General features: G+C 38.8%; 1 long non-coding RNA gene across 1 annotated transcript; it reads left to right on the forward strand.

Moving 5' to 3' along the window:
• The first annotated feature begins 47,738 nt into the window (after positions 1-47,738).
• Positions 47,739-59,860, forward strand: LOC136007332 (uncharacterized). The gene is made up of 4 exons (XR_010609628.1): positions 47,739-47,989; positions 55,189-55,259; positions 55,357-55,400; positions 59,746-59,860. It is a non-coding gene; the product is annotated as an uncharacterized LOC136007332 (long non-coding RNA).
• The last annotated feature ends 7,767 nt before the right edge of the window (positions 59,861-67,627 follow it).

Below are 67,627 nucleotides of genomic sequence, written 5' to 3' on the forward strand. Positions count from 1 at the left end.
TTTCTCTTTGGAAGCTGGTCCTTCAGAGAGACATGCAGCTGCAAACATAAAATGCTTACTTTGCAAGTGCCTGGAGCTTGCTGAATCATTCTGTCTTTGCCAAATAAGTATTTTTTGTACATTTCTACTCTGAACTTGAGGAGGTAGTACATTTTGATAGCATTCGAGTTCCAGAATCAAGCTATGATACTTAGATGTATGTAAATTAGCTCTTAGTTTCTTGCCATGACTTAGCTCAGAAGCTTTTATGTCATCTGCAAGATGAATTGCCCTTCGTGTTGTTTTGCATGTTAGTCATTGTTATAAATGATAGTAAGAACCATAAACTTTAAACTTTCCATATTAAAAATCGTCCCAGTTCCATTTGTCTGTGTGCTCGTGTTCAATCAGCCGTGTAAAGTGTCTTATTTCAGATACATTTAATTGTAGTCAGGCCTGTAATTTCCATGCTTATTTGGAGACTTTATTAAATAAATTACATAGCATTCACTAAACATGGAGTTAATCTTTCTGTTATTCCTTCAAATTGATTCAGACTTGAGACCTGGCTTTATTGTGATATTCTTTAGGAGAGTTTTTGATGAAAAATATGGGCAGCGTACTGCCATTCCTCTTGATGGAAGCTATTTATCCATCTATTTAACCTAACTGTCACTTTGAGAAAAAGTAGCTTAGCTGACATAAGCAAAAATGTTTTAAAACTCCAAACCTGGTTTATGCTGCTGCTTTACAATCTCCATCACATTTACCTCAAAATCTCATATAACCTTATCTCTAATAAAGTAGTGTGTCATTGCATTAAGAAGAATATTTTTTACCTATGGGTTACTGCTTTTAGATCTACACAAAAGGCCTGTTGTTCTCCAACTGAAGTGCCAATATTCTCAGGTTTGGTGAAAATGTAGTTCTGCGCAAGTAAGCCATAGTAATAGTGCAGGGCTGGACTACTGTCGCTTCTTATATAGAAACCCTCAATAAACACATGTCCTCTTTGGAGCGGGAAATATCCTGTCACAGAGATCAAGAGATGACCTGCTTCCAGACACAAGTCATTTTAAAGGCAGAACAATCCAGTATGGCATGATAGATCATAAAAAGAGTGTAAAAAGGATTGGGGCTGGGCCATTACTTGGCACAAAGTGCAATCAATTGTACGTAGGAGTGAGAATGGTAAACCGTCAGACAGTAACCTTTCCCATAGCCACCTGTCTGTCCATTTCTCCATTTCACTTTTCTCTAAAAAAAATGGAAAAGATAATTGCCCATTTTCTTACACCCACCACCTCACTTCAGGCATCAGACATGACACATAAAAGCAGATTAGGTTGGTGAAAGCTTCTTGCATAGTTTTTATTATGAACCATCTTATGTTTTCAACGTTCAGTATGCCTGGTGTCTAAATTGAACAGTGAAAATCTCCTGTAAGCCATTTATCAGATTTTTGCTCCACATGCCTTTGCCAATTAAGATTTCCCTGGTGATTTCCAGGTCTTGCCAAAAGAGTTTTATAAAGAACAAAGTTAAACTGATGTGTAGATGTTTAAGACATCCTGCTTATGGGGTGATCTGTGCTACTAATGACTGGCAGTGTACCCAGAAAAACAGTTTCCTGAGACAGCTTCAGAGTTTATTTTTCACAGTCACTGTGAAATGAGACAAAAGGAGACAGAAGAAAAAGGCTTTAAATGCATAAAGGTTAAAATAAGTCTAGGATGTGAAAGTGCTAGCCTGCTGAACCACAAATGCCCAGATTAGCATTAAAACACCTTAAACTCATGGGGAGGATCATTGAATCACTATTAGGTGATGATTGTCAAGCAATGATTTTAGTACATAATGAAATCCCTAGGAATATTAGCTTGTAGAGAGTGACCTTTTACTGAATGATTGTGAGTTGATTCAGTATAAATTTGGGTAAGGATAAACAAAATCAACCTCATAGTTAAGGGTCTCTTTCAAATTTTCACACACCAAGGCTGGCTCCACACTAAAACATCCAGCAGTGCCCATTTGGCACTTCGTAAATTACAACATTTTGGTGTCTGGGAGCGTTTGCTATAATAAACAGCAGCTATTGATGGTTACCTTGAGTGCACAGGAATATTTTGGTGCGTTTTGTTTGGCAGTGTGGATGTCGCCTGTGGGAACTAATTGGAGGAGTGCAGAGTCTTGAATTTAGAAGAGACCAGGAGATCCCTTTGTTACACCTGGCAGAGATTTTTATTGAAAGCCTTTGCCCCAGTCTCTGCTACTAGAATAGTCACATTAGGGAAGACATCTGAAATAAGTGAAGGTAGTACCCTAAATACCTGATGAACCCGCACTGGTTATCTGAAGAAGTTTTGAGAGAGGTCAGACAGAGTAAGAACAGTTGAAGAAAAATTGACCTACCGTAGATTCTCCAAAAGCTATTAAAGACTGATTTTTTTTTTTTTCCCCACACAGAAACATATGAATAACAAACATGAAAATGTGGAATTGGTGATTAATGACAGTTTAGTTGTAACTCAAAAAGTCAATGTAATTCATAAAGTCAATATATATTTATGTTCAATTTTGACAAGTCTGGTGAATAAATTACAGAAGGTTTCCTCTGTGAAGCAAAGGAGCTGTTAGGCAGGAATGTGGATGAAGGAGATGGCATTACCTAAGGAAATTTTACACAGGAAGAAGTCCAAAATTGTATTTTTCAAAGATCAGTATTAGGATCAGTTCTGTTTTAACAGAACAGTAATGACCGTGACACAAAGAGTGGAAAAGTCCTGTTGAAATTAACTCAATACAATGGTAAAATATGAAGATGAAACAGTGAAGGAACAGTGTGCTTGAGAGCTGGAGTTACAGAACTAAGTGAAGAGCATAAAGTGAAAGGTACTCAAGGCACTTAGAAGGAAAATTAAGGACAGCAGCAGATCTAAAGGAGACCCACTGTTTTGCTTCCAACACCGGCCAATAGTGAATGCCCATAAAGACTGAAGACTATGTTGAAAGTATTTTGCTGGGGTGCTTATGTGGCCTCCAACTGTCTGTGGGTCAGGGAATCCCTCACACACAGTTGATACTTTTGCATTTCATATCCGTTCCAGCAATTTATCTATCTGGTCACTTTGAGCCCATCTAACCTTTGGCAACCATAATATCCTGCGGCATGAATTACTAAGGTTTAACTAGACATTATTTAAAGAATCACCTCTTTTTTTTTTTTCTTGCCTTTAGCCTGTTAGCTGCTGATTTCCTTTGTTTTCTCCTCATTCTTGCAGTGTGTAGTTCCTGCTCTGAACTGAGAGGCTCCTAAGCTGTCATATGAGAGAAAACTCGAAAAATTAGTGAAAGTTGAGGCAGTGTGTGACTGCTTATTCTAAATACAAGTGGGAGGAGAGCTTCCTCCCAAGAGGAAGAGAAGGTGCTGACTTATAAAAAACAATGCTGGCACAGGAACAAGCTGAGAAAATTGGGAAGGCATAAATTCAGGGTGGATTGTGCAACATCGCTAGTTTCAGAGCAGCAGGTCTTCTTAGCAGTGAGGTAGAGGGCGATACCCTGCACTGACTGCATTGGCCAGTGTGGTTGTGGAATAGCCATTTTTACAGTAAAGAAACTCTCAGAGGACCACTGGTTCCTCATTCACAGATCACCTCAGGCAAGGGTTCAAGGGCTCGCATGCATGCCTTTGGATCACTTTCCTAGCAAGGTTATGAAAGTGCATTTTTATGGGCTAAAGTTGACGATGGGGATTCAGCAACCCAGAAGGTTGGTTTGTGCTGTACACTCTGACATGGTCTGGCTGCAGGGGTGCTCTTTGTTCTCACGCAGATTCATAGTCCTCTGTTGCCTTATGGATTTAGGTGTCTGTATCAGCCATTTTACAAAAAGACAAAAAGCACATAATGGCTTTCATACCCTACCTCAGGGATTAGAAGTGATTTAGTTAAAAACAAACACGCAAGCACACACACAAAATAATTCCCCCCAGAACCCCAAGTACTCACTTTGAATATAGGGAACCTTAGTTTCATCCTGTCCATTGTGCAAGAAATCTGTGAAAAATCCTTTTCCATTCTGTAGGTGAAACAGTCATAGCTAGTTATACTGGGTAATGTCAGGAATGTAATGTCTCCTGGAAAACATGCTCTATTTTGCAAGAAACATCTAGACATTCACTAGATAGGATCAGTGCGGGAGGTCTGGTAACTTACACTGAAGATAAGACAGACTCAGTCATGTTTCAGTGGCTCTAAAGTTAGGACAGAAAACTCTTGTGCATTCAGCAAAAGCAGAACCAGAACCTAAGTCTGCCTCTTTCACATGGTCATCTTGTAGAGTCAGGATTCAGCTTTTCCTCAGTTGGGTTTGTGCAACAGAGAGTTAAGTACTTCGCAGCTGCATTAGGGGCAAATCTTCTGTCAATTGGGATTATTCTCCCTTTTGCTCTGGGGGCTCCAATCCTCTCATTGCCCAGCCATGTACACATTGGTGTATTTCTGATTTCTGTCTGAAACAAAACGGAGAGCTCTGTCTGAGAGAAAACACAGGCATCATTCAAAAGTTAGCTTGGGTCCACAGTCCGTTCCTTACAGACAGTATAGATGCAGCATGACTTAATTTTGCTCAGTTTATGTATTTAGGCTGCTCTGAATGGTGGTGACCTTGAAGAGTTTAAATGTGGGTCAGACCTTGATTCCTAACACAGGCTGCCAAGATGGAATAGGTGTACAACAAAGTGCTAGAGTTATGCAGAAGGCATAACCTAATAAAGGGGTCCTCAGGGGAGAGAAGAATGTAATTTGGTCTTCCACGTTCTCCCACATGAGGGGAGGAAACTACACTTGTGTGTCCTGTGTTGCTTAAGCAGCTGGACCTGGTGATGATAATTTGACAAGGATACTTGAATTCACACTGAGAAGATGTAAACCCCTCTGAAAGCATGGGTACAGGCTGAGATTCAAACTGGACATTTTGAAGCTCAGGTTAATTCACATTTACATGCTTTGTGCTATGTCAAAAGCCAGATGTTAAAGTTCCCAGTGAAAGATGCTTAGAGAACCTGGGCAGCTTATAGGAACAAGTGGTAGCTGAGTGCTGAAAAATGGCGAGGCCTTAAATCTTACATGTAGACATCTTTCACAGATCTAGTTGAGAGAATTTCTTGGCAAGTTCTTAAAAATTACCTTGAGTTGGTTGGGTAAGTTACAAATGAGGTGTGAGTAACCTCTGCATTAGCACTGATGTCTGTTAGGATAACCTTGATAGGGAGTTGTAATCTGTTTCCTTTATTCTCTCCAAAGAGGATGCACTTGATGTGCTGAAGTATAAAACTTGCAGAATAGGGTGGAAGTCTGAGGGAAATTATCTTAAATAGAATATCCTGTGCCAAGACATGTGAGCTGGCATTGCAGACATTTTTAAGGTCTCTGATCTTTACTTTCTGACTTTTTTTCTTAATAGAAAAAGAGAGGAAATGAGTAAAACCCAAAGCTGCTCAACCATGATTACTGGTATTTTATGCTAAATACGATTGCTCCTGCCAAAAACATTAAGCTGGCAAAGAGAAGCTTGGATGTCTCATTAGACTATTGCCAAGAAAGACATGATTTTGAAAGCTCTACAGGGTCAACCCAGAGGCTCTTGCTGCCAATCTGTTGTGGTATTCACTGCAGAATGAGCAGAATCAGTATTTCTCTGAAGAAACAGTGCTTCAGGCTTCTCTCTTCAGTGGATGTGCACTGAATAGATTTTAACGATGATGTTTATTCACATAACGTCTCTGAGGATCTTTGTTTTGTTTTGTGGTTCAGGCTGTACTAGATTTTAAACAAACCAATAGCATTCAGAATAGGTGTTTGCCTGTAAAAGCAATTGTAAATTGTAAATATTGTAAAGTAGTACCGCTAAAGTGTGAAATGAAAAATGAAGACCTCAAATCCCACAGTATTCTACAAGAGGATGCACAAAGCTTCTCTAGTGGAATAAGCTGGTTATTTCAGATTTAATAGCCATCTCTGCCCCAAGGACATGTTTAGTGAGAGGCATAAAATTATATTGAATATGTAGGCAAAAAAAAAAAAAAGGATGCCCAATGCATGTTTTATTTTGTTAGTGATTCATAATCAAGTCAGAACATCATAGAAAAAGACCTGTGAATTCTTCAGATTGCTGTCATTTAACAAATAAATATGAATTTTAAGTGGCTTCCATAGTGCATTATAAATCAATCAAGAGTGAGAGTTCTCTCAGTCCAGAAGGCTCATAGATCACCAGGAACAAGGGACTTCTGTTTAAATACTCTTAACCCCCTGCATGCCAGAAAACCGTCTTCGGATATTTCCGTATTGAACCAACTCAGCATACTGCTTTCAGAAACATCCCGCCTTGACCAAAAATGCCCTTTCAGCAGAAATTTAACAGAGTCATTTCTAATCTGCTCTGACAGCTTGTTAATTTCATTTTAAACATATAATCTTAAAAAATGCAATTGCATCCTTACTTGAGCACTCATGCTTTTATCTGTTGTACAGCCTGAGTTGGCTAGATTGAAAAGTCATGGATCATGGCTTAATTGCCTCTTAAACTGTTTCACTTGAGGTACCTTAATCTTTCATTTAGTCTTTCACTGGACAAAACAAAGTAATTTTCAAGCTTGGTCTTGCACTTCTTATTTATATTGTCCCCAGTTTGTCATCATTGTTTGTAAAACTGAGTTTTAGATTTTGACATAGATAATGCCACTTGTCTATCCTTGCTCAATATTAACAACCAGCTAATTTCTTAAATCTTCAGGCGTTCATGTTCAGGTGATGAAGTTGCAATAAACACAATACCTGTGGGATGCCTTGTATTTTTCTATATTTTTTCATGGAGGTCATGAAAGAAGCAAAGAAACCTTCATCTCCTCCATTTCTCCATCTCTTCCCAAAATGATTTCACTAAAAGTCTGCTGAAGACACGGAAGTTGTATCAGGATTGTAGTTCCGTGATCTTCCATGTTCTATTTATAGGAGTCAGCACCTTTAGTGGTCTTCATGCATTTGGGTTCTGTGGAAAAGAAGACCACTGAGTACATACATGGAAGCCTCAATTGTTTTGCATGAGTGCTGATTACACAACTCTCAGAGTGAACTCTGGGAGAGGTATTTTATAGCAGGTGAAGGATGCAGGAGTAAGTAAGGAGTAGGAAATACTATAGAAGTTTTGGAATATCTGACATTGATCAAGTCTGTAGTGCTTGGAATATCCACAGGAAGGTGATATGTCTGCTGACTATCAGGTCTGCAACAATGTCTGAAAGAGAAGGTAATTTGGGTGTGATATATTTTCCTGTGCTGCTCTGATCTTGGAGTTCTTATGATGAGAAACTACTGGAAAGTTAGATGAGTCCTACCTGCCCTTTCCAATTTGCATTTCTCTCTTTGATATCTCAGATTTGAGATTCCAGAATTAGGACATTATAATAACTTCTGCTGGGAACAACTAACTCTGAATAGGGAACATGTCAAAGCAAAAAGCCCTTAAAACAGCTTAGTTCATTTGTTTGCTGTTGATGTCATCTCAGTCCTTATTAAAAGTTCTGTTCTAAATCCTTCTCTGCAATATTATGAAGAAAACTGTATCCTTCAGAAATGTGAAGGCCAGCTGCAAAAGATGAGTCATTCTTTCCTTGAGTGTTAAGACTGGTAGTTCTTTGTAGATGTATTGTGCATGTGACGCTTATCAAAATCAACAAAGTTGATTCTAACATTGCATATTCACATCAGGGCAGCCAAAGCTGAGATCCTTTGTCAGTTTTAATATCAGCCAGCTAAAGTCTACTAACCAGCCAACTGCACATCTCTTTAGTAGCATTTAATTCTTATACTGTAATTAGTCTTGAATGCAAAATATTGATTTTGTAATAATTGCATTTGTGTGACTATTAAGATAATGTTTTAGGAAATTTGCCTAGATTCAACATGAGGTTCCAGCTAATGGAAGGTTCACTCTATAGCTGTATGGAAGAGCTTTAAATACAACTTAGTCTATACTCTATTATAAATTTATTTGGTCCTGTCCTCTGACATGTTTGGCTTGGGAGACTCAACCAAAGTTGTAATATATTCCAATAGTTAATTCTTGCAAATTAGAAAGCATCAGCTTTTTTAATCTGTTTTGAGATCATCCATGGAAAGGATGTGTGAGGCCTATAAGAAATAAAGAAGTATTTGAAGAGCACTGATTTATAGCCATAACTCTTATTAGTCATAGAACTAAATAAAATGCAGATAATCTTTGTGTTAAGCAAATCTGTAACTACTCAGTTAGCCTTAAATATTACACAATCAATACATGGACACTGTAAGAGCACAAAATCCTGTGATTCCTGGGTAACAACTTATTTTCCTGTTTCACTGTTCTTCCAGTATTTTTAGAATTTCACATCTCAAGATGTGCATAAATGCATGGTTTTTGTGTTTATATTTATACACACTAAGAGGCAGACTTGTTTATCATAGCTACAAGAATATAAAAATAACAGTCTGGGCATACAGGGACATTTAGTCTTAACTTGCCTTTAATACAAATGTATTGTATGAAGTTGATAAACTTCATTTCAAAGATTGCTATTTTTAAAAGGAGAATCAATCAGATAATGACAGATACCAGAGCAATGGTTTAGTTGAGGATCATCATGGCATTCACACAACTCAAAACTGAAATAACAAATACAGTTAAATCAAACCTTCAACAAGAATACTTGTATTACCAGTCCAGGTGATCTGCATGCAATTTGTGTCTTAAAACATGTTTCATATCAGGGTAAGTATTCTGTGCCTTCCAGAGAGAAATAAAACCATGTTTGATTTTCCATTTGAAACGTGGTGTCTGAACTTAGCCACTTATTTCAGACCTGGAGTGTTTAAGACATACATGCTGTTGTGGGCAAGATAAATGCTGCTTGCAGAGGTGCGTATACCTTTCACATTGCTTCATCTAGAAGCACCTTGAGTAGATGCTGTATCTGTTGCAGCTATTTAGCAGATCCCATCCTCTCTGCTTGTTGCACTGAAGGAAAAGAAGAATTCAGGAGGAGATAAAGATATATATGTACACACAAATGTATATACATATACGTATATATTTGTATATATGCGTGTATGTATGTGCGCATAAATATATAGGCACAACTAAAATAAACATGGTTTACATAAACTTCACTTGCATTAAAATATTTACTTGCATTTCAGATCAGCCTGATCTGAACATCTGACTATGCTATGCCTCCTTCGTTGTCAGGCTGGAAAAATCGTAAGGACAAAGGAACTTGTTTGACTCCGCCTGAGCTTTGTTAAATATAGTGACTGCTGATGCTCCTGATCCTCACACCCCTTCTCACAGGGGAACAGCTAAACAACTGCCAGGGGAAATTCATGTCTGGCCCTACTCTATCACAAGTCAGGAAAGCTGGGGAGATGGAGCAAATGTGCAGCTATATATAACCTGACTCACCTGGGCAGCTCTTCCTGCCGCAGGAGTCTCTAGCAAGACTTATAGCAGGTTTTAATCTATTTACGCTTTCCAAGGCAGGATCAAACTGAGGAGTTATAAACCTCTGACTGATGCCTTGCCTCTTTTACACACACAGTAACATAGAAACAGCCTTGTCTAATCACATCTAACGTCCACCAGCATGTCTCCCATGTTGGATGGTGATCAGTTCTAGAGCTTTCAGATGAGGAAATAGATTCCTGTAGATTTAAGCTGACCTGCCCAGTCCCCTTAACAGGTTTCATTTTGATGGCTATCTATTAGCATAATGCTGAATATTTGAAGTGTCAGGTGAAATATTCCTTTAAAATAAGAACTGTAGTTATATACAATATCTCTGAATTGCCTTGAAATACAGCAGATAGTCTTACTGAAATAAATATTAAACGTGCTAAGCATATTTCCAGAAATAATGGAACAGCACTTAGTTATAAAATCACATAGTGAAATAAATATCTCTTTAGAGATTCATTGCGAGTATATGCCCAAAACCAGTAATGCAAAGTAATTTACTGGAATAGATTACTTCATTGCAATAGGAAATATGTATTTCCGCATTCAAAAAGGTTCAAATAGCCCTAGTGAGTAACACATTTATCACTCTACATTATGTATCAGTGTGAAACTTCGCCTTATGATGAATACCATCTTAGATCCTCCTGAACAGCAATAACAAAGAAAGTAGATTAAACTTTCTAAAATTCAGTTTGAGAAGCCCTGAAGAGCTCAGTTCCATGCATTTTTCTTCATGCCAGATTATGCTGTCACTGCCACCACAGTCATGCTGCATGAAGAACTGCCATTTTGATTTCTTCCCAGTGAAACAGAATTAATTCCTCTACAGAAAAAGTTCTGACTAGAATACCCCTTGCAATGTGCTGGCTTTGATTTATAAAGGACAGTGCTTAGAGGGTTGTTAACAAGTCTCCTCACCATTAACCACAAAACACTAATGATGGAGAAGTTTACTTTGGGGATTATGCTTTATGGAGGTGCATGAGGGCACCCTGCTGGGTGATAAAAGAGGATGGGGGGCGGTGCAGAGCCCGGGGAAACAGCTTTCCAGGGGAGCTTAGGGCAGGTGCTACCCATCTGCAAATGGGAGAAACTTCAGGTCGTGTTCTCAGCTGATTTTCACTCAGTGAGTGTTCATGTATGGTCATGTTTATGGGACAGGTTTAGCTGTTCTCTGAGGAAGATGAGGAGGAAGCACTGTGGACGGCCCATCAGCTTCAGCAGCAAACTGGCTGTTCTCTGAATTAAGCACCAGGAGCTGAATTGCTCCCTCAATGCCATCACAGCCTGTTTCTGCTCTCCTTAATTTCCATGTACATTCTCTGAACAGACTATTGGGAAAAAGAGAGAGGAAGAAGGGAGAATAAATTTATTGTGAGAGAAAGATTGTTCTTCAATTGAACGTGGCCAATGAAAACACTTATAAAATACCATTTATCCCATAATCCACTTTTCAGAGAAATCTCAAAACGTACAGAGGCACAACATCATAGTGTTACAGCAATAACATTGTAATGTAAGAGCAGGTAAAATAAACTGGGAGAGAAAAACAAGGTAGCTGTTAAAACCCCTAGCAGGGGATAGTCTGACACCTTTCTAGCTGGGAAGAACAAGTGAAATATCCTTCCCAGAGTGTCAATGCCACAAATACAGAAGCAAACATCAGTTCAAATCAGGTTTGGGACTTCAACCATCTCACAAGTACAGTCCTTTGATCTGCTGAACATATCTGGATTTGGTCAAGGTGTCCCTATGTGATTATAAAGTGAGGGGGCTGCTCTTGCCTTTGTCCCACATCTGCTGGCCACTGGGGAGTGAAGCAGTTGGGTGGGAGGCAGTTGGGGTGTCGCTGGTGCATCCCTTGAGCTGTGATGGAGAGCCCAGCCTGTCACAAGGGGAAGGGATGAACTCCCCTCCATGGTCAGCTGGGTCCATCCCATGTGGCTCTCCTCTGTGTCTGAAAAGACACAAAACCAGCTGGCTATCACTTGCTTTTGTGTTAAGCTGTAGTGCAGGAGAGCACTAAAGCTGTCAGTGTCCCCCAGCACACCAAGGAGGTGCTGCTGACCCTCCACAGCATCAGCACAAGGGAGTGCGTGACGTTCCCCAAGCACACCCAGATGGCATTAGCTCCAGGGAAAAAGGTCCTCCCAGCCAACTCTTCTCCATGGCTGTGGTGTCTGAGTCAGAAGGAGTGCTCCCCTGCTGGGCCTTGGGCTGGCAGCAAATGCAGATGATGCCTGAGTTAGGCTGTGTCTGCGCCAGAGAGTTTCTGTCTCGCAGTGAAAGGGGTGTGTGGCTGATGAGTGCTTACCTGGTGGCCCTGGTGGCTCACACTGCAGGGGGACAGCACTGCTTGGCTGAAGCTGAGCCCTTTCAACATCCCTAACCACAGCTTTGGTACAGCAGGATGGAGAACCAAAGGCTTCATTTGCCCCAGTGAGTTCCTTAGGCTCACTTCAAGTTGGGCTTGCCACTATCTGTCTTATTGTCATAAAACAAGTATCCCTGGTTTTCTCTCTGCTTAATCTGGGGATGTGCATCCAACAGCACCCTCACTCATACTTTTCAGGTGTTATCTGCCCAAACTCTATAATGACAAGCTGCAGTTTTCATCAGGCAGAGACTCAAAGAAAGCCAGAAGCAGCTGTTTGGGAAGAACGAGCCTGGGGCTCTGTTTACAGGATTATACAGCAACATATTTTGTCAGAGTGTGATTTTTTATTCCTTCTTTGTCTAGTGATATTAATGCATTCTCTCAAGTGAACACGGCTGTATCAGTATGAAGGTGCTTATGTTGGCATGGGTTTACTCCTTGCAATAATTAAGGTAGCAGAGTTTATGTTCCTTAATTAGATGGAGAATACCTCCAACTCTCCAGCCAACTGTAAGAAAGCACACACATTGCTGCTCCAGCTTCTTGTAACTAAGCCATGAGGTTTTCAGCATCCTCTCAGTGCTGATTAGGGAAAAGAGACAATAAGGAAGGACTGTTTCTCATGATTTTCATGAGCAGTCTAGGCATTCAGAAGCATGCCACAAAGAAAGAGCAAATTGCACAGTAAAATAATTAAGGCCTGGCTCAGAGTACATGGTGCTTGGTAAAACCAGGAGGGCAGTTTGGACTGTGTGACAGAGGAAGAAGAAAGGTGCTGCAAGCAGCCTCCAGCTCTCCAGCCAGGAGTTGGCTGGCTAGAGCCACCAGACCGACAAACAGAGCAGTGGGATAAAATGCAGTAGGCAGAAGATATAGATAAGCTGTCCTACATAGACTACTTTTATTTGGCAGGAGCAGTCAGTTACTGATGTTCAAAGCCTCCATGTTTGCAAAACCAATGACCCAAAATCCACCTTCAAGCTGTTGAGAACAGAAGGGAGTCATGCATTTACCCTCTGCTGTGCTAACAAGTCTTCACACCCAGGCCATTCTCAACAGCATTTCTTCTGGTGAACAAGTACCCACAGTTCAGCATCAGCAATGACAAATGTGGGAGCACAGTTAACTTTGGGAGGCTTTGGTTTGTGAACAGGAAGATGTGACAAAGTATATGATTTTGCCTTTTTGCATTTGACGTTTTCTGAGACTCATTCTTCTTCTACACCATTAATTTGTTAGAGTGAAACTTAAGATGCCACTGTGATAGAAAACACATGCGGGAAAGTGTTCATTAAGATAGCGTTAAAACAACAAAACAACATTGGGAACAGTAATGTAATGCATTTAGTGGGATACAAGTACTTTTTCTAATACTGTAGAATCCAGGAGAATATGTCATTCTAAGTGGATATTATTATAGTTTATATCCTACATCATGCAACAAATTTAATTCTTGTAGCTAATGCTATGCATGAAGCAAATTAAGTGTTAGGCTCTCTGACTAGCAGCTAATCACATTAAGCACAACAACCAGGCAAGGAGCAGAGGAGCTGTGGCATATGAGGCACCAGCTGTGGCGTATGAGGCACCTGGTAACCTTATTCAGTGCAAACGGAATGCAGGGCTGCTCCTGACACTGCAGAGGAGGATGGTTGCACCCTTGTTGCTGGTGGGACACCCCAATGCAACTCCCTGCTCAGAGCCTGTGTGAGCAAACTGCTCAGGGTCTTAAAGTGGGTCTGGCTCGTCCATTGGCTCATGAGATAGGAGCCGGAGCATCTTCCATTGCACACTCGTTTATAGAGAAAGACTTCTCCCCTTAAAGGGTATGTTATTACAGAAACTTCTGCCAAGTGGAGTTTGTACAGCATGTCACCAGGACATTTAATGAGTCATGAAGCTAAGATAAAACCAATGAAAAGGCAACAACATACATTATTTAGAAAATTATGTGGGATCTGGTTTTATAAACTTCCTGTTTGTCAACGGGTTCTTTAAAATGTGGAGTCTTTTCTATCCCACTTAAAGCCAAAGCAAGAGAACATTGCAATGTGATCTCCAGGTAGATAAGAGGAAATTGCATTCTTTCAGCTTGCTTAGAAGAAAGAAACGCATAACAGATTTTTAGACAATGATCTAAATTACCAAGCCATTAATAGCACATGAGGAGGATGGCATTAAATACCAGCACATAAACTAGATTGATCATTCTTTTTCTGGAACATTAAGATTTTCCAGGACAGGTTTTTTTCAGGAGGCAGGACGTTCTGTCTCTCATTCTACAAATGTGGTGTGAAATGAAAAGAGGAAAAACACTTCCTCCTCCCTCCTCCTCCTCCCCCAGCTTGCTGAGGAGGAGACTCATCGTGGCACATACAAGAAAAACAGCCACCCACACACTAGAGCCCTTCAAACAGAAAGCACCTGACGGGAATTTAAAAGTAGGTTTTCAATAGTGGAGTTGGCAGAAATCTGCATAAAAGCAGCTCTTCAAGGGAGGGCATTGTGTGATATGAATTAGGGGAATGCATTGAGTTCCTCTTTTTGTTTAACTGTGGAGTCTAAAATTGAATTATTGTTATCCTGATGGGATATTTTGTTCAAAACTGCTGTCTGAAGATAAGGTATAACAGCAAGGAAAATATAGGGGAACATGGTATGTTTTAATAAAAGGAAGTTTGCCTATCACTCAAAAATCCTGAATTTCTATTATCAGAAAGAAATCCGGGTGCTAGCTGCTTGAGTCTTCAAACCCCCACTACATTTAGAGCCAGCAGTGTGCTTAAAGCATTTAAAATCAAATAAATTACTTGTCATGTCCATATTTCCTCGCTATTTCATTTGACATATATAATTTTTAGCATCATTTGATAAGAGAAGGTGAAGTGTTTGCAGGGTTGTTCTTTTTTTTTTCAGTAACAAAGCCCAATAACATTCTGATACGAATTACAACTGTTTTTCCAAAATCTTTTCAGAGTCTTCATATGGGTATCCTTAGGGCATTTCTTATCCTTAAGACCATATGGTTTACATTAAATACATTTTGCTCCTGAGTCAGTTTGTTCCTTTGTAATGAAGGGGGAAGAAAACAGTTGCTGCTGTTTAAGACTTCACTTAATTTTTTCATTGCCTTTGCATGTTTTATATAACCTGAGTTTAAGTAGCTTTCTTGGTTTTAATTTTTCTCCCTATTTGTGTTTAAACTGAAGCCAAACAACAACCTCTATATCCAGTTTGTTTTCTTTGCAAAAACGTTTAAATGAATTACTGATTTGCAGATTAGTGATGAGTGAATCTGGCAGATAATTTCACACAGCCTTCATTGCTGGATGTGATCTGAATTGCCCATGCACAAATGTCAAAACCATGTAAATCCTTCTACTCAGAGTAAATTTCCTCTGATTTATACCATTCGTAAATAAAATGAAAACTGGACTTTTACATTGCTCCACCACTTGTGAAAACTTTCTTCAATGGAGCAGCATTTTTGTGAAACATCCAAGGACAACTGAGATTTCTTCTGCATACCACCTCATGTGTAAATTAACCCATAAATTGCTAGTAACTCTGAAAGTCAGATTGCCGTGCTGTGGCTGAACTTCCTGCAATGTTGGACCCGTAACCTGCTAGTGGTAACTGTAGGTGCACTCAGCGTGACTTTTTACACATTAATAAGGAAAGCACAGATTGCTCAGTTATTTACATGCACAATATCAATTCAAAAAGGTCCTCATCTCGGCAGTCACAGAAAACCATTCCTCTTAACTAGTATCTTCCTTTTATATAAACTATGTGGCTTTCACAGACAAGGAACACAGTAAGAAGTGCATTTATTTTTTGCTAAGAAAAACTATGTATGTCCAGTCCTTATCCATGCCTTTCAATGTCACAGCTATGCAGTTACCTCTGCCTCTAATTGCAGCAAGGCCCCTGGTAGTTTTACAGATAAGAAACACACTGGGATATTAAGCAGACAGGAAGGTTTTAGTGGTTTGACTGGCTGGAATTCGTCACAGCTGTACTGACTCATAAGCTTGTCACCTGCAGGTGAATGAAAAGAATATATGCACCATTTAACACGTTTTGCTGGGCCACTTCATGCCAGACAGCTCCTGCCTTTTCATATGCCAGTATCCCTTTTATCACAGATAAATTGCAAAAGCTTGGGATTTTCTGGGGTATGTGTTTCTCTGTGGTTAGCTGTTACCTGTAACCATGTGGGATCAGTTAGGGCACTCTGGTTTACTGCTTCAGTCCTGACTGACATCAGGATTCAGGCTTTTCATCACTAAAATGAAGAGAAAGTGTGTGGGGAGTAAGGGGTTTTTGGTGGTGGAAGATTAGATCCTACATCTTAAATGCAAACCCAAGTTATTGCTGATTCACAAATCAGTCTTAGAAGCTCATTTCCTACATCAGCTGCAAAGCATCAACATGCACTTTGTTTCAAAGGAGAATTTAGTGAAACTGCTATTACCACAGTGCTGTGCAGCATGTGATGCTAGCTAGCTTAATCAAATTCCTCTTTGTAATTACAATCCTTGAGTGTGTGTATTATCATTTACCATCTTCCAAGTTTTTTTAGTATGGTTCCTAAGTTGTAATTGGACCTCAGTGTCAAATGGAGCCTCACTGTGTTATAGTCACACAGACACATCAACCTGATGATGTTGCTCTTTACCTGACCCTCTTCATATGCTGAGCAGAAAAGAAAGGTGCTTAAAAACTGGATGTGTAGGATTTGTGATATTGAGCTCCCATGCATTTTGTATGGCCACCTACCACATTTTGTGGATCCTGAAAGTTAATTTGTTATAGCTCACTCCTTATGGATTTAGTTGCAGAAGGGTGGGGATAAGTATAAAAGGAAATCTATTCCTGAAAGTGGCAGGCCATTTCTTTGAGAGGTGCCTTTTAAAAGCACAGGAAATCAATTAACAACCCTTGTATTTCAAGTCTGGGCCTGTTTTTTTCATGCTCCTGAGCACCAGATTGATACCACCCATAAAGTCATTCCCACTTTACCACAGTGCCGCACCACTGGCAGACGTTTGTTTCTAACAGTAAAATCGCAATTCTTGTTTCTTGGAAGTAAGACATTTCTCATTTCCAAGAAATGCTGCTTCTGCCCGGTGGAGTGGATTTTTGGAGGAAAGGTTAAAGAATGACATAGAACTCAATGAAAAACAAGAGAATTGCTCTTTACAATGATTTTAAATAACGTCTTGTGGACTTTCTAAATAACATCTGTGATGAATGGCATGGAAATTTAAACAGCAGTTAGAAGAGGTGCAATTTGAATTTCTAGTCTCATAAAATTCTAATCTTGGAAAACCTCCTACTAAGCTACAGTGGTATCTTTTTTCTCTCATTTTAAGACTCTTTCAGAAGTGACTTATGGATCACACTGCAGCACATGAGCTGTCAGCGTAAGATTTGGCAACCCACCACTGTACACGCATGCTCTTTTACGACTTCCTAAAATGGCCTGTAAACAAGCACTACAAATATATAACTGACATCAGAGGTCTTAGCCCATAATGAAACTCCAACATAGTCACCAGGCAAGTTCCAGGGTATTTCATTTTTACAGAGGGAGATAAGGTGGTGGTGGTTTTGGTGGTTTTGGTACAGGGCAAACTGCAGGTGTCCTGGGTTCAGCAGTAGCAGTCATTTTTCTCCTTCTTAGTAGCTGGTGCAGGGCTGTGGTTTTGACTTTCGGCCTGGGAACAGCGCTGATAATGCCAATGATTTTAGTTGCTGCTCAGTAATGTTTACTCTGACCAAGGACTTTGTGAGCCTCATGCTCTGCTAGGAAGGAGGGGAATCTGGGAGGAAGTAGAGACAGGACACCTGACCCAGGCTAGCCAAAGAGGTATTCCATACCACAGCATATGGGTCAATTGCTGAGGTGAGCAGCTCGAGAGAGGATGCCTTCAACACCGGAGCAAGGGAGAGATCAGCGTCCAGGAGCCTCACTCAGAGCGGCCAGAGCCACCGAGGGAGCCTCAAACCCTCGACAGGACCTGCCCAGCAGCCGGCAGCTCCGCGGACGAGCAGGGACTCGCAGGGGGCGGAGCCAGGAGCAGCGGCACCAGCCCTGAGGGGGTAAAAACCTGCCCCAGGGAGCGCGAGCGACCAGCAACGCGGTGAGGCGCTTTGCGTGGGCAGGCGAACGGGATGGTGAGCACTCGCCTTATGGCCAGGGCCCGCTCTGGGAGCTCTGCTCTGGCTGCCCCGGAGGTGCCCAGCGTAGGCACCCGGACAGAGCCGGTGAGAGGGGAGTCTGCAGTGCAGAGCTCGGAGTGTAGAGGGTGCCTGCACTGGGCTTGTGAGAGCAGGGCTGCACTCGGTGCTCCGTGGTAGAGGTCCTCCTGTAGCAGGGGCTGAGCTGCGGGACGCTGTCAATAGGCTACAAGATGTCAGGGCAGCTGAGAGGAAGGGGGGCTGCTTGCTCCAGGCCCAAACTGTGCAGGGGCCTCAAGCGTCCCCTGTAGCTCATGAGGGAAAGAAGGGAGGCCGCTAGCCTGGGAAGCTGGGAATTAATGACAAAAAAAAAAAAATAACAAAAGAAGGAGGAAAAGGGCAATTAAAGGCAAGGGGCTTCCTCCTGAATCTGTTGTCCCCACGCAGAACCACTTTGCTGTCCTGCAGGAGGCTAATGAGGAAATGCACTTGCACCACAAACAGCCGGATTATGCACAGGTAATGATCTCTGCTGGTGCTGCCAAGAAAGAGCATCGGGTTGTAGTAATAGGGGACTCTGAAAGGGACAGAAGCACTTGTCTGTCGGCCTGACCCCGTCTCGAGGGAGGTGTGCTGCCTACCAGGGGCACGGATCAGGGATGTTACAGAGAGGCTGCCTGCTCTAGTAGGTTTCACGGACTATTACCCGCTCCTGGTGATCCATGTGGGTGCTAGGGATATAGATAGTAGTAGACTGGGGACCATAAAGAAAGACTACAGAGCCCTGGGAGAGGTGGTTAGGGGCTCTGGTTGTCAGACTGTCTTTTTGGCATTTCTCCAGGACACAGGGGAGGACCAAGAAAAGCTAGGAGGATTGGCCAGGTCAATAAATGGTTAAATGGGTGGTGTCATAGTCAGGGGTTTGGGTGTCTTGAACACGGGACTGAAGTCTGTAGGCCAGGTCTACTGGGGGCTGGTGGAGCTGCTCTGGTAAAGAAGGGGAAGAGCAGTTTTGGTAGGAGGCTTGCTAGACTGGTCAAGGAGGCTTTAAACTAGATGTGTTGGGGGAGGGGGGCATCATTCCATCCCAACACACCCAGTCAGTTGCCAACACGTATAGTAAATGCTCGGAGCAATGTAGGTATGTTCCAGCTGCTCCAGCCAACGAGTCGGCTTCAATTGGAGCTCATCTCAGATGCCTCTATACAAACGCCCGTAGCACGGGGAACAAACAAGAGGAATTAGAGATGTGTGCACGTCTAAGGGGGTATGATATAATAGGCATCACAGAAACATGGTGGGATGGCTCCTATGACTGGAGTGTTGGAATAGAAGGTTACAGGCTCTTTAGAAAAGACAGACCTGGCAGGTGGGAAGGGGGAGATGCCCTTTATGTTAGGGATAGGCTGGAGAGTATGGAACTCTGTCTGGGGACAGGTGAGCAGTTAACAGAGAGTTTGTGGGTCAGGCTTAAAGGGAAAACAGCTGTGGGAGACATTACTGTGGGGATCTGTTACAGGCCGCCTGATCAAGGAGAACCTGTGGATGAAGCACTCTAGAGACAGATAGGAAAAGCCTCACACTCGCAGGCCCTTGTTCTCATGGGGGACTTCAACCACCCTGACATCTGTTGGAACAATGGTACTGTATGGCACAAGCAATCCAGGAGGTTCCTCGATTGTGTGGAAGACAACTTCCTTCTGCAAGTAATAGAGGAGCCTACAAGGAGAGGTGCCATGCTTGACCTTGTGTTCACCAACAGGGAAGGGCTCGTTGAGGATGTGGTGCTCCAGGGCAGCCTTGGATGCAGCGATCATGAGATGGTCGAATCTAAGATCCCCAGGACAGTGAGAAGAGCGTGCAGCAAGCTCACTGCCCTGGACTTCAAAAGAGCAGACTTTGGCCTCTTCAGGAGCCTGCTTAGTAAGGTTCCATGGGATATAGCCCTGGAGGGCAGGGGGGCCCAAGACTGTTGGTTGCTATTCAAGGATCACCTGCTACAAGCTCGGGAGTGCTGCATCCCAACTAGAAGGAAGTGCAGCAGAAGGGCCAGGAGACCTCCTTGGATGGATAAGGAGCTGCTGAGGAAAATTCAAAGGAAAAAAGTGGCTTATAAAAAGTGGAAGCAAGGACAGGTGGCCTGGGTAGAGTACAGGGATGTTGTCCGGGAAGCTAGGGACCAGGTTAGGAAGGCTAAAGCCCAGTTAGAATTAAACTTGACCAGGGATGTTAAGGATAACAGGAAGGGATTCTACAGGTACGTAGCAAACAAAAAAACAGACTAGGGACAACGTAGACCCCCTAAGGAAGCTCTTGGGAGAACTGGCTACACAGGATTTGGAGAAGGCTGAGGTTCTGATTGACTTCTTTGCCTCAGTGTTCACTGGCAAAGGCTCTGACTCCACCACCCAACTCTTAGAAGGTAGATGCAGGGACTGTGAGAATGAAGACCTTGGGCCCACTGTAGGAGAGGATCTGGTTCGAGACCGTCTTAAAAATCTGAACATGCACAAGTCCATGGGACCTGATGAAATCCATCCGCGGGTCCTGAAGGAGCTGGTGAACGAAGCTGCTAAGCCACTGGCCATCGTATTTGAAAAATCATGGCAGTCAGGTGAAGTTCCCAATGACTGGAAAAAGGGAAATATAACCCCCATTTTCAAGAAGGGGAAAATGGAGACCCAGGGAATTACAGACCAGTCAGTCTCACCTCTGTGCCATGAAAAACAACAAGGTGCTTGGTGACAGCCAGCATGGCTTCACTAAGGGGAAATCCTGTCTGACCAATCTGGTGGCCTTCTATGATGGGGCTACAGAACTGATGGATAAGGGTAAAGCAGTTGATGTCATCTACCTGGACTTGTGCAAAGCGTTTGACACTGTCCCACACGACATCCTTCTCTCTAAATTGGAGAGATACCAATTTGATGGATGGACCACTCAGTGGATAAAGAACTGGCTGGATGGCCACACACAAAGAGTTGTGGCCACACACAAGAGTTGGTTCAATGTCCGGCTGGAGACCAGTAACGAGGGGTGTCCCTCAGGGATTGGTGTTGGGACCAGTCTCGTTTAACATCTTCGTCACTGACATGGACAGTGGGATTGAGTGCGCCCTCAGCAAGTTGGCCTATGACACCAAGCTGTGTGGTCCGGTTGATACGCTGGAGGGAAGGGATGCCATCCAGAGGGACCTTGACACGCTTGTGAGGTGGGCTGATGCCAGCCTCATGAAGTTCAACCATTATAAGTGCAAGGTCCTACACCTGGGTCGGAGCAATCCCAGGCACAGCTACAGGTTGGGCAAAGAAGAGATTCAGAGCGGCCCTGCAGAGGACTTGGGGGTGCTGGTCGATGAGAAAATGAACATGAGCCTGCAGTGTGCACTTGCAGCCCAGAAAGCCAACCGCATCCTGGGCTGCATCAAAAGGAGCGTGACCAGCAGGTCGAAGGAGGCGATCCTGCTCCTCTACTCTGCTCTCGTGAGACCTCACCTGGAGCATTGTGTGCAGTTCTCGTGTCCTCAACATAAAAGGGACAGGGAACTGTTGGAACAAGTCCAGAGGAGGGCCACGAGGATGATCAGGGGACTGGAGCACCTCCCGTATGAAGATAGGCTGAGAAAGTTGGGGCTGTTCAGCCTGGAGAAGAGAAGGTTGCATGGAGACCTCATAGCAGCCTTCCAGTACCTGAAGGGGGGCTATAGGGATGTTGGGGAGGGACTGTAGTGACAGGACAAGGGGTAATGGGTTCAGCAGGTGAAGTTTAAATTGGATATAAGGAGGAAATTCTTTCCTGTTAGGGTGGTGAGGCACCGGAATGGGTTGCCCAGGGAGGTTGTGAATGCTCCATCCCTGGCAGTGTTCAAGGCCAGGTTGGATGAAGCCTTGGGTGGGATGGTTTAGTGTGAGGTGTCCCTGCCCATGGCAGGGGGGTTGGAACTAGATGATCTTGAGGTCCTTTCCGACCCTAACTATTCTATGATTCTATGATTCTATGTCATGCCCAGCATGTAGAACTGTGGGCAGTTACCCAGAACGGCTAGAATACTGCTCAGGTTGGGCTGGGTATCAGTTGGTGGGCAGTGAGTGGTTGTATTCTCTTCCCTTGTTATTTCTCTTATCGTTCTTATTACTGGTGTTAGCAGTAGTGATTTGTGTTATACCTTAGTTACTGGGCTGTTCTTGTGTCAACCCATGGGAGTTACATTCTTTTGATTCTCCCCTCCGTCCCTCTGGGAGCAGGGGGAGGAAGAAAGGTGTGTTGGGGGGGAAATTTAGCGAGAGGCTGCGTGATTCTGAGTTACCGGCTGGGCTTCAACCATGACACCAGGGCAATGCCTTCCATTATTCATTGTGTGGGGATGAAAGTTTCTGACACCATAAAAATTTCACTTTTGTGCTTGAGCATTTGGCATTTCCACAACAGCAATTTAAATGATCTATTCATTTTGAGGTTTTTAACACTTTTCCCCTATTTTTAGAAAGGTTATTAAGGAGAAAAGAGGGTAAGGCCTCAGATTTTCTTACTCAGTCTGACTGTTGACCTGAGTATGACCCAGAGACTGTAAAGACATCTTTGATGGTTGTTATGACATCATGAGGTTGTCCATTTTATTTCACTTGTACCATGTTCTGATACAGGTGAGATCAGGTGCCATGACACTTAGCAGAGGGAATTTGGTACTTTACAGGGGAATTCAGCTTATTTAAGAAGGTTTCTGTGGTACTTATGATGTGTCCACTCTTTTAAATCCATGTAAGCCTGTCATATGAACTAAAAAAATATTTCAGGACTCATCTCATCAGGACTGAACTGCAGAGCCTGAATTTCAGGAAATAAGATCTCAGATGAAAACACCCTTATTTAATCTAAATCTAAATAAAGTGTCTAGTGCCTGAGAAATAGAGAGAGCACACACACAAAATAAGAACAAATAGTTCTTTTGAAGAGAAGATAGCTGGATAAATGACGTTGCCCACCCCTCAATATTAGAGTCCTTGGAAGAAGATGAGATTGCATAGTAGCTATAAAACTCAGCTAAGGTTTTGTCTGTAAAAAAGATCAAATTATGTGTAGGTTCTCAAGAGTCTGGTAGCTAAATTTAACACAAATGTTAATTTAATTTACCAAGACAAATTCCTTGGACTTTTTCCCTGTACCCATAAACATATTTCAGGATTTACTAATAAAAAGCAGCAAAATTAAGAGAAAACATAAAATTGAAGTAAGCACGATAAAACTAATGTAAAAATAGTTTAAAACACGCTCAGTGCCACTAACATTCTGTACAGTTGAGAGTCAGCAATGTGAAAAGGCATGAATCTGATCCCCTTGGGATTACAGGTGGAAGAGGAAATTACTAGGTAGTTTAGCAGCATTTTCCTCCATCATGGTCATTCTTCTTCCAGCAGCAAAGGTGTGAAGGATCTGGCCATGGATCCAATGCATCTACGTATGTATGTCTGAAGGAGCAAATTGGATGATTGTACTAGTGGCAGTATGTTTAGAGGCTACCCTGTACAAAAGTAAAAAAAGAAAGAAAACCATCTTTGTGAATGCCAGGAAGAAAATCATACCAAATGCTACAATATTGAATATCTCAGGCTAACTGCAGTCATTTATTGTTAAATTGTATGTGTATAAAAAGAATATTAAAGAAGATACTAAGCCATTTGTCTGGTAATTGGGGCTTTTTATTTTAATCTCATTAATTTGAAAATTAGCAAAATAATCCTGCTTGTTTATGTCTATTTAGCTGTATTATTTTACTACACTTTGTTTTTCCCTTACTCTTTCCTTTTTTAATGTTCTTGTTTCCCTTTTTCCTGTTTCTGTTCTCCTTTTTGTTTTTCCTTTTCTTTTGGGAAAGCTTCATTTAACATTGTACACATACAAGATTAAGATAGGATCCTTGCTGATGTTGCTGTAGTTGTCTGGGGAATGGGAGGTGGTACCAATTCAGTCACCTGCTTCCAGTTGTTACTTGTTCTCTTTCTCCACCATCATCAGGCTTTGGGTTTGTCCTTCAAGAATTTGCAGGTGTTTGCTGATTTGATCCATTACATAAGGGTATTCCACTGCAATTCCCACCTTCCTGAAGCACCAACACAAAAAATACATATAATACATCTGTTAGTATAAAGTTTTAATTCACTGTTCCTGCTTTTAGTAGTAAAATTGAATTAATTCCAGGATGGGTATATAATGTACTGAATAAATAGGTATAAAGAATCAATTAGTTATTCCTAGTACACAATAATAATGGGTTATTTTCGGCTGACATTGCACTTTCTCTGCATCATTAGGGTTTACATTAATTTTCTTTCTCTTATCTATTAAATGTTCCTCGGATACATAATACAACCAGGTTGCCTGCTATTAAAAAATGGAAAAATGGATTTCGAATTATTTTCAGTGTGGTTTTGATTCATTGGTCACTCTTGAAAATCCTCAAAGATGACTAAGGGTAGGGCCAATTCTACAAGTTTCTCCCTTTTTTTAACTAATTTGCTCCTTCTGAGCCCACTTATTAGTTGGTTTGCCTTTAAAAGTCTGCACATTAACATTCTCTATTAAATTTCAATTGGGCCGTTTAAGAAGTGCATAAGAAGTAAGTTATTTTACTTTAGATGATCATCACACTTAGAAACGTTGGACAGAAGGCAGCATAAAAATGTAATGTAGTTGCTTAAAAAGCTAGAAGTTCTTCTAAATGTCAGTTTATGGATTTCTATCAATCCACAGAAAGTGAAAGGAGATCTTCCAACCAACAGAAAATCTACCAGGGAATAATATTTATTTTAAAAAACTCTTCAGTGAAAAGGAAATAATCTGAAAGCAATAATGCCAAATGGAAATATACAAGAGAGTGAATAAGTTGCTTTGTAAATTACTCAGCCTTTTCAACCTAGTAAAACCATTAATAATGGCTATTTTCATTATAATTACCTTATTTTGCAGTGTAAAAATTATACTAAAAAGCAGTTGAGATAGAGTACTTACCGAGAAGATATTAACGATAATGAACCATAATGACTTTAAAAAGCCAAACCAAACAAAAAAACCCCACAATAATCACATTTTAAAGTGGTGTAAGAAGCTAATGAGAACCTCGTCACTATGGATTCTCTATTGGTTGAGGAATATGGTTTGTGACTCGCTCTTCCTGAATTCACTCTTTTACCATGTAGAACCTTTTTGGACATTGTGGATTATAACATCTCCACTTTGTCCTATTACCAGCTATTGAAATGCCAGCTTTGACTTTTATCCTACTAATTTTGCCAGCACTAAGAAAAGAAATAGCAGACACAATTTTGTTTTCTGTGTTATTTTGAATGTTATAAAATGCTCACAAGCACTCTGAGTCCTGAAAATCTTAACTGATTATGAACATGCTAATATCAAGGGATAAACTTCTAATACCAAGCAACTCATCAAGCATTTGACGTGATTTTTATACTGTTTTGGTTTGTTTTTTTTCTGAAATATTCCTGAAGAAATTCTGAAACATTTTCTTCTAAGGGTTGATATAAATGTTGGGTTTGGTTTTTTTCTCATAGGTGAGATCATATGAACCTGGGGACAAGTTGTAGCTGGTAAGTTCCTTACACATGGCCTAAAAAATACTATGACAAAGATGTGCTGTGTGGTGGTTTGGTTTCTTTAACCTCTCCTTGAACTGAGTTCTAATTTTGGGAACTTGATTAGCCCAGGTTAATATTGTGACACTCCTCCAAATAACTTAAAAAGAGTATCATAGTATGGAAGGCAGTAATTAGATCAAACTAAATGGGACACTCATTCAGGTAGCTTTCAAGCCCAATCCATTTCAGAGTTAAGAGCATCTGGTAGTATAGCAGAATACAATTCACTATGAACTATACATTTTCTGGATATTTTCATGATAAATAGTTAGGTGATACAACAGGGGGAAAAAAGGTGATTTTTTTACTTTTAATTTTTGTACCAATACATTTTTCATTACAATGTGTCCTATATGTAAGAAGGTCCCCATGTAAAAAAAATCCGTATTTTATCCCTTCTGTCTGTGTTATACTGCATGTGGTCTCGTACTTTATTGCACAAGTAAACACTAAAACCATCTTCTTATACTAATATTTATATACTTAAATTGAGTAAAAGACAAATTATAAAACCACTAGAAGAGTTTTAAAGAAATAGATATTATTCAATTTCTTTCTATACAGGCGAATCTAGCTTAAAATTTCAATAAGGTGTCAGTGAAGCTGCACTATCTTTTCCTTTTAAATGTAGATAGCTCTGGTAGAAGTAATTAACTGATTTATTAGTCTAGTGGTTTATTTGTTGAAATATTCAGTGAAGTGTATGGTAAAAATTACTGACAGAACTTTAAGTCAGCTTTTAAGATGTCTCTGCTTTGAGCAGGACATTGGACAAGAGGCTACTCAGAAGCTCCCTGCAGAGGAAACATTATAATTCTAGGATGTGAATTTCCAGGGAAAAAAGTCAGAAGGTGAAGGGTGTGACCTCAGCAAAAAGAAGTAAATAGTGAAATGTTTTATTATGCCTTGATAGATAAGCGAATGTGAAATAACAGAAACCGATATAGAAGAGACTTGACAGAACTCCTATGGAACAACCAAAAAATAAAGAAAAAAAAGAAGAAAGAACAATGTTAAGGCATTATAAAACACTATACAAAAATAATTTGATAGAATCATAGAATGGTTTGGGTTGGAATGGGCCTAAAACTCGTTCAGTTCCAACTCCTCTGCCACAGGCAGGGACACCTTCCAGTAGCCAAGGCCGCTCAAAACCCCATCCAACCTGGCCTTAAACACTTCCAGCGATGGGACAGCAACAACTTCTCCGGGCAACCTGTGCCAGCGTTTTATTACCCTCACAGTGAAGAATTTCTTCCTAATGTATAATCTAAATCTACCTTTATTCAGCTTAAAGCCATTCCCCCTTGTCCTATCATTCCATGCCCTTGTATAAAGTCCCTCTGCAAATTTCCTGTAGGCTCCCTTTAGGTGTTGAAAGGCTGATATAATTTGCTGTATTGTATCACATACTGGATGATTTAGGTAGGTAATGTGTATTTAGCAGAGGCCATTTCCTAGAATAAAACTTTGAAGAACCCTAAACAAAGCTGCTTAGACACATTGTAATTTATTTGTTAAATTACTTATACTTAAATATAAACTCATTGCATGTATTAATTTTTCTCTTTTCATCTAGAATGTGAAAAGTGGGATGTCTTTTTCACTTAAGAACATCCCGATCTAAATGAAAAAGATAATCAGTTAGAAATTATTCCAAAATGCAGTTTAGAGTAAAACAGGATTATGCTGAGAATGTGGGATTCCTAAACATTTCTAAACTAAACCAGCCAGACACTAAATGCAGATTCAGTGTAACCACAAAGGGAACCCATAACTGACATCTGAAACTGAGGTCTAAAGAGGACAAGGAATGCAACACAGTCAGCAATAACATTTCTGGTACGCCAGCTGGGGGCGAAGATAAACATTGGGTGCAGATGTGCAAACCTCAGCTGTGGTAGAAAACCAGAGTATCTTGCTGTCCTAAGGTCCATGCATTTACGGGCTTCGATGCAGTGATGCGCTGTAGGCCACAGCCACTTGACTGTCATCCTCTGCCAGGGAATGAGCATGTCACTTATGCCAGAGGCTGTCAGGCCTCAGTTGGTGTTGCCAGCAGCAGCCTGGCAAGCTGCAGTTCTAAAACTGTAAAAAGTATTGACATTGTCTAAAGGAAAAAACCCTTTGCAAATACATTAACATCAAGCTCATTCATATAAGTTCTCCTTAGCAGTACCATGCCTTAATTCTGCAGCAGGGAGCAAGTGAGAAACCTGCTTTGTAGGTTTTTGTTTCAGTGTTGTTAATTTTCTAGCAGAAAATTATGAGTCATGCATGATGGTGGGCTTAGCAGTTTCTCTTGTTTCTGAAGACATATTAATTGCGTTCTGCATTCAGTTGTGGTTAGGCTTGAATGGGGGAAAGAAAAATCCTATAGGCAGTTTAGGAGGCTGGGCATGTGTCAGTGGAGGAGAAATACAGGTTACCACATTTGTAGCATGTGGCTAAGCAAAACTGAAATCACGATATCCATAGTTCACTGATAGTTCTTACTTTGCAGAACAACAAATACAGTAATATCCTTGAAATTTTCTCCGAAGAGCTGGTGGGGACTTATGTGCTATGTTATTTGAGGTGGGTTTAATGGTGGGTTTTTTTTGAATGAGGAAGGTAGTGAGAAAGGGGTATTTACTGAGCAGGCTTTTTGCACACTCATTTTTCTATGGTTAATTCTTGATGAGTAGGTAATTAAGAAACTTTTTAATCTTGAGAAAAGAGAACTATTCTATAGTTTTGGATTTGAAGTATTTTCCTATCTCTTCTATTCTTCACTGAGCTAAAAAGAAGACAATTATTATTGGAATCTTGGTTTCAGAAGTAAGTAGATATTTTCTTTTTATTGTGTATCTATATTAGTGTGTATTGTGTGAGTGTCTATTAGGAGGTGGTCAGCATCACAGGATGACTCAATGCTTTCTAAACTTCATACAAAATTTGAGGTCCTTAACATTTTATTATTATTCCTTTTTAATTAGAGTGTAAAAATTTAGAAGCAAGTATTGCTTTTAAGAAAGGACTCTAAAGCTTTACCCTGACTCACTTAAATTTTTGTTCAGTGTAATATTAGACAACAGTGTAAGATAGAAGGATGAGTGATAAAAATGCTTAATATAAATCCATCTGCTATTGTAAAGCCTATGTTTGGTTCTACCCTCTCATCTGTACAAGGATAATTAATATGTGTTCCTAATCACTCATTCCTTCTGTCCAAAAGCATAAAGGAGGTAGAGCTTAAATAGGTGCTGAGCTGCATGAAAGACGTATTTTTGGTGATTAGAAATGGTAGAGAAAAAAGAATCTAATAACAAAAACGAACATCAGCAAATTGACATTTTCAAGTGTCTGGATGTCACAAAGAACAAGTACACCATTATACAAACTTGTTTCCTAGAACAGAAAATGGATTGAAGAAAATTGCTTAGAATTAATTGCTATGAAGTTGACTTACAAGGGAAAATAAAAAGAAGTTTTATAGAGCAGTTGCTGAATGAAGTACTATATAAAGACTCCTGAGCAACCGTATCTCAGGGTTAGTGTGATATAATGAGACTTGGGTCATTTATTCATGAATAATTCATATATTTACCAAAGGGTGATAAACACAATTAAACAAAACTTTTCCTCAAATTGCCTTGTGAATGCAACTTGCTAAATTCTGCAGGAAAAGTCTTGGCAGAGAAGTTAGCTTAGTAAGAACTGAGCTAAGTTCACTTGCTGCAGCAAGCACTCCACGTCTCCCTGTATCAAAGATTAGTAAAATACAGCATTAGATTAATACACAAAGTATAAGATTCTATGTGTTACACTAAGGAACATTGTGACTTGAAATTTCAAGCTGGGATTTTCATCAGATGCATGTTTTGTAGCAGAAAATAAGGAGTTCTTTATTAGAGCATTCAGTGGTACATGAAGAAGTGATTACAGAAACTGCCATTTTTTTTTTACCAGGACAAATGTTTGTTGTTTTAAAATGTGTGTTCTGTAAAAAGCACCCCACAATTAAATGCTTCCCCATTCGTGTTTGCAGATCAGAACCATGAAAAGGCTCACCCCATGCAAACAACAACAATAGCTACCACATTGTGTGCATTTATTTTCAGATGAAAAACACTGTTGTCTCTTCAGTTAATAATCTCTGCCAATTTGGCCTGACTCATTTACCACACATCATTTACTGATGCTGTCCAAATAATCTCTATTCATGCCACTAAAAGTCAGTGTCAACAACTGTAATAATAGTGCACTTGTTTCTTCACTGCTCCAAAAAGAAGAGACATCCTGAGTTCAGAGGGATCCTGAGAGAAACAGTGTTAATGAATGGCCTTCCCAGATGTATGCAAGTGAAAAACCTCCCCAAGAGTATTGCTTAATGAAGCATTGACGTCACTGCCTTCCCAAGCACACACCTTGCTTGGTCTTGTTGGCATCAGAACAATTGTACAGGTGAGCACAGAATTGGCCTCCATACCTCTAGTGAAGCCAAAAGGCTTTATCCCCCTAGACCAACTGACACTGAAGAAACGCAAGACAATTTTCATCTACTTCAGCTCTAGTTCATCTAACCCAGTGGGAGTAAGTAGTTATGTAAACTTTGAAAAGCAAAAGCAAAGAGAAAATTGAGTGCTGTAACCCTTCACTGATGTTTTTATGCTCCAGACTAGAATAGTAGCTCTCTCCCTGAAATAATAATCACTTTCAGTGTCCTTCACAAGGACGTTCCACATTTTCAGAGGAGATTGAATTTTCTTTCACACTTTCCTCAGCCCTGGACCTCCTGCAATGGGATCTGATTTGGCATCAGTCTCCGGTAGGCTACCCATGCCATCTGGAGAAGAGGCTTTCTGCAGAGTGAATGAAACAGCTGTAAGAGTGTTTTTAGGGAGAGAAATGAATGTGGCAATAGAGGATTTGCAACCATTGGAGACTATCAGCAAGTATCAAGGCACTGATTTCACTCCCTATTGAACTAAGGCAACTCTGCTTATTACACAGACAGCTTGTTATGCCAGAGGGTGTTGGGTCAGTGGACTTTTCAACCACTGCCAGAGGCTTTATATCTCCCTAGAGCCTTTTCTTCTCCAGGCTGAACAGCCCCAACTCTCAGTTTTAATTTATAGAAGAGGTGTTTGAACCCTCTGAGCATCTTTGTGGCCCTCCTTTGGACACGTTCTAACAGGTCTATTTCTTTTTTTGTACTGGGGTCCCCAGTATTGGATTCAGTACTTCAGGTGGGGTCTAACAAGATGAGAATCACTTCACTCAACTTGCTGGCCATGCTTCCTTTCACTCAGCTGGGGATACGGTCATCATTCTGGGCTGCAAGAGCACATTGCTGGCTCATGCCCCATTTTTTCACCCGCTAGTATCCCCAGGTCTTTCTTGTCAAGGCTGCTCTCAATCTGTCCTCCACCCACTCTGTAGTTGTTCTTGGGGTTGTCTCAAGCCAGGTGCAAGACCGCTCACTTGGCTTTGCTGAAATAGTGCAGTCTTTTGTAGTTCATCATTGGCATCATTCACTTATATCATCCTCATGCTGTTTTGAATGCAGTGTTTTACAAATTTATCGCAAATCTAAGCGTATTAAGTAAAGTTTCTTCAAGTAGAGTTGCACAACTCATTCTAAGAACAGGAAATGGTAAGAAGCCTTCAGACACTGCTGCTACAATATACTGTAAAGTCCAAATGTTGATATTAAGTGTGACAGAAAGGACAAGAAACTTCTTACTGAGATTTTTCCACCTAATTTATATCACAGCAGTGATTTTTAGTTGATGACTGAACTTAGTAAGACAAAACCCAAACATAATCCCTTGCATGTAAAATACTATGCTTATGCCTTTGCTTATCTGTCTGAATGATGCATACTACTTTTCATTAATATAGGGGAGGTGAAACAAAACCTTGATGCTCTTATATATTTAGACAAGGGTGAAATCAGAATTTCTTCCAAAAAGGAAATATGTTCCTTTTTTTTTTCTTTGTGATCCAAAATCCCCCTTCCTTTCCTCCCTCCTTTTTCAGTCACAGAATCTTCCATTCATGTGAGATTCACAGTCATTCCCCATCATCCTCTATTTGATATCACTTTATATTAAAAGCAGATGAGCTATACCCTTGTATTTGTGAGTTTATGTCATTATTAAAAGCAGCCATATAAAGCTATTCCGGCATGCATTGTGACACAATTTTCTGTTAAACATTGCTCACTTTTATCAGGGCAAAAATTGAGTTTCTTCTTTTCAGTTAACAGAGTCACTGCTACTTCCGAAGCTACTTGCAATCTTATTTGCATTGCTGCCTGTGTGCAGCCCTGTTTCTCATGTTATTGAAGGATGCTTTGAGTATTTTCTGTCCTCAGGATTTCCCCTCAGTTAGCTCATTATATCTTTTTGTCTGCAAAAGCTATTCATGCCAAATGAACAGGGTTTTGGGTGCATTTTTTCTCAGTCCTCTATGCTAGCTGAGTTTATTTAAAAAAAAGATTTCAGGGATATAATACTGAAATAGGACTTCTTCCATCCATATTTTAATATTTCACATTAGAAAACTCTTGCTATACCAATATGAATATTAATATTAAAAATTGTATTAGTTCTGGTATGTATGTTTATACAATCTTTTGATGTATTAAATTATAAATATCTTAAGATGACAAAGTTGTTGATGGACCGAACAAGACCAAAGGCTACACATTAAATCTGGAACAATTTGAATGGATGAGAACAAACTTTAGCAGGATTCTCCATTCCTTTTAATCTTCAGATGAAGCCTTGATGTCTTTTCAAAATGGTCTAATGAACTCCCAGATCTACTGGTCTTTCAATTGGGGTGACTGAAGAGAGGGTCCCAGCAGAGAGAGGGACCTCAGGAGAGAGTCTAGCCTACTTCCTCCCACAAGGTGTCTCTGTCCTACCTTGCAGGTGTTTCTAGTGTGCTAAAGACCTTCACTAGTGGGCACTCTAGACAAAAATTCTCCCTATCTTTCAGTAGTTTTCCTCTAGTACCTAATATGAATCTTCTGTTGTGGAATCGAAGGAGGTTTATTTTCTTTTATCCATGATACAAGTTAGGCGTTAAAGGTCTTCTAAAACCATTTCGCTCCCCCCTTGCTCTCATCTCCTTTAAGCATCCCAAATATTTTTAATCTTTTCTCAGGAGGATTAATTTGGTGTCCTTGAACAGGAGCTAAACATTTTTATTTTGCACATTATATCTTCTGCACATTTGCAGAAATTCAGCCAAACCCAGGAGACAGCCTCTGGAAGGGGCACAGTACTGCTGGTGGGTGGTTGGGCTCCTTGCCTCGTGCACAGCTGCCATCAGCTTTCCTCTGTGCCATTGCACCAATTTTGGGATCTTTCTGAGTTCAAAGCATGGAGTCTGGGTGCTGTTGCCTCTCACCAACGCTTCCCACCCTGGACTGGAACCTCGCTGTCACCTCTGCATCAAGTTGCTTTGTACCAAGCACAGATCTGTCCGTAGAACTAATAGATATCATGATCTGATGGTGCTTTCTAAGCATTAACTATAAGAATTAACGCAAGTGGAGAGCTAAAGGTTTTTCCATTTAAAACAAAAACCAGCAAAGCCTCCTTGTGTTGCTCGATACTTTCTAATATGATCTACACAATGCTCTGTTAAGCCATGGGTTTTAACATACCAATTTCCTGCATGCAGCACTTCACTTCTGTCTGCTTTCTGTAACATCTGCTCAGAGAAGCTTCTCTGCTTTCAAGAAATCTCATTATCCAATGCACATATTTGGAAAAGTATTATTTTCAAAATTTTAATGTTTTAGCCTTATTTCCAATTATGTGATGGAATGAACTACTGCAATGTTTCAAACTTTTAAAGTTCTCTGCATTTGTTTTTTTTTTTTTAGGTATGATTTTCACTGCAGGTTGAATTCATTGTTTTTGTATTACGATTCTCTATTTTCAAGTAAACCAATTTTAGTGTATGAGATAAAACTGTGGAACACACCTTACTGGCAAACAGATGTTCTGTTGTATGATCCATCATAGCAAAGAGACAAGCATTCAAATAAGCTGGGCACTAAAGTGTTGCTGGTATTTGGGGCATCAAGGTGGAAAAAGAAAAGTCATGGTTGGTTTACTGGTTCTCAGTGTTCCGTGCTCGCATTAAAAGGGACCTGAAGAAAGTGGAAGCAAATGGAAATCACTGAGTTTCTCAGAGACCTGATGGCATAAGACAACCTGTAACCTTTCTTCCAGATAGCAATTTTAAACCTAAAAATTTGTTAACTCTGTGTGATGGCCTCTGTACAAAACCATTTAAACAATGTCGTGTTGAAAATAAAGCAACATAACAAAATCTATACATAGAATTAATATTGTTATTTATCACGTTTTTGTGTATAAAGTATATCCTTTTCTCAGAATCCCATTCTAAAAGTATGTCTCTTCTGCTGCACCTTTTTCCCCCCCATTTAAAATGTTCAATTCAAAAAACAAGTATCAGTCTTTCGAAGAAAGTAAGTTATTTATAGATATAAAGGACTGTGAAAGGTTTTCTTTATATTCTTAATGAGTAGGGACACATAAATTCATGACAAGAATGGGAAAAATTATAAGAAATGTAGAAGAATTATCCATTAATGAAAATCTATGTTCTGAAAACCTATTTTGTATGACTGATTCCTTCAGAGCTAATTTGTACAAAACAACATCTCAGCATCACACAGACTTTTCAGTACAACTCAACTGAGTGTGCTGTTTTAATGCACAATTATTTTCCAGAAAACAATGTTTTTTGTAAATTAATGGCAAAATTTCATAAAGGTTAAGGGAAGGTTTAAATAGAAGCCTAAAGATTTAGTGCAAGGTAATAAAGGTAAAATATACCTTCAGGTACATAGTTTGATATTTTGATAGAGCGGTGAGAATAATTTGAAATTCTTTTTGCGCATTTCTGACCACCATTTTCTAACACCAGAAAATAAACTGAAACCCTTATTTTTAGACTTATTCTTAAGATCCCTGACTTAAAACAAACCCCAAGCAAACAAACGAACCTGAGAGAGAAAAAAGTAGTGCATTAGAGTCCCCAAACCAGTGAGAAGTTATTTCTACACTCAGAGTGAAATTCTGAGTTGGGCTTGGGTTTTCTTGTCAGATTAAATAAGCCCCCTGTTTAATATTACCCCTTTACTATTAAGAGCCTGAAAAAGAAATATTGAAGTCAAGGTATAGAACAATGATATTTTAGGGAAAAATAGCAATTGATAAATTCCTTTATGACTCGTGATTGAGCAGCAAAGGCATTAAACATTTGTAATTTTCACAGAATCTTCTGGGTCAATTACATGTTGGCTTCGTGTGTAAATCTTTAATGACCTCTGCCTTCAGCATAATGTGCTTTCTTAACTATTGCATTCTGCCTATATATTGAGAGAAAACAGCTTAAATGCTGCACACTAGCAATAATTCAAGCTTCTTTTGTACTGTCCCTTTCCCATGCTTCATTCCACAGGTATTATTGGTAAAGCAACACAGTCATTCATTCTTCAAGTCCTATAAATCATAGTCTTTCCTCATTACACTGGCCATAACATGTTGATCCATTTGAGTTATGTTGTTTACATGATGCTGACAGCAGGAACTTGCTTGAGAGCAAGACACTTTTCTCAAAATAGCATTCAAACTTCAAAGGGAGCAAGGATTGTTACCCTATGGGCTTGCATTTGAAGAAGCAATATTTCTGGTTGGTTTTTCTTGCGATAAAAAACACTTGAGAATAATGGATGACATTTAAATAGCCAACATACCTAAAAGTAAATTTGCCTTGGTTTTACATATGGGTGAGGGCTGTTTCAGAAGATATTCTTGTCCATATTCCTGTCTAGCAAGCTAAATGTATGCAATATGGGAGTGATGCTGTGGAAGTAGACATCCATCATCATTTAATAACATAATGTAAGCCACGTAAACTTATAGGCACAGTGTTATTTAGTGCCAGAGCAGCTGCTCACATACAGTTCGATATGACAGATATGCTGAAGTTTCTAGCCACAAACTTTTGTAGTCTGTGCTTGTTTAGAAGGAAAGATCAGACGTTATGTGATAGTCTTCACTATCCATCCATTCCAACTTCACTTCAGGTCCCTACTGAACCTCAGCAGATTAATTTAGAGACAAAGCTTTTGGCTCCCATGCCCCTGCCATGTGGTTCGCTCTCTATGTTAGCCACTTCACTGGCTGAAATGTGCTTCTGGTAAGAATTTAATATTCTGATCAGAATAGAAAAGGAGTTGGATTAATGGGGGTGTAGGTGCAACCCATCAAATATTTCTTTAGTACTGTGGACCTGTCTGAATATTTGGACCCTTGATATTTGTCTCCTATTTAAGCTTTTAGACCCTTCCACTCTCCTCTCCAAATCTCTCATAGCCATTTTGGCTGGCATACCACAGTCTGTGAATCTGAAATTCATGCTGAGGAAATAACTTTCATATAATTTTTTATAATAAATGAATGTAATGAAATACCAAGTAATCCAAGAATATGAACTTTTCAGTTTTCAATTTATTTTCTGTAAGGGTGTAAATCCTTTTTCCATGTATAAGAGGGCAGAAGTTTTAATTCTTTGGATTTGGAGTTTTGTTTGTGGTGGGGTTTTTTTTGCTGTACCTTAATGGTTGAATTACAACCATGTAATCCATTATACCAGCTCTTTCAAATTCCTCTTGTTTTTCCTAAACAAATTTTCTCCTTATCTTCTTCTCTATCAACCTTTATCTTCTGTATAAAATCGGCAAAAAAGTATCAAGCTACAAACTGGAATGTATCTAGATGTGTTCCCATCCCATACAGCATTCAGCTGTGGAGTAAGTCTTTATAATAGGAGTATATATAAAGCATGAGAATTGATCAGTTTTAAGTTGATTATCAGGTTTCACAAAGAAGACTTGTTATCTTGAAATGATAAACAATGTTAAATGGTCAATTACATGGTGTCTGAAAGTAAAGTTCTCCACTATCGTGATGAATTCAAGTTTTAAACCAGCAGTGAATAATGAATGAACATCTATTACAAGAGTTTGAATAGTATTTTGAAAGGAACCTATGGATTTGGCAGTGATACCGCCTTTTAAACTAAGTTCTATTTTAAAAAGAAGCTCAAAAAGTAATAGAGAAAGAATCTTCTGTTACTCTACTCTCTAGGACTATTGAAAAAAATAAATCATAAAATATACACTTTCTTGCAATGCATTGCATTGACCCTCCCTACCAAAACCATGTGTAAATTTATATATGAGTTTATTTATATATTTTTTCCTTCTTTTATATGAACATAAAAGTACATGGAACATCTGGCAATCAAGCAACTGTAAAAACTTCTAGAAATGCAATGCAAAATCCATTTAATAATATCCTGGTATCTAACTAGTATCAAGCTTCTTACAGTAAGCCTGCAGATTTCTGACTATATAGCATTCTGAATACAGTTTGAGATGGGATTCTTTTCTCATTTTCTTTTTTCCCTTAGAGCATTCCAAGTTTGAGCACTCAGTTCTCCTTGATTTAATTAATGCTTCCTCTACAGCAGCTCACTTTCTTAATTTAATGTGACATGTTATTCAGTCAGAATAAAGCAGCTTTTTCATTTGCATGTATTCATGCAAGCCAGTTAGACACAGCTCACAAACAAGTAAGTACTGGGTGAGAAGTGAGAGTATTTTATAAATTTATGTAGAAAGAAAAGATAAAATTTTTACTAAATTGGTGACTGCAGCATATACTTATGTATGTAATATATCCTTCTTTTTATTCCTGTAAGGATGTCATTCCTTAGGTAAATGCTTGAATTAAAGAAGTGGTGTGAATTCATGGCACAAAATCATTTAATATCAGGCTATGGCATGCTAATAGAATACCAAATTGTTGTTATTAGTTCTTCAGGTTTATAGAAGTGCATATCTAATCTATTAATGGAAAGGAAAAGGAAAAGAGAAAAATAAAAAAAAATAGATATTGAATGAACAGAAACTATTCCTGTCTTTCTGTTCAAGCAAGGGCTGTTCAATCATGTCAGAATGACTTTTGCAGTCCACTGTCTTCATATCATTGCTTTTCCCTACTGCAAAATGTTTTACACACTCTCTGGAGAAATTACAGAGGGTTGCCAATATAGAAGGATGTGGAGAGGAGCAGAGAGAGGTTATTTTGGTTCTCTCAAGCAAACATCAAAAGCAACCCTGAACTGAAAATCTTGGCCTTATCTGAGAGTTTCATGAGAGCAGAGCTCATTGCTGAATGGGAAAACAGATGAACCCTCTGGTTTATATTAAGGAAAACTAACACCCTTATCCAGGACTAGGATCATTTTAGTCTTATGTTTCTGAAGTAACCAACACTAAGTCTTGCTCCAGGGTTTCCATCTGCATTCATTTAATTAGAAGAGAGACTCATTTATCAATGTAAAAGAAGGGTGAGAGATAAAGTGCTGAACTGGTATATTTCCTTTGACTTCCAATTGTGGGACATTGGGAGGCATATTACATATCTCATTCTAGTGTAGCTAATAGCGGTTCAAGTTAGAAATATTTTTGAGTCTATTTTGTCATCAAAATGGAATTTATACAGTGGTTGCTTCTATTGGTAGTAATGGATTCATGTAAGTCGCCAAAAGCCCTGGTGCTCGTACCAGTGTGGAAAAACACCAATCATTATTGTCTGCTTTTTGCACTCAGTGCACAAAAATGGTTACGTGGTACTGAAAGTGCATTTGAATGTCTTAAATACAGAATTTTTGTGTGTATGGAAGAGACAACTTTTCACACCACGTTGCTTTCCTTACGATAACAGTTTGCCCTACAAAGAGCTACTTAAGATGTATATGAGCTACCAAGTACATTTTGAGACATTATAAGACAGGCTAATTTTAGCTGTTTATGATACCACTATAAAATATTGCTTCTGTATAACTTTCAAAAAGGTATTTTTTCCTGTTTATTCCATATGAGGCACTAAACCTAGAATAGTTCTTTGGAACACCACTTCCACTTTAACACTTTCAGTATTGACTGTATGTGATTATACTTACTGTTGTGGTTGCTACTCTCCATGTTCACTTTCGCATATTTTTCCTAGGTCAGATTTTCCCTGGGACAACATTTTCATATTAACATAGCTCCAGAGTGCCAGCTATGATTATATCTCCCTAATAATTTTTTCTCAACTGAGTATTAAATAAAAGGTCTAGGAGTACTCTGTTACAGGACTTGGTGTCTAGCACAGTATTTTATGTCATATCTGTAGTTTAAATTGTACATTCACCTGTGGTCCAGACAGCATATCCTAAGCCCTGAATATTTTAATTTTTATTATACTAATAGTGTACTTCATTATACTACTCTTTTGATATCAACATATAGAGCACATAAATTGTCGCTGACTGAACTGGATAGAATGAATTCCAAATAGTTATCCCATTTTAGAGAAAGCTTAAGTAACTTACATGACTCCTTTGTCAGGTTTTCCTTTTCATCAAGAAAGCAAGTACAGTTTTCTGAAGCACCTGCTTCTGATAAAATTAGGAAAGGAATTTGAGGATCATGATGTAATTTAATTTATATCAGCCTGAGTATGCAGCTATCCATCACAGTGACAGATGGGGCAAGCTAAACATTGCAGATCAGTTTCCTTGAAAATACATTTCTCTAGCAAAACCCAGAAAGCCATTAGTGAGTTTGGATATTTGTGTTGTCATGGACAAATACATGGAGACACAGATGCAGAGTATAGATTCCTTATTTATATGGGCATCCACTTTGAACTTGACTGTATGGATCCTTTTAAGTCCAGGTGACCTTCATCAGTACAGACAAGGGCAGATTTAGCTATCTACTATAGTCAAATACTCCGCTTTAAGTGTTATTAATCTTAATTTTTCCCTTGCCGACACTACCCTTTGCACAAAGCTCTAGTTTGGGCATTCACAGAGACAACTGATTCCCTCCTCATGTATTAATCATATTCTGTGTGCAAGGGCATCCTTGAAAAACATTTTATCCTCTGCTTATACTGTGTACTTAAAAAACTGTGGCTTGGAAAATTTTATATACAGATCATGTAGGCCTACGTGATGGGTGATTCAAACCTTTTTTATATATTCACCACAAAAGTAGGATACATGGTTTGAATTCTACCCTGGTTTATTGTTTTCTCTTATTATGCCCAGGATTGTCATTATTGCGGTGCTTTTATTTGTATTAGTATGTATAGGATGGTGCAGTAAGCAGGTCGTATTTATTACATATAAAATTATATGATATTTACTATCTAGAACAAGCTTTGAAGAAAACTGCCAGGATTTCAGTGATGGCCAGTTTATACGCTCTAACTTTTTTCTTTCCCTTTACTGTCCTGGAAATTTGTATTCTTTCATTTTTTGAAAAATCTGCTCCCTTTTCTGTCTTCCATTAAAACCAAAGGAGAAAGATTTTGCACAAAGTTTCTTTATCTCATATTTATGATTGTAATACAGACACCATCCTGTCTTATATAACAGAGATATATGGTTTTGTCTGTGCTTTCAGAATGTTCATAGGAGAAAGTCTAATGCCATTTTAGTCAGAAAGCAATTTCCCTCTTGGTGGGAAAGCAATTTCTTTCTTCTCTGAAACACAACTACAAACATAAAGGAAACCATTATCATACACTTACATTTATTTTTTGGATAAAGACCACCATAAACAAAAAAAAAAAAAAAGCAAACAAAAAAAAAAATTAAAACATAGTCTTCAAGAATTATTTTACACATGTTCTTATTTCCCAACATCTTCCTCCTCCCAAACTTCCCAAAGAAGTCATCCATAGATTTACAGAATCCTGAAATTCTTTTGTGTCGTGCAGATGCTTTTGTCTTATACCACACTGCCAGGTAACTCTAAGCGTCAAAAGAAACCCATCTCTTTGCAGTGTCACTTATGGCTCTCATAATGATTTCTTTTGTTCTTCTGTTAGTATTTATTTCTTTATGAAGGACTGTCAACAGTTCTGGAAGAACTGTTCCACAGACTTTGGAAACCTGCTCAAACAGCAAGTTGTGTTTCCTACATTGCACACAGCTGAAATGATGGTGGATTTCCAGATGGCCAATTTTGTAATGACTTCTACACCCAGATCCATCTATTTGAAAACCCAAAACACCAAAAAAAACCCAACCAAACCTGCAAGGAGTGATAACCATCATGTACTGTAGTGACAGGTCAGTAGTCTTCTATACATCGGGACCTCTGAAAGTTGTACCATATTGTGTGATTAATCTATGGAAGCTCTTCCCACTCTTTCCTCAAGGGTATTTGGTACTGTAAATCAATATAAATTTCTACAAAATGTGCTTTGTCAGTCTTCCTGTATTTATTTCATAGCTGTTATCTGATTATCTCAGGTACAATTCCAATTATGTTGTAAATTGATATATGATGTTTATTTCTCAATAATCATATGCAATTATTGAATAAAATGCTTCCCGCCTATGCTCCACCCTTCCAGACATTTTTGATTTATCTCCAGTAAAAAACATAGAAACCACCATAGTTACTTATTAAATAAAAGGTGATGGTTCATGAAAACGCTTTTACTGCTCATTCTCTTCTTGTGAGGGCAAGTGCAAAGCTCTTTGAAGTATTTCCTCAATGAATGGTTCAATAGGAGAAAGCACTGAGGTTAAAATGTGCAGCAAAAGCAACCTACAAGGCCTAAGAGAAGAAAGACTTGTGTAAAAAAACACAGCTTAGTTGTTTTTTTGTCGATTTTAAATCATTTTATTTTATAACATACTTTACTGAATATATGATGCTTGTAAATCTTTCGAGCAGTGTTATTTTTTTCTTCATGTTTATTTCTTCTCTATAAATCTCTGGGGATTTTGTAGCTTGCCTTTGTCACACAGAATTTTAATTTCTAAATGTGATTGTATTGACACATAAGTAATATCCATATCTTTTATACCTTAGCGACTGCACTGAATGGAGAGTGTTTTACAGAATGGATTTTAAGAAAGTAAATGTAGTGTTTGAATGCTATAGCTAGCTGATAGGTGATATTCTTGTATCTCCTGTAACAGTTCATTTACCAGAAGTGCAGGACGTGGATTATAATAGCAAATTCCAATATCTTGTAAAGCTCAGTTGAAACCAGAGAGATCTACACTTTCTGAAGGCTTTTCTCCTTTACCAGGTACTGAAGTATTGGTGGCATGTTTGCAAATCCTCTGTATCATCATCCTGATAAATCACTAGCTAGAATAAAAAATGGACTCCAGCTTCACAGCTGCATTTTTAAATGTGTGAATCATGGGTTATTGCCTTCTCTATTAATGAATATCACTTACAAGTCTTTCAGCAAACAGCGCAATATTTTTCTTCTTCCTTTTACTCCACAAGACTTTAACAGTTACCCTACTTAGCAGGGAATATAGGTTATCAAGAAGCCTTCACTGCCCTTCAGTGAATAGTTAAAGCTCTGCAAAGCATATACAAAGTAGTACTTACCTCTCCACCTTTATTACTTATAACTGTTCTGTTTGCCTGATACATATAAGCAGGCAGGTTTTTTGATTAGGACTGGGTACACATCTTCCATAAAACTAACTATCATATAAACTAGTGGGAGCAGAATGTGGATGCCCTGGCAGGTAAACACCAGCAAATACTGTTTGTGTTGCCACTTTCTTAGGGGCTGAGCTTCTTGTTTGTCCATCACTAGCTGGCCAGAACTCTGGAGAGCAACTTTTCCATTTGGAGTGCATTTAAAAATTCAGGGTGCTTTGGAGAGCAAATGATTAATACTGTTAGCACTGTCTCCTCATTAATTTCAAATGACATTGCAGGAGTGATAATCAATTTTCAAAAGAAGCAATTATTGAAGTAATTTTTAAAAAATACAATAAAATGCAGCATAATCTAAGCCAATCTAGGAAGTGTTTTCCCTTCCTGTTGGAAAACAGAAACTAAATGGATTAATTAAGAGAAAAAATTTTATTCCTTAGTTAAGGACACCCTATAGAGACAATATAGTGTAGCTAGCTTGCTTTGAAAATACCTGTGTTGACAAGCATTTTAATTGCACAACAAATTACTTGATGCCCTGGAAGTTAGTGGGTAATCTTCTCTCAAACAGGAAAGCAATCTATTTCAGTGCTGCCTGGAGTTATCCTATATGCCACCTAGTAATATTGGGTTGATAATTGTGGCAATTTGGGACTGCTGAAGTTATGTGTAGTCTCTTCCTTATCTTGTTGGTAGGGGAGCAACCTCATTTTCCATGGATCCACACCTGGCAATGTCAGCTCTCAAAGAGCAGTCTGTAAGCCCCAGTTAATGACGTCCAGGTTTGTGTCATTGAGAGAATACCTGTATGTACTGCCTTTAGAGTTTATTATCTATAGAGGAATAGATGGAAGATTATGTTTTCCAGCTTTGACTTCACTCTTAATACGACGCTGTGGGAATCGCCGGGAGACGAGCTCATCAGATGATGACCAACAAGTCTCGTTTATTGCTAAGCAGATGGATACTTATATACCTTGCTTGCATGTTTATAGTTTGGTTACAGAGAGATCATTGGCTTATAGCTTTTACATGTTACAAGATCATTGGTTTATAGCTTCTACATGTTACAAGATCATTGGTTTATAGCTTCTACATTTTTGCAGCTACACCGTACACCCCCCCACCATCCTCCTTCTCATGCATTTATCACTTAGTGTCCTTGGCTGTGATTGGTCATAGTATGTTGCTGTTTGCCGGTGTCCTTCAGTTCCTCATTATCTGGTGTGAGAGGTTTGCACCATGTTCTACACAGATGTCTTGTTTCAGCTCGTTGATGGGAACGTGACCTTTTCACCTTTTTCGACAAGCCAATCCTCCACACGACGCAAAGCAAAAAATGAAATGTACTAATTCCTGCATTTCTGTTCCAAGGGCTTCATCAACCTTCATTTGAAATGGAAGCCTATGTTTTCTGCCTCAAGATAGCAGGCATACACACATATTCATTACTGATAATTTTAATAATAATTGCATGTAATAATCTAGATAATATAAATAGTTTGATCAAATTATAAGAAATATACAATATGGCTATACTATACTAAAGAACATTTGCTTTATTTGCAGAGAAAAAATACTTTTAAAAAACTGAAATGAGATATTGGTTCATTAATTCAGGAGTCTCTTCAGGTTTTACTGAAGGCCATGGACTATGCATAGCACTGAAGATAGAGATAGGTTTATCTATAGGTTTATACATTTTTGTGTAAATTGCCAGGGATGCGTTATGTTCACAAAACTAATAATCATAACAATAATGACATTTTTTTTTTTGTACAACCTTTTCCTATTAAGGTATATCTTATTTAATTTAGTACTATGCATCTGCAATAGTTCCTCACCTGATTGCCTTAGGCATCTTTTAAATTTTTCACAGTGAACGATCTCCTTTACTTTGGAAAGACAGAGCTACGTTGCTGGGCTTACAATGATGCATGCCACCTCTGTGGTACACTTTCTTCTTCTACATCATTTCCCAGGTGCCATCTGTCCTTCCATAGGCTATTCATGTCTGACTCACCCCGATTGTTCTGAGTGAAATTCTCCCTGAGCTCTTTTGCAGGCCGTTCAATATGAATACTTGTTAGAATATGTCTCTGAATCTGACAAGGCTTTGCACTCAGTGCATCTTTATTTTGTTCCAGAACCTCTTCAGAACATTTTATTCCTTCTCCTGCAAATGTTTTCTTCTAAATTCAATGCCCTTATAAAGCTTCCTCCCACTTCTATTGTGTTGCAAATTTATTCATTCTTTGAGCTACAGTCAGTCTCCTAATGCTTGTTTCTACATATTTTTGTTGTGGGTTTTTTGGCCCATTTTACTTTCCTCTCTTCTTTTTCAAATCCAAACTGCATCATAATAGAGCTAACAACTTAATTTCTCTGTGTTCAGGCTTGGTAACATATAAAACTGAAATAACAAACAGACATTGACTTCTGTCAATGTGCATAATAAAACTTATCATCCAGAGAGATTGAATATGGAACAAGACAAAGCTGGTATTCACTGAAGCATGAAGCCATCGTTACAGCCACCATTATAGCCCTATAGTAAGAAAAATTACTGTAAATTATCATTTTGGAGATGGAATTAGAGGCCTAGGAAAAGCTGGTTTTGTTTTATCAGAAAGCATAGCTTTCAGTTACTTTATGACTGAGGCATCCCAACAATACTGTGCTTTCTTCCTCTAGTCAACTGGAGCCAGTCATAATACGCTAAGATTGATCTTGTCCTGATTGTTACCCCTAGGAAGGCTGTTTGAAATAAAACCAGGATCAGGCATGACTTAAAATATCTCTGTTTCTCTCAAAAACTGAAGATATACATCTGGAACATGGCTATTTAACCCATTCTTTGGTATGAAGCCCACGCCTCAGCCTGCCTACTCACACCGTTGCAAAGCCAACTTGCATCAGATTAAACAAATTTATGCTTTTTGCCTTTGTTAGAAGGATGTTTCATCCTTTAGTGTTTACTGAAGGGTTTATTTTTTAAACAGCCACTTTTAAATAGAATGTTGCTGCATTTTCATTAGGACAATGATAAGTTTCCTGGCCTGAAGAAAAAACTACACTCACAGGCATGATTGTTAGTAAGTCTGACAGCTCACAAATTCTAAACAAAAAATCCTTCTCCTGTTGTGGGACATTGTGATCTAGCAGTTATTTATAATGCTGTGATGAAGACGGCAGAGGTTGCAAGATCATGTCTGTTTATTTACAGCTAAGCAGCTTAAAATCAAAGATTATTTATGGTGATGCATTTTCTTGGTTATTAATTTTCTCTTATCAGTAGTGCTCTCTAGTATTCTTTTTGAAGATCTTTTCACTAGAAGCTGACCTATACAAATGAACATGTAGTTGTGTGAGGTATTTCTGTCCTTCCCTAATCTGCAGATTTCTTCAGCCCATGGAAAAAAAAGGAGAGACTACATTCAAACATATTTCTTTAACCACCTTTCATTCAGCAATCTGTCACACTAGCTGAAGTTTCCCATTGAAATAGTTACTTGAAACATCTTAAAGGAGACACATGTGAAAGAATGTAAGGTTAAAACACATTTGAAGAGAAGAAAAATAGATTAAAGGATAAATGTAGGGAAAGTTTAAATAAGGGGAAAATAACAAGCAGAAGTTTTCAAACCTGAAAAATACCAGTAATCTTCAACATTTAGAGTGATAACCAGTCAGCTATTGTACTGAAAAAAATAGTAATGCGTGAAGAAAAGGTAATACATTTAGAATTTCTGTAATGAGGCAATTTATACAATGAGACGAAATATCCACTAAGATCAAAAGCATAAATACTATGTTTGTTCCTTAGCACAGGTTCATTGCTCAGTTTAACACTAAAACTCATTGCACATGTTTCCCTCAGAGACAGGCTAACACTAAAGAGGCTTGGATCTGCTGAAAATTTGCATTTGCACTGATTTATTTATTTAAACTCTAAATTGCTGACTTACCTGTTCTGTCTAACACAGCAAAATATCATGTGCAAATCTTACACAGATTAAAATCCAGTGAACACAGGATTGCTTTTCCTTCTAAAAGCAAAAAAAAACCAAACCAAAACAAAAAAATTAAGGAGAAAACTAGAGGGAAAAAAAAAGAGCTGCATAAACCAGAGGTTTCATTAAGGAAGGTTGATGTGTAAATAATATATGTGGTTTTATACCTGCTTCATGTAATATACAAAGATATTTTTCCATGGCGGTAAAAATGAGCAGAGGTATCCTCAGAGGAAGATCAGCAAAATAAACTGCTCAGGGAGGTTTTTTCTACCCTGCCTATTTGGCTTGGGGATTTTTAAAGCTGCTCTCTTAACAGAAATTCTTTCCACTCAGTTTGCTCTGCAAGGATGCTTTCGTGGAGATGAAGTGGCCTTTGCTGAGGGATAGTCCCTTTGAGGGCCCTTTGGCATCTGCCCTTCAAGCAGCTGTATAATCAAATTCATTATATCCTCATATTCCTTCTCCCACAGATGGTAACAACTCAATTTCTTCCCCATGGGCTATCGGGGCTATTAGAGCCACCTCAGAAAGGTCCTTCCAGTGCTTCCTCCCAGGGGCTGAAGTGTGTGTACACCGCATACAGCCTGTTACCACACCACATGGCCCTGGTTTGAGAGACTTTTGTGACTCACAGCATCGCTCCTCTGGGCCTTGTAGCACAAGGATGGGGTGGATGAGAGGGAGTGAAGGGTGAACCACTGATCAGATCTCTGGTAGCCTCCATGCTCCCAGACTCTTCCATTAAGGTGTACTGAATCATCTGTATATCACCTGCATAGGGATTTCCTGCAGGCATTAAGAGTGAGGGCATTATGTAAGACTAGAGATGAGCATACCAGCATGATGAATGTGAGGAGGAAGATTGCCACAGGATATGTGCCCATTTGTATCAAAAGTCAGTTTTGTCCTCTTTTTCTTGGGCATCCATTTGGTTCAGTACAATATTCACATCCATAATGACATGCTGAGCTTCAGGATGTACCTTAGGTGTCACGAGTTACCTCTGCTTGCAGCGGATGCTGAGCGAAAAGTGTGGGTTCTCCTGAATGTAATTGTGGGTCATCCAAGCACATTTTGATGGGATGGTAAGACCTCAAATTTTAATACTAATCTGTTAAGCAGGTTTTAGTCTTGTGGAAGCCCCAGAATCAGTGGAAAAGCTGAACCAGAGGACTAGGCAGTAGAGCACACTATCTACAGTAACAAGCATACTGACCTACTTAAGGGAAAAAGCCATCATCTGTGGGATGTTTTTATCTGTTGCTGTGTTCACATGTGAAACCTTTTGAGTTGATGTCTCACTGACACTCCTCTGCTCTAAGAAAGCTCAAATAGGATAGATGTTCTTACTGTTTTTCCTTTCCAGTGTTCTCAGTGCCCTCCCAGGCCAAGTCACTTTGGGCATGCAGGCATTGTCATTCTAGTGCTGCCTCCAGCAATATAATGTAGATGTAAGGCCATCCCAGAAGAAAAGGGTAGAGTGTGGGCCTAGGAGGAAATAAAGCAGTAACTAATGAGTTACTGTAAGAAGAGGAAGATGTCTGCCTTCTAGGACCTGAAAAAGCTGTCAGCATGTAGAAGCAGGAGAATCAAGATACACAGAAGACTGCACAGGAAGGAGGGCTTCTGCCCAGTTTGGACCTTTGAGGTTAATAAGCTTTTTCAAGATCATGATGCATGTTAGCAATATTATTGTTATTATTTGTATGGTTGTGATATCTATGTGTTTTCCAGTACATATAGTAGAACTATTCCTTCTTCAAAGTTCTTGTGCTTCACATCTGAACTGAGGAGAGAGATCTGGGTTCTGTTTATCTCAAGAGTCACTTTCTGTATGCCAGGAAAAGTACCCTGTCCTGGGTTCAGCAGTAGCAGTCATTTTTTCTCCTTCTTAGTAGGATCCGTAAGGGATCAATTAAGTACCAACACTGCATTTAAGAGAAAACTCAGGGAATTTACTTAAAGTCTATTTCTGATGAGCTTATCATTTAAGAACACATATAGGAAGAGGACTCCATATGCTTCTAATATCAAAGGTCATATCTTGTTAAAAGTTTACTGCACCTCATGTAGATTCAGATAGCTAGGCAGTGACCAAAGCAGAAGTTTATATTCAATCAAAATTGCAGTTGTATTAAAAAAAAAAACACATGCACAGTGCAAGCAGATATGCCTGGAATGTGTGAAACCCCTGAGTTTTAACTTCGGTTTTACTGCCCAAAAACCACAGGAGTCCTTCTCTCTTGCTCTTCCATCCTGTAAGATGGAAGTGGCATTTGACCCACATTTGCTTTATGTAAGTGTTATGATGGAAAATAAAAATATGTGAGTGGTTTGCAAATGTTATTACTACTTAAGTACTGTTATGTATTATTACCATATGATTCATTAATCCTCTAAAGGATAACTTGCTTTCCACTTACACACTCTGTAACCTACTACCAGGATATGTGATGAATAGATGGAAATTATTTTTTTAAAGCTTTATTTTGGGTATGAAACCAAATAATTTATCATAGATGCATCCTGTGAGTCACTAACCCTCCTGGAAACCTTTTTAGTTCAGCTGTAGCTCTGGAATAAAATTTCATTCATGTCACTGAATCAACCAGGTAAGACTCCAAATCAGAACTAAATGAAATTAACTCAATTCTCAAAAACATTCTCATTTGACTTTAAACAACTATAATTTTACTTTAAAAGCATTTTAACTATCGAGTATATAAAGAGAAACGTCACTTATGATTATAATTTTGGTTTCCCAAAGACTCTTACAGAGGTCTGCATCATGGTTAAAAAATGTGAAGAGATGGCTGTAGACACTGCCTCGGGGAATATAAAGATGAATCTCAAGCTAAGTTTTTATTCCTTAAATTTAACATTTTTGCACCACATTTTTTACTACAGTTTCTTGCTGTACATGTCAAGAGGGATGCAATAGTATGAAACTATTATATAAACAGTAGAAATAAGAAAAAGAGCACTCAGCTGAGTTTGTCAGCATTGTGTACATATTAAAACCTGCATTGATCATGATTCAAGCTATTTTTTCATTCATTTTTTCTTCTTTGATGCATTTATCACTGTTTTTCTGCTATGTGTCCAATTTGTGGGTCACTTACGTAAAGTGCTGAAAACTCTTAATGACCATTAAAGTCAGTAGAAACAGAGCGTCTATTTGTCCTACAGGACCAAGTCTTTCCGTATCAATGCCCCAGCTTTCTAGTTACAAAATTAAGAAATATGCTCAGCCCTTCAAAAAACCTTTTAGCCTCTGCCCGCCATCAGGTCATGATTCTGTGTGGTTGCCAGGTGCTATATTCAAGGCTGCTGTAGCAACTCCTCCAAACTTTAACCTGTTGATCAGAAATCTCATGATATTCATCTGAACCTCAGTAGGTCAATTAGGAGAGTTGTACATCTAAGCTAACGTAGTACGGGAGGTTCTTTACAGAGCATTCCCAGATAATGTTGCTTCTGTAAACTTTACTCTGCTGTATTCTCCTCTTCCTTAATGTAAAATATAACTGATCTTCTTACCAATGAGTTGATCAGCGCTACAGGTAGATCCATTAGTGAAAGTAAATAGTGTAATCTTGTAGCTAATGTTTCAGGCCTTCACTGAAAATGTAAATATCTAACAGTGAAAAAGAAAAGCTTGCTTGTTGTTGGTGCAGGCTGGCATGAAATTGTTCCTTTTCACTGCTGAAAGCATTTGCATCTCAGTGCACACTAACTCTCTATTTTCTTTTCCAATGCCCTCTAGTGCTAATTGACGATTTTGTTACTAACTGAATATGCAGGAAATGCCTACCAGGAACGCAGGGCTTTTAAAATGAATGAAGTTTCTTGCTAACTTATTACTTATTGCCAGCATTTTGGGCTTCATTAGTAAGCACGTCTTCCTCAAGTTAGCTGAAATTAATACTGCTTAGATCTAAAGATGACTCAGAAAGAGTGGGTGTAATTCCACACGTTCAGATTAAAAAGGTATTGATGAAGCAGCATTGTTTGCTGTAGATATAAATCTGTAGGAAAGATTTTGCAAAGACATGAAAATGAATGTCAACACCTAAGATTTTTGTTGGCTTGTTATTCTTATCTTTTCTGGCAATTTAATTTGAAAAATTGGCTTATTAGGCATCTTTTTTTTTATTACCTATAATAGTTGAGTAACACTGCTGTCACACTAGGAAAAAGTGAAATAAAATATCTAACTTGCGCAACATTTATAGATTGGCAGTACAGATTTTATTGCTTTAATATTTGCTACTCAAACCAATAACTCCTGAAAAGCAAATTAATTCACTCCTATAATGAACTAAAACTACATGCCTTTCATTGTCTCAAGAATAAACTCATTGGATGATACGTTCTGAAGCCAAATACACAACGTAGATAGGAATTTAGAAAGATATGGAACTGATTTTCTTTTTTAAGCTAAAAAAATAAAAATTTCTCATAAAAAATGCTTTTTTGAGGTTTCAACTTCAGAATGTCTCTGAAGTATAAAGGGTGCCTCAAAAGCAGAAAATGGTTCTGTGAGGAAAATTATGCAAAATTAATCTAGGGAAATATAGGGATAGAGGGTAAGAGAATCACTGATGGGGTGAGGAAAAATTCTGGGTGGCTTATTCAATCAGTTGTTTAAAAATGCAGAGCAGAAATAGATTTCTCTTAGCTATTTCTATGGTTTCACTACATTAATGTCTGAAAACTTCTCCATTGCTAATGCAAATAACATTCCTGTGAAACTAGTATTAGCTACTGTTCCCATTCTGTACCTGGGGAAGTAAACCAGCGAGGGTTCCTATTTAATTATGGCTGGTTTTCAGAAGTGCCCCAGTGAAATCTGAAGCCTCATATTGCTGGGGTTTCTGCTGGTACAGCAATGTGCCGCTGGATGTGCACACAGAGCTGCTCAAGTTGCAGTAGTACTTGGTTGTGCAGTCTGTGCGTGAGAAATGTGCTATCACAATTCAAGACAGTTGTCCTCTGAAAGTGTTAAAGGGCAGGAAGAGACGTGTATAATCAATACATTCCTGGATTGTTAAACCATTTTGTTTTGTCATTCCAATTAGTATAGCAATGAATTATGCATATTACAAGTTCGATTGTCTTGACTTCTTAGCTTTAATCTTCACTAACCACCAGACTCTTCTATGTCTGAATTGTCTTGTCATTTTCACTCACGAAAATGCATTCTGGGTGAAGAGTGTCATCTCTTGTTACCAGAAGCAAAAGGCAACAGCATCAATGTCCTCTGTCACAATGCTGAAAGTTATTATATCTATTGGTGGGAAATTCGACTGATCAATGTGATATTACAGATTTTAAAAGGCCATTTGAAGCTTCTGTGCCCAAGCATTTACATAAGTCTTCTGATGCCTGGACCCAGTAGACTGTCCATTTCCTTTGAACTTCTTACGTTCTGTTACTTCTATGTGACTTCAGCCTGCTGTCATGGAACAGGGAATTGATTTTGCTCTTCTAAAGAAGTAGTCTTAAATAGTGGCAGTCAAGTTTTTTACATAAAGGCTTTTCAGACTTCATTAGTTTAAACTCGCGTTAGAGGCCTTCAAGGCATGTTCAGTAGTAATTTTTTTTTTCAATTGCTTTTGCATTGTGTTTATTTACCCTAAAATATCCCCTTAGGCAGGGCTGTGTTCCTGACATATTTCAGACTACAACTCTAGGGCTTTGGACTCTCTTCGTTTATATATCCTGTTAGTTTTACTGTTGCCTGTCGCCTTGCGCATAAGCCAGGCTGAACATAGCAAAGACCCAAGTAAACCCTTGGCCCTTGGCTTTTGAAGGAGGAGGAGACAGGTTGTGATGTGTGGGAATGAAGGAAGAGGCTGGCTTCATCTCACTTGCTCTTCTATGGAGAGGCCAGAATAGCTTTTGGAAGTGCTTCCCTATGTGGAGTGGTAACTCTTCAGTTTAGCCTGCTATTTATTTGAACCAAATACTCTTCATTACTAGGACCAGATTTATTTCTTGTACGCAGGTACACATGTAAATAGTGTTGTTAGAGGTGAAAATGAAGAGAGACACTGGTGTCATCTGGTGAAAGGTAGTAACCAGTCTTACAATGAGGAAAAAATGTGATCTATGTGGTGTTGAAATTGCTTCAAACATCAACAGGCAGTGCTCACACTTTTTCCCTGTCACAAATCACCTTTAGGCAAATAATAAGTATGGGTGTTCTGGTAGAACAGTTGACTATTAAAAATTCCAATAAACAATGAAGCCATGATGGAAACATTTCTGTTCGAAGTCGTAACATGGGTGAAGATGGCAGGGCATTAAATATAAGTTGCTCATTTTCAGGCAACCTGTGAACAGCAGTGGTATACATTATCTTTTTGGCATGAATCCATTGCATTGGTTAGTAAAATGTTTTAGTGTAGCAGCCTAGCAGTTTGATTAAACGGCACTGATACCATACAGCCATAGTATAGCGGCTTTTAAAAATCTCCCATTTGATATTGATGCTATTGTGAACATACACTATGTCATCTTGGAAACTCTGATGTAGCTCTGAAAATTAAAGCACAGGCCTAATCTCCATGGCTTATATTGTTTATAAAGTCTGGTTTAGTGTATCCTGAACTAAAGGATCAAGCTGTTTGTCAGCTTCTATATCTGTTGTTTATGGGCTACTGACCTTCAAAATATCATGGCTTATAAGACAAGACAGTGGTTTATGTAAGTTGATAGACAGACAAATAGATGGGTTTCTATTAATAGGCTGATTGCTGTGACTGAAAAATTTACTTATGCAAATGAACAGCCTTATCCTCTCTGCTGAATTAATTATTAAAGAAGAAGAACAGAGACTGAGACACAGTTTTTCAGCAGAGGTATAACTCAATGTTTCTTGATCCATGGTGGGACTCTGCCTGTCCTCCTGCAGTTGTGTTCTTCCTGGCTCATGGCCATGAGCTACTCAGGCTGGCCAGTGCCTGGCTCTGGAAGTCAGGAGAGTTTCACTCCTGCTCCTTATTTCCAAGAGAGAGGCACAGTATCCTGGAAAGCCTCCTGTGGGGTTTGTTTGAAAGCAAGCACCGCAAATTCTATCCACTGCATTCTTTGGTCAACAGAAAGGAGGAAAGGGCCTTTCTGAAAGCAACAGTGAAGACTTCAGGCATTTTGTCTCTCCAGGCTGACTGAAACAGCACTGGAAGGTGATGAGGAAAAATAATCTGGCAGCCCTAGTTAGTTTGGGGTTAAATGAATCAAAGTCAAGCCTGGCTTGCTGGGCTGCTGCTAGGCAACAAGTAACTTTCTGCATTCAGAGGTTCCCCACTAATTGATTCTTGACACCATTCCCATTAGGTTTGTATAAATAGAGAGCTGTTGCTGGGGGAGGAGAGGAAAGCTGGGGTTGCCGGTGAGCATGTGGTGCCGGCACAGCCTCACCAGATGGGTCGGATGTGCAGAGGGTCACTTCTCACTGAGGAAGGGGTTTAGTTACTGCAGAAGAAGGTAACCACTTAGGAGTAATATTTGATAAAACAATACTGATGTTAAGGAGAAAAGAAATCTACAGGAGCCACATGAAATATTACAGTATGTCGGCCATTTAATACGTGTCCACTGAACACGTCTTTTGCATCTGTTTGTTCCTTGCTTATATGTAACTGACCAACAAAGGAATAGGAAACAGCATTTCTTACATGGCTAATATTTGTCGGGCTGGCATAATAAGTATAGTGTCAAGAGGATATCCTCCATGTGGAAGCCTAAAAGCATGCATAGGGGAACACTGGAGCAGAGATTTATAGCGGCTGTAGATAAAGGGAGAGTCAGGCTAATGGAAAGAAAGCAAGCCCAGAAAGTGTCTGGTGTAAAAATCCTCTTTTATTGATGGCTCACTTCTTGAGTCTTTATTATATTGGCTCTATGCCTAACCCTGATAAGATTTTACCCCACCACCAACTGCAAGACTTGGGCATTTTAAAGGCTGCTTCATGAATTAAACTGTTGTTGCTTACAAATAAAATGTTTTTTGTTTTGTTTTTTCTCATACATTATTTATTTCCCAGCTCTTTCTGTACAGAAAGGAGTACAGAAAGGAAGAGAATTAAAATGGGATGTTTCAAAGAGGATGGAAAGACCATGACTGTTTTTTGACAATGGTGAAAATTCCGTTTCATGACATGGAAGTAATTGGCAGATGTTACACATCTATATCCAGCATGCACATGCTAAAACTTGCATGATTTTCTTACTTTACTTCCTTTTTGGCATGACGGAAAAACATGCACTATTGGGTTCTTTCCATATTCTCTTGCAGACATTGGGAGGTATTTCTATCTTCTTTGGCATCCTCTCTGAAGTCTGTGTGGCAATGATGCTGATATTGTGTTGCTCAGGCTGTATGTTTCTCTATGCAGCTGCGAGGGCGGTGGGTGAAAGGAAAAAGTTTTGCGGAAATAAATAGGTTCTGATACATATTGAGTGATAATAGAGAATACTTTGGCTATTGTCATTCATTTCACTTAGCCAATACCTTCAACCAGGGTTTCATTATTAGGTTGAGGGAATTGTACTTTATATTTAATTGCTAATGACCATATTTATCCCCTTACTAGATGAGATGGAGCTATTGCCAGTGAGCACTACATTGTATTTTTTATAAATGGATTCATTTATAAATCAGTAGCTATTCCATGCATATTTACACATTGGAAAGACTGCATTAATATATTTTGGCATGTTTTTCAAACATGCTGCTACTGCACTTTTTAATATCTGATTACCTCTCACTACCTTTCTTTTTTATCTTAACAGTGACAAAATCTATGTAAAGAGAAAAATCACCGTTTTCTTTTTTATTAGTGTTGCAGATTGTCTGTGTAAGGTACAAGACAGAAGAAACAGGAGACCTGGTCAACAGATATAATTTATAAGTAAGTGTATCCTTTTTATATTTTAATAGAAAAGCATTCTAAAAGTATTAAGGCAAATTTAAATCCTGACCGTTGTTTGCAATTCCATGTGCAACAGGCAAAGAGAAATGTGCTACCCAAGAGAGCAATCAGAGCTGAGAGGTAACTCAAACTGATGCATCTGTCCCTTTTTCTTTTTAAAATGCACCTAGTTCTGTCCTGATGCAGCATAGTTTTGCTGTCATTTCATACAGGCTTCCAAGAAAAGCTGAATAAGCTCTTCCCAAAACACCTATTTTTTTTTAGATTTAGACCCATTTTATCTCTAAAGTTATATAATAATATATATTGCATATAATCTAATTTACACTACCTAGTTACTTATTCAGTAATACCTACCAGTTGGATTGGTACTTAAACTAAGCTTTTTCATATATCAGCCTTGCTGAATTTGCCCCAATTTCTTTGCAATTTTGGAATATTTAGGATTCACTGTATATTACATGCTTATGTGGATGGCAATGCCAAGTCAGGTTTTGCGGAAACAGAACACATGACAAAAAGCAGGTGGGCTGCTGAGTCCCGCATGGAAAACCTGAGAAGCCCTTCAGGGAGATACAAAGATTCATCCCCAGTGTAATTACCAGGACTCCTTAGAGAGTTCACAAGAGACCAATTAGTCACAGTGTGTGCATTCCCATTGCAATATTTTTCTCTCTCATCTTTCTACTACCGTTTGCCACTTTTTGCAGTATCTTTTCAGTCTTCAGAATCAAATTCACAAAGCACAACATGGCTATGAATTCAACATAAGTTAAAATAAGCTAAAGCCTACCCAGGAGATGAACATGAACACCCCAAGCACGCTTGAAGAGCCAAAACACATTTTCACAGGCTTTAAAAAAGGATTTTAATCTTGGACAGTCTTTGGCAAGATTAACTAAAGAGGAGACAGCCACTGTTGCCAGTGACATCTTGCATCTGTTTGCTTTGCTTTAGGAAAGAAAATACAATTACTATATCAATTTTCTCTAATAATTCTGTATTGTTAAATATTGTTTCTGTCAAAGGAATAACTATTTATTTTATTGTTCTTATTAAAATATTGGTGCACTGCAAAACTTAAATGCTAACTTAAATGTACCAGAGAAGTTTTTAGCTCTCCTTTTAATATTGAATCTTAAATAGAAAGTAATTGCAATGATGACTTTGAGTAACCTCATCGTAATGAAGGAATTGTGATTATCTCAATTTGGAATTCTTACAAGGCAATCATGTAATCAATAATAATACCTACTGGGTTCTAACATCACCATGTAGACATTATTTATGACTAGCTGCTGGCAAAGCAGTTACCTCATTTTCCAAGCCAAGTTGCAGTGAAAATCCTGGCAGCAGTCAAAGAAGAACCTCCAAAAATATGTATGTGAAAAAAAAAGAGATGCCAGTCTTCTAGATATTGTTAACAAGAAAAGGCGACTAGAGTCTTAAACTACTACTTTTATAAATCTCTTTACACTGTCTCTTGTTTTGGATTTTGGCACTAAGGCAAAGAAGGTAAGGTGCTAAAGTGAATAATCTCCTGCTTTAGACCAAGATGTTCCAACATAAATTTATTTTTTTTTCAGTATTATAAGTTCTTATTTCACTGCTGTTGGAGAGTCTTTATTTAATATATAAGACTAAAATCTATATATTTGTGATCCTTCAACAGTTTGCTAAAGAGCAGCAGGGGCTTTGCTTTCCTATTCAGCCTTACCCTGCCTGCCTGCTATTGGTCTCAGTAACACGCAATATTGACAGTGTCCGCAGGAACAGCCCCGGGCAGCTTCACTTTGGGTATCTTCATGAAAGACACACATGAAATGCAATACATGAAAGACAGGTTTCCTTGTGCCCTGTCACTGCCTATACAAGTGACCAGGAAATCATCAGGGAAGGTCTATCCAGCCCAGCTGTTCCTGAGAGAGCACACAAGAGGGTTTGACCTCTGCTGACCGGATAAGAAATATGGACTCAGTGTGAGGGAAGTACCCAAGATGTGAAGTCAGACCTTTGTTTGTGGTCCTTTTGGTTTGTGCTGAGAAAGATCGGGGAGGCTGGCACTATTATGGGTGCTTGCTGGCTTGCATGTCTTCAGAACTCACATTAACTACACCATCCCCGCAGGCAGCCAGGCTTGCCCCCATTTCCTGATGACAATTTTCCTCATGTTGTCAAGCTCATAGTCAGAATCATCTGTCTATGAGACCCTTTGCAGAGAGGATGTTATCCTGCCCAAAAGCCTTGCAGCTACACAGATGAAACCAACTACAGTGAAGACAGACTAGATAAATATTTCATGCTTGCTGCAATGTGATTTTTGAGCAAACATTGCTTCATAAAAGCAAGAGAAGGATGAGTCAACAACTGATTTTATAATCAGTTTTGGAGTTTTGTAAAGAATTGTTTGTTATTGTCATAAGAATATCATTGTTTCAGTCTCATATCCAGCATAGTAAGGAGATATTTGAGGCAGAGTCCCTGGGTGTTTTAGAAATCTCAAGAACAGAGAGGGGGGCCCTCACAGCACCAGAACAGCCACTAAAGATTCATGGAAACTAAGTGCATATGGAGTAAAGAGCAACAATATATGCCAAACCAATGTCTAACTTTTGCCAGGCCACAGTAACAGGAATGACACAGGGTATGTTGTGCAAGCCTAACCGACTGCCTCATGGACAGCTAGGTGGGATCTTACATCTGTCCACCCTTTCTCAACTCTGTTATAATTTTCCTTGTCTTTTAAATGAGAAAGCAGGACATAAACTCTTAAAGGAGTAATGCTGGTGGTTGCTACAGAAAATACACTAAGACAAGCAGAGTGACTTAGAGTGGATGGAGCTGTGGAACAGCAAAGGTCCTCAAGGTAATAAAAACAGGCATGAGTAAGCGGAAGGAGGAAAGTTAGCAGACAAAAGAGTTTGCTTCCTGAAAGTTTAAAAATGAAGTTTCGTTCTGAACAGGGTGTTGATTGGCTAGTTTTGGGTTGAAGAACTGGTTTTTGAAGTGTGAACTTCAGTATTTGCAACAGAATTTTCAGGCTACTAAAAAGTAGTCATTGGTTGTGTTTACTGTCACTGTGTAATTGTAAAATGTTACCAACCAAAATGTGAGGTAGATGAAATATCTTCAATGATAATTTCCCTTGCTAAGGAGAAAATTGCCTTGCCTTGCCCACTAATTGTCTGCCAAAAAGTAGTTTGCATTGGAAATGTTCAATTTTTATGCTAATGCTACTTGAGGGTAACTGAGATTTCAGCACTTGGACCTATATAAACACCTCAGGAGAAATTCAGAATTGTCTTAGAGCTGTGAGAATGTGCAAAATATTATTTTTAAGAAACAAGGTTGTCTTTCTAAGTAGGACAAACCCTACCCACATACTGTATAAAATAATCTAAAGATACTTGTAATATTGGAGATAAAATCAAACCTTAGGGCCTTAATCTCTGCTCATTTCCACCATGTCTAATAAAGTCTGCTGAACTACAATAATGTATAAACAGTTCGAAAGAATAATAACCATTGTATTGAGTGCCAAATACAATTATTAATTTACGAACAAATAACTTGTCTTAATGAAAAATAATTAAATGAAAAATACTTTCCCTGTGTACCATTAGGACATAAGAGTTATAGTTGACAGATATAAAATATTCAGGGAGAATCACAAAAATAGATCACCCTTGATAGTGTTCACATTTTAGAAAGAAGAATAAAGATGTTGATAGGGAAGATTAAAATGCAAAGGAAGATTTGTTTACATTCCGTCAGAAATTTTCCTGTGCTTTTTCACGTGTTAGATGTTCAAAGTTAGGAATATTAAAATGGCATAAGAACATATGTCAGTACTGAATCAGGTCACATTCACACCTGATGCAATGTCTTGTCTCTTAACAGTGGCTGTAGTGATGCTTAAGGACGAATAAAAAGCCAACAAGCATGTAGGATATGATGCTTCACAAACGTGAAAGTGATTTTCTTTCACTGTGTAGGGGTCAGTATATATTAAAGCTATATTTTATTCCTCAAATAACATATGAATATTTTATTCCTTGAATAAATAATTAGTGTTGTATTCAGAGAAGTAATTTGTCTAAGATAAAGAATTCCCACTAGATAACAAACACTTCTATTTATCAAACACCTGTTGACCTGCATAAAATATGCATGCCATTGTTTAAGAAAACAGGTATACATGAAAATTTAATATAAGTCACAGACTATCATTGACATTGCCTTTTATTCCTATTACTGAGGTTGAGAACTATTGAATGAAAAATTCAAGCAACAGTAAATATCATTGTAATACTAATGATCTCACCATCACAAGTATCTGCTTTCTGTGAATCTTCTTTAATTATAATATAAACTGAAAGGATGATAAATATTTGTATTGAACAGAAGCAAGGGATATTGCATAAAATGAAGTGTGGCTGCCAGCATGATCTGTCTCTTATTTTAGGTTGTTCTGCTCAGGGCACATCAGCTCTTCCAAACACTGTATCAGAAATCACTCCTGCTGGCCTGGTACCCAGAGATGTGTGCAGGGAGAGCATCCTTACAATCTCTGCTACTGCCTGATTCTCTTCTGTTGCCTGCAGGGAAACAGCCTTCACACTCAGCACACAGCTATGGATCAAAAAAAGCCTCTCTGTACAGGAAAACTTATCCCTATTTCATGTTCACATCACATCATGTACATGGACATGAGTACATCATGTACTCAGCTGGATCTGTGTTATGGTTTTAAGAGATTTTAATAGGTTCCTCACCTTATTTTTTGACTAGGTTGATCCAATAGCTAAATCTAATATCTGTTTGTAGGTCTTGTCTCCCTTTGCTCAGCAAAGCTCCACCAATCTGCTAAGTCTGTTTTCTACTAATTTCAGTATTTATCAAGGTTTGAAGCAATACCCATCTTGCAAGAGGTTTCACCACCAGGTCCACTTGTCCCCCACCAGAACAGCCATTGAGAATATTTTGGAGAGGAGGTGTAAAAATGGAAGGGATTGTTCTGAATCCCACATCAAGCAGTTTATGTGTAGGTTCGTGTTGAATTAACAGACCTTTTACCTGGAAAAAAACCAGCTGAATAGTGGTGCTAAATTACTAATAGATATACCTAATAGGCAGCTAATGGAAGGAGACTTTATTCAAACTGCCTGTTTGAATAAATGTTGTTTTCTCATTAAAAAAAATAGCATATTTCTTCATTTTCTACATGTAAATTAGTATTTATCAAATAGTAACAAGTCTTTAAATGTATGGAAATGAGAATGAAAAGCAAAAAGTCTACGCAGTAAGTAGGTTACATCTGTTAAACAGTTAAACAGTCCACCTTGTCATCAAAACATGTCATTTACTAATTTCAGATTAAATAAATAAATGACTGCCCTGTTGCTCCTGAAATGTTTCTGTTGTCAGAGCCTTATGTGAGCATCAGTCCTTTATTTTTATACAATGACATGTTTTTAAGTTATTCTGAAAAGACAATGAATTGTGTGATTGCTACTTTGAAAACAGCCAACCTTGTTCTTGAAAAAAATTGCTTCAAGGAGCATGGGCAATGCTTAAGTGAGCAGTAAGTATAATACTACCTGGTTTCTGAACCAAAGCTACATTGTAGAGTTAATTCACAGCTGTGAAAACATTAAGAAGTCTGTTATTTATCCACCATTAAAATGATATTAATTGTAAAACATGTAAAATATTCCTTTTATAATTATCTGAAAGCATATCCTTGTTGAAAGATAGACACATTACAATGCTAAGTGTGCATGCAGCAATAGTATTTCATATATTTTGGTTTATATAACATGTGGAAAAGAATTATTTCATCATTATGCATTACTTTCAGGACAGAAGCTGTTCTTTGGTCATTTTATGAGCACCTGTGTTTTCTCTGTCTAAACAGCTATAAGATTTCATAAAGTTTGAGTGCTTTAGTAGTTTCCTGAAGAATTTCTGAGATTTGTGAGCATACTGGAATTGACCTGAGTATTAGAACCTGACTAAGCACAATATATTCTATGCACAACAAATATTTGCTGAGGTAGACTTCTAGCAAAATAAGAAAACTGAGATGTCACTGTAGTATATCAGCCTGCAGTAAAAACTTGTCTGGGAGAGACTCAAATGATGTAGAGGTGCTGGCTGGGAGGAATAACGATTTTGTCAAAACTAATGCAAAGGAAGTGTAAACAGCACTGATAAACTCCCAGCGCTGAACAAATCTAAAACCACTAAATCTGAATTCTATTTTTTTTTTTCATGGCCTTATCCTCAGAATTCATTAATTCTGCAGAAGCCTCTTGCTTGTGCTCATTCTCTCCTGCAATGATGCAGGATAATTGTAAATGCTTCTGAGCCAGGGTGTAGCTGCTCATTTTAAGAGGGATCTAATGTGGGTTAAAGAGTGGAAATAAATAATATATTGTCATGGCAGAAATTTTTTTACTGGCATGCTTTCCTAAAATGTAATGTTTACTCCATATTAATAGCTTGTACTCAGCTATTACCACTGAGCGGAGCTCTTCTGAAGTGATTGCCAATAATCTCATTTACCACCCAAGGAACTGTTGTTTTTTTTTTGTGCACCTAAAGATTTCCATGTAGCAGAGGTGGAATTTGCTTTCCACAACTTTTGGCTGCAAAATAAGCAAATATTAGGTATTTTCATGGGTAATTTTCAAAGACACTGATGCTTGTCCTTGCTCCCATATAAAAGTCCACACCTACTCTAAATGCATACTACTATAAGCTTATGTTTTACTTCAGGGTATCTTGACTTACATAAACCACAGAAAAGCTTTTCTGTTTCCCAAAAAGGAAAATCTGGAAATGAGACCCTTCTGTTTCTCTTTCCTCCTCTCCATGTCCCTCTTCTTCAGGGAGCTTTCAATTCACTTTCTTCTCTTTCAACCCTTCCCACCTTCCGGTCTCACCATTACTTGTCTTTCTATCTCTTCTCCTCCTCCTTTCTTCTCCTCTCCCTCCCTCTCTCACTCTCTCTTTCCTGCTCCTTGTTCTTCCCTCTTCTGTTCCTTCTCTCCATCCTCTCTGCCCTTCCAACCTTCCTTTCCCGCTCTTTCCTTCCCTTTCTGCCCCATTTCTTTTATTTTCCCTCATTATTTTCTTTCCTTTCCTTTTTTTTCTTTTTTTTATCTTTCTTTTTTTTTCACCGTTTTTTTTTTTTTCCTCTTTTCTTTCTTGTTTTTACTTAATTTATTGAGGTGTTTTTGGTTTTTTTTCCCCACTTCTTTTCATGGAGGAAAATAGGAACTGAGTCTCAGGTAAAGTTAGTGTTATTGGATAATCTGCATTAATCTCAGCATTACTTTCTTGGCAAAATAAAGACTGCATCACTGGGGTTAGAAATTTGCTGAGTCAGTTTTCTACTGCTGTGGGCCTGGGCTTCTGTTCTTGACCAAGGTGCTGTCATGTGTCATCTCTGTGGACATGAAAAATGTATCACTACTGCTTCCCACAGTCCCCACAGCAACCGAAGGAACAGTGTTCTGACAGCATGTCTTGGCATCAAATATATGGTACAGAAAATTATCTTAAAAGGCACATTCAAAAACATATTCAAAATCAAGAGTATCAAAATTTTATAGAAAGAAGCCTACTTACTCTTTTCCCAATGCTATGTACTTTTCAAAATAATAGTAAAAAAAATGGTAAAAATACTTTTGAAAAACTGAACAGTTTAACTCCTCTCTAAAAACGTTTTGATATTCCAGTCATAGGTCTCCTTGCTCAAAAAAATGAGTAATTTTTTTTTTGGAGAACAGGTGATCTTGAACTTCCACAGAGCAGCCAGGGGCTGTTTTCAGCCTTCATAGCAGTTTACAGCCACCCTGAGTCTGCTCTGAATGTTGCATGCAAGCTGCCTGTGGTATTGCATGCTGAACAGTTTTCTTACTAAAGTACAGTGTGCTTATGCCACATCTGTCTTCCTAACCTGACCATCTAAACCTGTGCAAAGGGATAAAAAAACCTGAAGGCTTAAAAGAAGGCGACTGGATAGAATGTAGCTAGAGTGAAAGCACAGCTAACAGAGTGCAGAACAGTGTCTGGGTAAGTTTTCTAGGTCATCTTATGTGCACAGCACAGTGAAGCCGAAAATAAAGCTTACTGTGCCTATACCAAAGGTAAACATGCATATATATATGTGTGTGTGTGTGTGTATCACAGATGTTCTATTTAGATACACCTATGACCAATTATGTGGTATCCAACTAATTTAAGGATGACTTTAATTCATTACTCTGATTTTTTTTTCCATATCTAATGCAGTGACAAGAGTCTGCATATTTTTCTTTTTAAAATATTGCAGTTAGAGAATGAAAAACAATACCTAGAAAAAACTTGCATTTATGTAACCTATTTGTATAAATATCCAGCTTGCTGAAAGGGTAGCTGCAACCATTACTGGGAGTGTTTGGATTAATGCATCACTAAGGAACAATTCAGGTGTTAATGAAACACTTTCATCTGCAAATGTGAAGAATAAGGTGGTCAGGTAATTTCAAATGAGTCAGTGAACCACCTACACTAAGTACCAGGTCAGCAGTCTACAGGTGATATAAAAGCTTTTGAACTATCTACACTCCCTAGTGCCTTCTATGAGCATAAAGCAAAGAAAATGTCACATTTCATCCTTTATGACTGCGAAATGCTTTTAAAGTTAGGAATTCACTTAGTATAGCACATACATTTCATATTTTAAAGTTTTATTTTATTCCTTCAGATGTCAGAAACCTGTATTGAAATCACAATCTTGCAAAAGTTGCACTGAATTTAATGGGATAAAGCCTGTTTGTAGATGACAGGAGACATTATATTTGCCTATTTTCAACCCATCACATTCACCCCTCCGTTTAGGCATGTCTGAATTCAGCATCCTCACTGGTCTTCTAGGAAGCAGTTGGTCCAACCCACATGCCCCAAAGCAGAAGCAGCTATACCCTTGTGTCATTCCTGACAGATGTTTGTATCTTGAAAAACCCAAGTGACAGCAACTCTACAATATCCCCAGGCACTCTGTTCTCATGTTATTCTACATTTGCCTTTGGAGTTTTTCCTAAATATCTGATCTAAGTGTCCCTTGCCACAGTTGAAACCCATTATTTCTTCTCCTACCCTCTATGGAGATAGAGAATAGATTAATTACTCTCTTTTTCCTTTCAGTTGTCCTTTAGATACCTGAAGTTAGTTATCATACTCCTCCTTTGTCTTCATGACAAGGCATTGTTATTTAGAAGCATTGCGAAATGAGAAGGCAATATTTTATGGTAATATTTATGTATTTATTGTCAAGGGAATAATCTTTCTACTGTATTAGTTTCCATCAGTATTTGCAATGGGATTATGTTAGGAAAAATGATAATGTTGTTCCTTTTTGTAGTTCTATGGCCATAAAAACAATAAAATGGTCTAATGGGAACAACTGCAAGAGAGAGAACCCTTCAGTGAATTTTTGGGCTGCCGCTGGCTGAGAGTTTCCCTTACAGTTAAATATTACTCCTTTTCTATCCTGATTGCTGCTTGTGTAACAGCATGGGAAGGGGAATTTGAGGGGTCAAACCAAAAAGTAGGGGCAGTGTTTTGTATGTGAGGGTGTGGGAATGTGTGCATGCACAGGGGAGGATGTTCTGAAAACGGTCCTGAAGATGCTTTCTGCCGCATGCGTATAGTCATGTCAAGTCTTTGTGTCACTGGAAAAGAGGACAGTTACAAGGAGAGTATTTGTTTCTACTGGCTGATTCTGTGGCACCTGCAGCAATTTCTTTGCTCTCCCACAGTCGCATCTCCACTCATTTTGACTTACTCAGGTGCCTTTCAGATGCCACTGGGATCTATAGCCTCTCCTCTAGGGCAGTACTGTCATTTGTAGCCTTGGAAACCTTAGCATATTTGTTCTATGCTGCCGTCAAAAGACCCTTTTTGTGACATCTTGTTACAGTTTTCACTACAAAGGTGAAGGCAGAAATAATTTTTGCATCACAAGTTCCTTATTTTATATGTCACTATTGTGTGGGGAGTCCACTATGGGCACATCACATCTCCGTGATGGCGGGTGTGGGGTGTCAAAACACCACTGTCTGGTGAGGACAGCAGCTGTTATGAGGACTCCCGATCTCATGCTGTCTGCAAATCTCAGGAGTCTTTCCTTTACATTTATGTTTCCAAGATGTTTTGCAAGGACCTCTCAAGATCTCTCCTTATGTTTATGTTACAGAGCTCATTTTTCACATCTCTCGAAATTTAGAGCCAGCTATATGCTTCTCTGCAAGTTGAGTCAATGAGTCATAACAGCCTTACCTTATCTAATTTATAATTGTTATTACTTAACAATCTTGAAAGTAGTAAAATTAAAATGATAATAAACAGTTTACAGAGATTAAACTCAGATGCTCAATAAAGTGTTTCGATAACATTATGTTACGGAATATAGAGGTTCATATAATTCTTTCTGATATAAAAGTACCACAGCGGCATTTGGCATTTAGAACAACTTTTAGAAGAAATTTTACTTCCAGCTAATTTGCAAACTGATGCAGAGAGATGCCAGAGCTTATTCCTGAATTTGGAAGTAGAGCATGGGCTGCTGGGATTTTAGAGAGCTAATACAGAATTGAAAAACATAATCATAATTTAGACAACTGTCTTCCCCTCTCCTTTAAGGGGAATAATAAGTCACTATTAAGTCTATGTGGGAATTACGTCTCAAAGGAGAATGCCAAAAAGCTGCACACAGAGGCTACCTGAAAGAGATGCTTGGCACAAATCCATTCTCAAATCAATCAACCTATCAATTCCAAAGCCTTCATAAGAACCTACATCTACACTTTGCAAGTACCTAGAGTGGCAAACCATCCTTCCTTCCTTCTTTCCTTCCTCCTCCCTCCCTCCTTTCTTCTTTCCTTCCTCCCTCCCTCCCTCCTTCCTTCCCTCCCCTCTGTATTTCATTTTCAATATGAATTCAATAGTTAGGCAGATTTACAAGGGTTTTAGTCACCATCTCTCTCAACCTTGCCTCCCACTGATTCCCCACATGTTCTCAGTACAGAACTGAAGCTTCTCTCTCCCTCCTGCAAACAAAATGTGCCAGATACAGGGAGCCAAGCAGCATCTGTATGGCTATGCAACAGTCGTAGGATTGGTGTTCACCCCTGCCACCCCATACTGCTCATCTGTTCTGTCATGCAGTGTGACCTGGCTGCAATTCCCCTTAGCCCTCATTTGCAATAAGGATCTGTGCGTCCTTTCAAAAATGGATGGAATTACTGTAGCTCATCTTTTGCATACCTTGGGTTGTACAAATGCCATAGCATTGTATGCTTCATAGCACCCAACTATGACCTAGTTTCTTCATCCAACAGTGAAATTCAGAAGTTCATCTTCCTTTAATTGATTCTGCTATTGCCAAAATATCTGTAGCTGTTCAGAGCTCAAGGATCTGAGGACACTGAGGGGCTGCATCTACCAGAAGACCTAAATATCTGGTCTGTGAGTGACCATTGTGATAGGTTGCTCACTTGTGGTAGGAACTATCATTAGACAGGCTGCATGTGAGAATCAGGGAGTCCTTGCGCAGAACCACGTCTGAGTCCTGAGACTTAATGCAGCTGAATTGTCTTACAGCAATCGAGTGGATCCGTGAGGCGCAATGTGCCAAACTGCGAGTTTCTTCTTGTCATGGGGATGATAAGCTCCTCTCAAAATTTGAGGTTGGTAAATGGATTAGGTGGCTTCCCATGCTGAAAGATAGACCAGACTTAGAAACTTATTTGCATTCATTTACAGTATTTAGGTTTGACTTTTGCACTTGCCTTCTCGTATTAACTTTTAATCTAATCTCTGCTTTTTGTATATGCCCCTTTTAACTCATGGAGAAATGTTGCAGCGTTAAAGGCATCCCTCAGCTGCCACCATAGTGAAGCAAACATTGAATAATGCAATGATGAGTATTTCTTCATTCTGTCTTTGCTGAGTCAGTTCCTTGTTTCAAAGCCACTTTCCAATGAGAGTTCTATATCTGTGCCTGTGTCCCAGTACAATTTGTAACTCAGAAAGCTTTTGTATTTATGTGGTTCTTGGAGATCATCTTTTTGTCCTAATGTAAAATTATTTCCATCTATTTTCCATCTATTGCTCAGAATGCACATGGTGATGGAAACTTGAGAATTCCCATAAGGGCCCCTGATAACTGCACTTGACTATGTTGCTTTCTGTAACAGTATATAATGGTATCCTAACAAAATTTTATGGCTAATCTTTCATGGTAATTATGAAATTTATTTACCTAACCACAGTATGTTTGAAATTGTATTTAAAGA

Source organism: Lathamus discolor, chromosome 1 (genome assembly GCF_037157495.1).
Source record: "Lathamus discolor isolate bLatDis1 chromosome 1, bLatDis1.hap1, whole genome shotgun sequence".
Classification (NCBI taxonomy): domain Eukaryota; kingdom Metazoa; phylum Chordata; class Aves; order Psittaciformes; family Psittacidae; genus Lathamus; species Lathamus discolor.